Source organism: Gopherus evgoodei, chromosome 9 (assembly GCF_007399415.2).
Source record: "Gopherus evgoodei ecotype Sinaloan lineage chromosome 9, rGopEvg1_v1.p, whole genome shotgun sequence".
NCBI classification, from domain to species: Eukaryota; Metazoa; Chordata; order Testudines; family Testudinidae; genus Gopherus; species Gopherus evgoodei.
Window position 1 is genome coordinate 19403830 of NC_044330.1, and position 72089 is coordinate 19475918.

At 42.0% G+C, this 72089-nt stretch overlaps 1 protein-coding gene across 1 annotated transcript; it reads left to right on the top strand.

Annotated features, from left to right (window-relative positions):
- The first annotated feature begins 13313 nt into the window (after window positions 1-13313).
- On the top strand, window positions 13314-58719 carry BCHE (butyrylcholinesterase). Its single transcript, XM_030576450.1, has 4 exons — window positions 13314-13413; window positions 16984-18508; window positions 43866-44032; window positions 56823-58719. Exons 2-4 carry the CDS (start codon window positions 16986-16988, stop codon window positions 56945-56947), a joined length of 1815 nt encoding a protein of 604 aa, XP_030432310.1. The 5' UTR covers window positions 13314-13413; window positions 16984-16985; the 3' UTR covers window positions 56948-58719.
- Window positions 58720-72089: the final 13370 nt, after the last annotated feature.

The window sequence follows — 72089 nt, forward strand, 5'->3', positions numbered from 1 at the left end:
ACCCTCTCACTCTCAGCTCCTTGTGCCTCTTGCTCCCAGCTCCTCACACACACTTTCTCTCCTCTGGCTCCTCCTTGCCTGCCTTGAGTGAGCTCCTTTTTTAAACCCAGGTGCCCTGATTAGCCTGCCTTGGTTGGCTGCAGGTGATCTAATCAGCCTGTCTGCCTTAATTGGTTCTAGCAGGTTCCTGATTACACTAGTGCAGCCCCTGCTCTGGTCCCTCAGAGAACAGAAGCCTGCTTCTCCTGGGGCAAGTAACGGCTCTCCCTTTGACCACTCTGCTGTACTGCCCTGGTCCCGAGGCCCGCCGGAGATATCAGTTGGCGGCTCCTTCACGGAGCCGTAAGCACGGGCGTGTACTTGGCTTGGTTCACGTCTGTCCCTAGCACCTGCCTTTTCTGTGGTGAGGAGACCTTGGCGCACGTTTATTTGGAGTGCGCCAGGTTACAGCCCCTGTTCCGGCTCCTCCTGAATATTTTCCTGCGTTTTTGGTTGCACTTTTCCCCTCACCTTTTTATCTACATGCTCCCCATCCGTGACCCCACGAAGTCGCAGGATCTCCTTCTCAACCTCCTCTTGGCCCTGGCCAAACTGGCCATCTACAACACCAGGGAGAGGAGGTTGGCCGACGGGATTTCCTGCGACTGTAGGGCCTATTTCCGTTCCTCCGTCTGCTCACGCATCCGGGCAGAGTTCCTCTTGGCGGCGTCCACTGGCTCCCTTGACGCCTTCGAGGAGCAGTGGGCGTTGTCCGGGGTTCTCTGCTCGGTGTCCCCATCAGGTTCCCTTCGTTTAGCCCTATGACCTCACTCCCGATCCTGTTTTTTCATTAGTTGTCCCCCGTAATTACTTGGTGTCCCAGACCTGTGGGTCCTCCCCTTAGGCTGGGGGGAGGCCCTTTAGAAGTGGGCGGGCTTCGCCCACCCACCCCCGCTGGATGCCAATAGGACCACTCTGCTGTAGAGGAAGGAGGGAGAGGGCTGCTGCTACTGCTGCTGTTTCCTGCTGGGCACTGGGCCCTGGGCCCTCGCTGCTGCTGCTGTTGTTCCTGCTCCTGCTGCTCCCCTGGCGGGGCTAGACACCACCACCGGCCCCTCTCTCTGCTGTCTGTTTGCTGGCTGGCTAGTGGTTCCCCCCCACCTCAGTTACTGCTGTTGCTCCACCTACAGCCCCGTGGGGGGGGCTGCTGGCCTGCTTCCCAGAGAGGAGGGGAATGAGGGACCCCAGCTCTTGTTGCTGAGACCACCACCATTTGAGCGGGGTCCCTCCTGCCTGGACGCCAGACCACCACCACCTGGAGCTGCTGGGGTTGCTGTGGCTGTTGCTGGGGAGCTGTTGGTGCCCGGAGGAGGAGAGGAAGGAGAAGAGGACCGCCTGCTGCTGGGAGACACGTGGAGACCACTGTGGAGGGGGCTTTTCTGGACTGAGTCTTTTTCGAACTGTGCTTTTATTGGTGGGGGTTTGGATTGTGTCTGCTGGGGCACTGGGGGTGTGGCGTGGAGCCTGCCCCCGGTCCATCCGTGTCCCCCTTCGCCCCCACCACCATCGTTGCCCCCTTCACCACCCCCGCTGGCTGTTTTCCTTCTGCTTTGGACTCCTGCCTTTGGGACTGAGCTGCTCGCCTGGCTCACCACGCCCGCTTCCATCATTTGGGCCTGCAGCAGCAGCAGCCAACCATTGACTTTTTGGCACAAGTGCCTGTGGGTGCACCACTTCCCCCCTCCTCCTGGACTGACCCCCTCCCCTTGCCACATTTGTCCACCCCACCTATTTCCCTCTGCCGCCTGATAGTTCTGCCCCGGCCCTGTAGCTGTCCCCTTGGTCCCCTCTACCCCAATCTCAGCTCGCCCTTTCCCCCCACCCTGTGCTCCCCCAGCCCTGATCGGTTCCCCCCTGTGCGCTCACGCGCCCTCCCAGGCACTTGTGCCCTTCCCCATTTGGTTTCCCCTTGTTCACTGCACTCCCCCCTCTGCCATTGCCCCCCCCCCGCTCCCCTAGTGCAACTGGAGGAGCCGGAACCCCCCTCTGCATTGGTGCCCTGAAACAATCCCACCCTGAGGTCCTTGGTTGCTCCCTACGCCCCTTTAGCCTTCCCCTTCTGGCGCCCTCCTCCCCTGCCTGCAGCCTAACGGGGAGGGGTGGCCGCCTCCTCTCCTTCCCCTCCCCTCGCTGTTTGTCCCCCTCCCCGCTCTCGTTATGGCTGGGGATGCGGCTGGGGAGACCCCTCGCGATGCTCCCACTACCCCTCCTCCACCTGCCCCCGTGTCCACTGCCCAAGCCTCTATCTCGACCGCCGCTGCCGATCCACCTACCACTGCCCCTGCTGGGGCACCGGCGGCGGCGAGTACTGGGGAGACCTCTGTTGCTGCCACGTCTCTCGTCCCTTCTGATTCGGGGGGAGCCCCGAAGGGTCGGTGTGGGAAGAAGGGTAAGGGCCCTGCTAAAAAGGCAAGGCCCTCCATGGCGGAGACTGCCCCTGCTGCCGCAGCCCCGCTATTGGCTTCGGCATCCCTCCCCGCTGTTCCCTCCACCAGCTCTGCAGGTGTCCCTCCCCTGGCCCCCAGGGCGTACGCCTAGGTGGCGGCGGCCCCCCCGCCTGCTGCTGCTCCTCCGACCGCTGCTTCCGCCAACATCTACAGTGGCCGGGGCCCCTTTCCCACTTTGACCAGGAAGCACGGCATCCGTTGCCTCCTGGTGCCCCGCCTCGCCCCACGTGGAGACCTATGTGCGGGCGTTGGCGAGGGTGGTGGGGCCCACGGCCATCGTGGTGGCCTCCAAAATGTACGGGAAGGTGGTCTTCTTCCTGGCATCGGAGGCCACCGCCCAGGAGGCAGTAGAGACGGGCCTGGCGGTGGGGGGCGTGTTCGTCCCCCTGGAGCCGTTGGAAGACCTGGGGGTCCGCTTAATCTTGACCTCTATCCCTCCCTTCCTGCCCAATGCCGCCCTGCTGCCCGCCCTTTCTGCCCTGGGACGCCCCATTTCCGTCATCAGCCCTCTCCCCTTGGGCTGAAAGGACCCCGCCCTCCGTCATGTTCTCTCGTTCCGCCGGCAAGTGCAGCTTCAACTGCTGCCAGCGGCGCGTGGTGGAGAGGCGCTCGAGGGGTCCTTTCTGGTCCCTTACCAGGGAGCCCACTACCGGATGCATTTCTCAACGGGGGAGGCCCGGTGCTACCTCTGCCGGCCGATAGGGCACGTCCGGAGGGACTGTCCCTTGGCCCAGCACGGAGGAGCGTCCGGGACCCCCGAGCCCCGGCAAGGCGCCGGCCCTGTCATCGCCGGTCCCCCTGGCTGCCCGGCACCTGAAGCTGCCCCTCCTCCTCCTTCTTGGTCCACCTCTGTGGAGGAGGGTGTGGCGGGGCTACCGCCGGACGTGGGAGAGGGCTCGTCCCAGGGGGAATCCTCCCCGGTTTCTGCTGTCCCACCACTGCCTCCCCGAGTCCCTGAGCCATTGCCCTTGCCCCCCGAGCCGACCCCTGTCAGCCAGCCCCCGGATGATGCCATGGAGGGCTGGTCCTTAGTGCAGGGGAAGCGGGGCAAACGGAAGGCTCGAGTTTCCTTACATCCTTCAGATTCGGAGGCCCCCCAGAAGAGCAGGAAGGGGGGCGCCGATGTCGAGTCTTCCGCCTTGCCCCCTGATGACTCCCAGTTTGTGGTGCCAGCTGGGGATGCTGTGGCAGCACCGGAAGGTGACACCGCTCCTCCTCCAGGGTCCCTTCCCGTGGAAGCCCCCGAGGGAGCCTCTCTCGCCCCCTTCCCACTTGACGCCTCTGAGGACGCCGCGGTGGGTATCGCCTCGGGTGCTGGCGGGGAGGGCCCTGGCGTGGTTGCCAGTGATCTCCCTCCCATCTACGCGGAGATCGAGGCCCTGGGTTTGACCCCGGTCACGCAGGGGGAGGACGACCCTCTGCCGGCGGGCCTCGATCTGGGCGACCTCATTACATCCCCCCTGTCCCCGGGTTCCCTTCCCCTACCCTCTGTTTCTGCTCCCACCTCTGAGGGTCCCCTGGAATGTTCTATCGGCCTGGCTGCGGGTGGCACTCTGTTGACGGCCGCCGAGCCCCTTGGGGCAACGGCCAGTGCCCCGCTGCCGAGACCCGCTTCCCAGGGGTGTCCCTCTTGGATGTGGAGGACCTGCCCTCCTTCCTCAGCGGGGACCCCATTGACCACCATCTCTCTCTGGATGCCGAGGCTGCCGCACGTGCCATAGTGGCTGAGCCCGGCATCGTTAGGGGTCCCCTGCCCACTTCCCAGATCTTTGAGCCTGGCCAAGAGGAGCCACCTTCCGGTGTCTCAACTATGGAGGTTCCGGATCCTGCCTCTACCTCCTTCCCGGATTCTCATCCTGATCCCTGCCCTACTCCTGTTGGCCTTGTCCTTGTTCCCTCCACCTCCAGTGATGCCAGTGCCACCCCTGGGACTACCTCCCAGGGAGCGGCTTCATTAGTTTCTTCCTGTCCTGACCCCCCAGGGGCTGCTGTTCTCCTTCCACTGCCCCTTCTTGAATCTGGGAGCGGGGCGGGTCATGTGGCGTCGGCCCTTCTGCTGCCACGTTGGGGGTCTGCCCCCTGCCTTCCTGCCCTCGGTGGGGCCACGGGGCCGTGACGGGGGCCCCACTGGGGGACGGTCATCGATCAGTGACCCCACCCCCCCATGCGCTGAGGGAGGAGCTGCGGGAGTTCCTTGAGGACGTCCATGGCTCCCGGAACAAAGTCCATCTTGCGCTCCAGCGGTGGGCGGATTTCCATCAGGTCCTCCGAGCTGCGAGGGCCCTCATGGGGGAGGGTAAGAGGACCGGGAAGCAGGCCGCCGCGGCCTACCGGCGGGTCCATGTCTTCCGTGACTCTTTACTCACCTTCGGGGTTGGTCACGGATTGCTGCGCAGCCTGCCGGAGGCTGTGGGCGTGTCTGCTGGCGAGGATCCCCCCCAGCCCTCCTCATGGCGCCGATCGTCCTTGCCACCTTAAACACCCAAGGCTGTAGGATGGGTCTCCGCAGGAGCCAGGTGCTCTCCTTCCTCCGGGAGGGGGGGTACTCTGTGGTTTTCCTGCAGGAGACCCATACGGATCCGGCCGCTGAAGCTAGCTGGCGGCTGGAGTGGGGGGACGGGGCCTACTTTAGCCACTTCTCGGTCTGCGCGGCTGGAGTGGCGACCCTGTTCTCCCCCGACCTATGGCTCGAGGTGCTGGGGGTCGCCGAGGCTGTGCCAGGTCGCCTGCTGCACCTCCGGGTCCGCATGGAGGGGCTTGTGGTTAATCTCGTCAACGTTTACGCCCCGACATCGGGCCCGGAGAGGCTCCGTTTTTATCAGCAGGCGTCTGCCTTCCTCGGCTCCCTGGATCCTCGTGCGTGCCTGGTCCTGGGAGGGGATTTTAACACCATCCTCAAGGAATGGGACCGCTCGGGGACCGAGCAGTGCCCGGCCGCCGGCGGACGTCCTCCGGGAGATCGTCGACCGCCACTTCCCTGCTGGACGTCTGGCGCGACCAGCACCCGGACGACGTCTCGGACATTCACCTTCGTCCAGGTGGAGGCCCATCGGTCGCGCCACTCCCGGCTGGACTGTATTTACCTATCACGTTTCCACCTTTCACAGGCCCACTCCTCCAGCGTTCTGCCGGCCCCCTTTTTGGATCACCACCTTGCCACCGTGACGGCCTCTCTCTGCGCGGAGAGGTCGGGCCAGCCTATTGGCACTTTAATAATAGTTTGCTGGAGGATGCGGGCTTCGTGGTGTCCTTCCGGGAGTTTTGGCTGGCCTGGCGAGGGCAGAGGCGCGCCTTTTCCTCGGTGCGGCCGTGGTGGGATCTGGGGAAGGTGGCGCCGCCCGGCTCTTCTGCCAGGACTACACTCGGGGTGCCAGCCGACGGAGGGATGCGGCGATAGGGCAGTTGGAGCAGGATGTCTTGGAGCTGGAGAGGCATATGGCCGCCAGCCCCGAGGATCCATCCCTCTGTGGAGCGTGCCGGGAGAAGCGGGAGGAGCTCCGGGCCCTCAAAGACCATCGGGCCCGGGGTGCTTTTGTTCGATCCCGCATCCACCTCCTTCGGGAGATGGACCGCGGCTCCCGCTTCTTCTACGCCCTGGAGAAAAGGAGGGGGGCCAAGAAGCACGTCACCTGCCTCCTGGCGGAGGACGGCACCCCCCTCACGGATCCGGCGGAAATGTGCGAGAGGGCCAGGGCCTTCTACGCCACTCTTTTCTCCCCGGATCCGACCGATCCTAACGCTTGCAAGGTGCTTCAGGCCATCCGGTGGAGCACGGGTCCGCTGCTCTATCTTGGCGTTTACCTTTCTGCCACGCATCCGTCTCTGCCGGAGAACTGGCAAGATTTGCAGGGCAGGGTGACGGAGCGGCTCCGGAAATGGACAGGACTACTCCGGTGCCTCTCCCTTCGAGGGAGGGCACTGGTGCTTAATCAACTGGTCCTGTCCATGCTCTGGTACTGGCTCAAAACCCTGGTCCCGGCCCCGTTTTTCCTGGCCAACCTCCGGACGGCGATTCTGGAGTTCTTTTGGCCAGGGACGCACTGGGTCTCTGCAGGGGTCCTCCACCTGCCCCTGGAGGAGAGAGGGCAGGGCCTGAAGTGCTTACGCGCTCAGGTCCATGTCTTCCGCCCCCAGGCCCTGCAGAGGCTCCTGTTTGGTGCGGGTAGTCTGGCGTGGAGTGTATTGGCGCACGCCTTCCTCCGCCGCTTCCGAGGGCTCCGATACGACCAGCAGCTCTTTTACCTCCATCCGAGAGGTCTTCCGCAAGACCTCTCCGGGCTGCCAGTCTTCTACCAAGACCTCCTCCGGACCTGGAAGCTCTTTTCAATGACCAGGTCCGTGGTGGCCACCGTGGGGGTTGACCTCCTCGCGGAGCCCCTGCTACACAATCTCCAGCTTCGTGTGCAGGTGGCGGAGTCCCCCACGGTGTGCCAGAGGCTGGTCTCAGCGGGAGTCACCAGGGTCGGAGACCTCCTGGACTACGACCGGGGAGACTGGCTGGATCCCCTGACGCTCGCTCAGCGCATGGGGCTCTCCAGACCTTGTACTCCCCAGCGCATACTTCAGGAGGTGAAGGCCGCTTTACTGCCTCCTGCTCGGGCTTACCTCGACCGGGTCCTGCGAGAGGGCACACCCTGCCCACCCTCCACCCCAGGCCCCGTGGACATTTTTATCGGGCCCCTGCCCCGTGGACCCAATCGGCCCCCTCACCCTTTCACTGCCAGCCGGCTGCATGATCTGCAGCTGGTTCTGTTCCAGACCGCACAACGGAAACATCTGTACTCGCTCGTGCTCCATACCCTTCACTACCTCACCCTCGTGTCCCGCCCCGATACCAAATGGCGGGACCTCCTGCCGCCTCTCGAGGGTGAGGAGCCTCGGTGGGCCAGCTTGTACTCTGCCCTGGTCCTGAGGCCCGCTGGGGATATCAGTTGGCGGCTCCTTCATGGAGCCGTGAGCATGGGCGTTTACTTGTCGCGGTTCACATCTGTCCCCAGCACCTGCCCTTTCTGTGGTGAGAAGGAGACCTTGGCACACGTTTATTTGGAGTGCGCCAGGTTGCAGCCCCTGTTCCGGCTCCTCCTGAATATTTCTTGCGTTTTTGGTTGCACTTTTCCCCTACCTTTTATCTACACGCTCCCCATCCATGGCCCCATGAAGTCACAGAATCTCCTTCTCAACCTCCTCTTGGCCCTGGCCAAACTGGCCATCTACAACACCAGGGAGAGGAGGTTGGCCGACGGGATTTCCTGCGACTGTAGGGCCTATTTCCGTTCCTCCGTCTGCTCACGCATCCGGGCAGAGTTCCTCTTGGCGGCGTCCACTGGCTCCCTTGACGCCTTCGAGGAGCAGTGGGCGTTGTCCGGGGTTCTCTGCTCGGTGTCCCCATCAGGTTCCCTTCGTTTAGCCCTATGACCTCACTCCCGATCCTGTTTTTTCATTAGTTGTCCCCCGTAATTACTTGGTGTCCCAGACCTGTGGGTCCTCCCCTTAGGCTGGGGGGAGGCCCTTTAAAAGTGGGCAGGCTTCGCCCGCCCACCCCTGCTGGATGCCAATAGGATCAGACTAATGTACCACACTGGTCTGGGTCTGTCACAATACATAATAACATTTTGCACTTCTGTAGTACCTTCTTTTGAGGATCGCCAGGTCTTTGGTATACTTCAAGTAGTTCCTCTAAGTATTTTGGTATTTACATTAGAGACTCTCTAGATACAGAGGTAAGATCACTCAAACAACATTAATTCTGCCCTAATAGTGCCTGAGGTAACTTACTGACAGACAAGATTGGTCTTAAAAAAAAGTCCTCATTAGGAGGGAAACTGCACAGAAATAAGGTAAAAAAACACTTCCTAATGTTCCTAAACTCCTAATGTTCTCTAGCAGCATCCTGTGCGCTTTTCCTTCATTTTTTCTATTACCCAGCAAACAGTGCCTCACCGAAAAAACAAATCACAGCATCTAGAGTCTACAGTAGATGGGACATCTTTATACTTCCTGGAGGACTTACTCTATAGGACACACAGTGCCTCCTACTAAGAGAGAGTCTGAGACAAGTTGATCTGGTAGTCACACAGGTTCACCTCATTAGTGACCACAAAGACCTTATACCTTCAGTTTAATAAATCTCTGTGTTGGACAGAGTTGATAGTTGTTTTCAGGGTGGTCCCACAGGGGCACATTAAAGGTGTCTGATTAACTTTAACACTGTATACTTTATTTATATAGTGTAAATGTTACTGTTTTTCTATGTCAGAGCCAGTGATAGGGTAGATCCAGGGGACAGATGTTTATGGGGTGGTGGTGACCCATCTTGCTGGGCCTCATATCTATCAGTCACAAAGTAACTGAAAGTGAAGTAACGCACAAATCCATCTTGTTTCTTCCATCTACTTGAGAGAATCTCGACGGCAGGTGAAACCAGCAGAAGATGCAGCTCTGAAGGGTACATTCTGGGGGAAGATATGTAAGTTGAAGGAATTCAACTATTTCTAAGCATAAACTGAAGGCAACGCCTCTTTATAAGGGAAATTTAAGAACAGCTATTAGGCACAAGGATATGCATAATTCCTCAACCAATGTCATGAAAGGTCAAATGTATGATTTCAAGTGGCTTCACTTTCCTGTGTATAAAACTTCTTTGAAGTATTCATAGATGCTGGGGTAAATTAAAAAGGATTTATTTAGAGAACATATCATTGTGTTAGTTATTTGGAAGGAAATTGTTATTTCAGCATGTTCAAATAACAAAAGTCTAGGATCTGCTCTCATTACTCCAGGTAAATCTATTGCAATATTTGGGATTTATCCTTGTGTAACTGAGCTCAGAATCTAGATCGAGAAGTTTTAATCCAAAATGAGTGTGCATGTTTGACACTTTCACACTAAAGTTCCAGGACTGTATAACTGAGATTTAGGTTCAGATTGATAATACATTATCACAAGGGCATGTCCCAAAAATATGCCCAACAGACATGTGAACCTGAATGATACATAGTAAATGCTCTAGGAGAGGGTAAGTGACTGTTGTTTCTTTGAGCTTCCTCACTATGAACAATCCCATTTATCATGGTAGTGTCTAGAATTTTCTCTGTTCTTAAAGAGTATAAGCTTTATATTTTAAATTTTTATTTGTGCTTTCCATCTGTTCTGTAATTGCCAATATTGTATTTTTTTCTAATCAAAGTAGAACTCTAGCTTGATCATTATATCTAGGGAAATGTATTGCCTTGAGCTCTCAAAGGCAACAAAGTTCTGTCCTGTCCAGGATGAAGCTGGCTGTCTTTGTAGTAGTTGAAGACATGTAAAAGTCTGAGGTCTTCCTTCAGAGTAGTGCCAGAGAAAGTTGAGTGAGAGAGTAGTGTGGACACAAAGCCAAAGGATGGCATTGTGGTTAAGGCACTTGAGTGATACTCAGGAGATCTGGCTTTAATTTTTTGCCCTGCCATAGGTTTACTGTGTGACATTAGGTAAATCCCTTAATTGCTGTGTGCCTCAGTTTCCCATCTGTAAAATGAGGTTAATAATGTATAATCCTTCCATCTCTCCACCCCATGTTTGTCTTACTTATTTAGACTGAGATAGGAACTATCTCTTATTATGTGTCTGTACAGTGCCTAGCACAAAAGGATCCTGAAACTCCTGATCTCAGTTGATGTTTCTAAGTGCCATTCATAATATAAACAATAATAAATTTAAAAGTGACAAACAAGCAAAAGACAGATGGCCACACTATAAATAACTCCCAGTCCTGTTAATGTCTTATTTCTCCAGTTGAAACAGTGATACTGTGTAGAATAAGGCCATGCAAGCATACATTTTTTTAAAACTAAAATGGGAATTAGAAGATACTGTTGTACCAATTACATTAGACCAATAAAAATCAGCAGGATCTTATTAAAGGGGACAAGGCAAAGATGCCACATTTATTATTATAACAGTTTATGACTAATACTAATATCTTAATTCTTATACACACACATGTATACCTATTACCTATACACACACACTCACATTATAATACCTAATACCTATACACACACACATACACACATTCCACACACACACACACACACACATTTCATCAGGTGTTCTGCAGCTGCTGCATAGTTACCAGTCCTGAAGATAGCTTAATTTCATGGCTTGATTTTGCAGCTTGGGTTCGTAGCTTGTGGCAGCTAACTGGCCAGGAAAGCTGGGCACAAGGCTGAGCTGGATCTCTGTTGGGCAGGCACCGATGTTCTTCCATGTTGGCAGCAGAATGTTACCAGAGTTTCCTCATCTCCTTCTTTTTATAGGCTTTTAGTTTGGATTCAAAGTCTATAGGTCTTGCTGTGTCACGCTGCCTCTGGGTTTAGATTGATCACCATTAATTGCAGGCGTGACTTTCAGCCTTGAACCTGGCTTGATCTTCCTTCGGTTGTTTCTGTTGTCCTTCTCTTTTAGGGTGGATGCTTCTTACTTTGTTTAGGGCTGTTGTCTAGGTCTTCAGCCGTTGGTATTTTAACTTTATTTCATCAGGACAGGCTGGGGCTGGAGGTTGATTCCATCATTCATACATACCTCTTCACACATCTAAACTAAACTAATAAGATTACAGCAGGGTTTGCAAAAATGAAGGTTGGAGGAAGCTTTTACAAAATGGAGTGAGGTTTTAAAATGAGTTTGAATTACAATATGGAACAGAAGTTACAGTGTAGGCAAGTGTAGTGAATGGTGAACAGAAGTTACATTAATAAAATGAACAATTAAAACAATTCATTTATCAGTTCTACAATACAGTATTGTACAATAGGCATTTGACAGCAGAGCCAATCAAAACTTTAAAAGCAGCAAAGAGTCCTGTGGCACCTTATAGACTAACAGATGTTTGGGGGCATTAGTTTTCGTGGGTGAATACCCACTTCATCAGATGCATGTAGTGGAAATTTCCAGGGGCAGGTATATATATGCAAGCGAGAAGCAGGCTAGAGATAACGAGGTTAGTTCAATCAGGGAGGATGAGGCCCTCTTCTAGCAGCTGATATGTGAAAACCAAGGGAGGAGAAACTGGTTTTGTAGTTGGCAAGCCATTCACAGTCTTTGTTTAATCCTAAGCTGATGGTGTCAAATTTGCAGATGAACTGAAGCTCAGCAGTTTGTCTTTGAGGTCTGGTCCTGAATTTTTTTTTGCTGCAGGATGGCCACCTTAAGATCTGCTATTGTGTGGCTAGGGAGGTTGAAGTGTTTTCCTACAGGTTTTTGTATATTGCCATTCCTAATATCTGATTTGTGTCCATTTATCCTTTTTCGTAGAGATTGGCCAGTTTGGCCAATGTACGTAGCAGAGGGGCATTGCTGGCATATGATGGCGTATATTACATTGGTGGATGTGCAGGTAAATGAACCGATGCCAGCCTGAAGCAGATTCTCAACAGTAACTGAACACTGCACCATAGTAACTCTAACTCAGGAACCAATCCATGCAACAAACCTCAATGCCAACTCTGCCCACATATCTACACCAGCGACACCATTACAGGACCTAACCAGATCAGCCAAACCATTCATTCACCTGCACGTCCACCAATGTAATATATGCCATCATATGCCAGCAATGCCGCTCTGCTATGTACATTGGCTAAACTAGACAGTCTCTACGGAAAAGGATAAATAGACACAAATCAGATATTAGGAATGGCAATATACAAAAACCTGTAGGAGAACTCTTCAACCTCCCTAGCCACATAATAGCAGATCTTAAGGTGGCCATCCTGCAGCAAAAAAAATTCAGGACTAGACTTCAAAGAGAAACTGCTGAGCTTCAGTTCATCTGCAAATTTGACACCATCAGCTCGGGATTAAACAAAGACTGGTGAATGGCTTGCAACTACAAAACCAGTTTCTCCTCCATTAGTTTTCACACCTCAGCTGCTAGAAGAGGGCCTCATCTTCCCTGATTGAACTAACCTCGTTATCTCTAGCCTGCTTCTTGCTTCATATATATATCTGCCCCTGGAAATTTCCACTACATTCATCCGATGAAGTGGGTGTTCACCCATGAAAGCTCATGCTCCAAAACGTCTGTTAGTCTATAAGGTACCACAGGACTCTTTGCTACTTTTATAGATCCATACTACATGGCTACCCCTCTGATAACCAAAATTCAGATTTCCATTCATAGGAAATTCCAGCATTCCAGAATGTGCTTGTATTCCAAATCAGAACGGAAACAATTTGGTCTACATTCATTTTTGTCAAAACAAACAGAATTTTGTGAAGTATTTTGGTTTTGATTAAACTGCATTTTCTGAAGGAAAACTTTTGTAGAAAATTTTATGACTAGCTCTATTAAACAATCAAATTCAGTTAATACAATTGATTGTGTTGCTTGATGGCATATCTGTATAAAATGTTCTCATTTTCCCTCCTTCCACTATTTGCAGTTGGAAATAGCCAATTGACCTGAGGTGGAAAGATATTTTAAACATTTTGCCAGATTGTTAGAGAAATCTTGAACTTTTGTAAAAGAGAAAAATACAAATAGGAGTAGTTCTTCATAAAGAAAAACAAAAAAGAAGCAAGATTTGTACTTCTGTTGTTGTGTTTGTAGTCTGATTTGTTATAAAGTTGTAGCCTTGTATTAAGGATAATTTTATTTTTCCCTTTCCAATAAAATCTAATGCTTGATTTAATAAAAGCTGGTATAATTCTGAAACATTTCTACAACTATACCCTTTGAACAGATGTCAGATACTAAAGAACGGCTGCCTACAGATCAAGTTGCTGTTGCCAAGTCTCGCGAGCTTTCTGACAGAAACAGTTGATTATAATGTCAGTACTGTCCAATTTACAGGCTTAAAGTAGCAGCCGCACACTGCTTTTCACTGAAGTATACAAAGATCTTGACTCTTTTAGAAACTTTGTAGTCTTTGCAATAGAAGCTGGGGTGAGTGATTCTCTATTTACATGTTTCTATGCCAATATAAGTTACAGTTAAACTCAATTTGTATGGGGATTGTGATCTTTTAAAATGTTATGGTCTGACCATTTGTTGCTCTGTTGGAGATACTCACTCTGCTCTGCAAATGGAACTGATGGAACAAATAAGCAGGCATGTGTATCGGACCTTGGTATTATTCAAGGGATTTTGGGCTAAGTAAATTGAACTGAGCAATAAATCATTTATTAATTCAACCACCTTTTCTATTTAAATATAGATTTCTTGGTTGGGTAAAGATTTGCAAGGAGAGAAAATAATCATTTAAACAAATTATATTCTCTCACTGACTAAGAATACAGAAGTATATTCTGTTTAATTTTTATTGGATAAAACAAATACAGAAGCAACTTTTAAAATATGCAAATATAGTAAATGACATCTCTCTTCTTGGTTAAGGTTGGCAGGCTAAAGCAATCTTCTGACCTCTTTTATTCTTGTAGTAATAATCAAGTCCTATTATTTAGCTCAGTGTGTTTATGTTGCTGAATTTGTTTTAATGCAGCATTAAAATTATTACAAAATGTACTATTTCACCACCAAATGCAGTACCATACCTTTCAATTGCTAGTTTTGTCACTATTAGCAGGAAACATAACTTGAAACTACAATGCTTTCATTTAGCAGTGTAGAAGTTTTGTACTTTTTCCAAAGTTTGACCTATTTCATTTGCTCATTAAAAAGATCTGATAGTTCATTGAAGAGCTAATTTTAAAATGTATAGTGTTGACTTTTTCACTTTAACTATTTCTTTAATATTTGCATTAATAGCTAAAACATTTTAGAATTGTGGATCAAAAGTTCAGGGTCTGTTTTATATTTGCGGATTTTTACTTTTGTCTCTATTAGTTTTTTAGTGTGTGTACATATATATTTGTGTGTGTGTGTGTATAATAACATAACTGTATGGAGACTAAAGGTTCTACATGAACCCTATACTCCTGATGTTCACATCCCCCCCTTTATTATTTATTATTCTAATTTCACTTTTCTTATGCCTATAATATTACCATTGATTATTTTAATCTTTTACAGTTCCAGATAGCACTTTAAATACTACATTAAATGCTTGCTTTCAGTGTCACATATTGGATGGTTTTTAAAAAAATACCCTCCTTATCCAGTTTATTATATATTGGATAATTGCTGACTTCCTATTGCTGCTAGGTCCTTAGCCCAATATTGATGCAATCTCCTGATCACTTTATTCATGAATTAACTTAAAAGTAAAATAACCAGGATTTGACTCTTGCATAATCCTTAACCCCTATGGAACATTTTTCATTTATAGCTCTTTAAAGTGCTTTACAAAGATAGGAACACTCACTGTATCTCTTTAATGGGTGGGTAAACTGATGTACAAAGCAATAAGTGATTTCATTTTGCCTAAGGACTGCAGCTTGAGGCACTAAATCCCTGATTCTGCAAACACTTGGAGTAATTCTATTGATTTGAAGTTGCCCACTCCAGTAAAGTTTAGCAAGGATGTGTTTGCAGGATTCTAGGTAAGTAAATCTTAAGGTCTGGTTATTGTTAGATACAGCTCTTTAGCCCTTTTATCCTTTATGAATCATACTGAGAAGCATTTACATAAAAAATTCTATTGCTTTACATCTTTTTCCATGATAGATCATCTGTGTACTATAGATTTTTATTTTCTCATGCTTTTAACAAAAGTTTGAAATATTGTCTGTGATCATTTATCTCTCTGAGTTACTTTGATTCTCTCTCATATTTAGGAATCACTTTAACCAGAAACTTCCCTATTTTTTCTATTCTCTCTCAACTTTCCAACAATAAACAAACAAATTAAATGGTCTTAGATCAGGCATACAGCTGTACTTTCCACAGAAATTAGCCTCACTCCTTGTAAGGAGAGAAGTGCTGCTCATTAACAAAGAATGAACTATTTAAAGTGGCAGTGCTGAATACACTAGGCACAACTGGACAGCAGGAGAAGGAGGGGGTAGGAAGAACAGAAGAGAAGCTTTGTTGAATATTTTCACTGAAACAGATTGTAGGATTGGGCCAAATGAGAGTTTTCTTCTTTTTTGACATTTGGCTTTTGAGAGGAAGAGAATGTTTTTATAACAGAGTTAATAAGTCCAACTTTAAAAGACTAAGATCAGTGGGACTACTCACATGCATTAACTTAAGCATGTGATTAAGTACTTTACCTAATCAGGGTCTAAATTCCTAGAATTACCAGTACCTAGAGGCCCCAGTCAAGGACTGTACCAAGCACTGCAAAAATAAAGAAAAAATATAGTCCCTACCCAAATAAATGTACAATCTAAGCAATCACAATAACGCTAATTGTTAAATGTCTATAAAACATTTATTTGTTCATGATTTTGGCATAATTATGTGTGTGATTACATACAAGAACTGAAGTTATAGCGTATTACAGACATACATAGCAGTTGAAGTACAGACTTATGAAACGCACCTCCAATTCCCAGAGAGTACTCTTGGGTTTATAATGAAGTTATTTTGATGTTTTGCAATTGCATTTCAACCCACTTGGGTTCCGTATCATAAATACATGGTTCAATATCTACAGCTTCATGTCATCTCTGAAACAAAAATAGAGATCTGAACACCCCCAAACATGGGGAAAACCCTAATTCAAATGACAGAGGAGCTGCTTTTCCGGGTTAATAATGTGTCTTTATTTGTAAAGAAATTGGTACATGGCCTGAACTTTGCCCCATAGTTCTAGTAGAAGTTTCCTTGATATCCTTAAGATTGTGCACATTGTTACTAGCTCTCTCTATTTACAGGATAGTATGAATTACAAAGTAACCACCGACAGAATATTTCTAATCATGCATTATGTTTTGCATGATGTTCTTCTCATGTATTAGCCTCCAAAGGGGAATGATCAGGGCACTAACTAACAAAAGTAAATATTATGAAAAGGCCTGAAGGGTATATTTTTGTGTGCTAAACCAGATGAAATACTGTTTGTTCAGTGATTGTGTGTGGGAGGAGAACAGATACTCCTTAAAAAAGTAACCTACGTGTGGCTACTTCTGGTGACTTTTACTGTGATGCCATACAAGGCACCGGCACCTGCTGCATTGGGCATATGACTAATGGTTCACGTAGTCACATACTTGCTGGCCATATACTTTCCTCTCTTTGGCCCACCCCTATCTTGCCCTCAACCTCCCACCTCCTTCTATGTTGTGGTAGACAGAACCATATACTTTCCTCTCTTTGGCCCACCCTTGTGATCCAAAAGCATTGTCTTACTCTAGACTATAAAATTTACCCATTGCTAGAAAAACATGTCAGAATAGGGTAAAGTGGGATTGTTACTGAATATGATTTAGCAACAAGTGTAGCCAAGACCAAGCCATGGCTAAAATCTGCTCTGCTGCTCCATGCAGCAGAACCACCTTAGTTTCAGTGCCTTTGGGGCCTTTCACGTTCCTTCTGCATGCAACAAGTTTTGGCCCTTGTACTGATACATTAAAATGCAGGCTCCTAAGCTTAATTTTTATTTTATTTCAGGAATGATGACATGCAGCAATGGGACAAGCTTCTGCACAAGATTTCTGATGTGGTTTCTTCTACTGTATATGTTTGTAAGGAAGGTGCTACCTGAAGACGACATTATAGTTACTACTAAGAAAGGAAAAGTAAGAGGGATTCACTTGCCCGTACTTGGGGGAACTGTGACGGCCTTTCTGGGAATTCCTTATGGCGAGCCACCACTTGGTAGACTACGATTCAAAAAACCAGAGCCCCGCAACAAGTGGACAGAGATTTGGGATGCCACAAAACATGCAAACTCTTGTTATCAGAATATAGATAAAACTTTCCCTGGATTCCCTGGGTCAGAGATGTGGAATCCAAACACTAACCTTAGTGAAGACTGCTTATACCTCAATGTATGGGTTCCTTCTCCAAAACCCAAAAATGCAACTGTCATGGTATGGATTTATGGGGGTGGATTTCAATCAGGGACATCCTCTTTACCTGTCTATGATGGTAAATTTCTGGCACGTGTTGAAAGAGTCATTGTAGTTTCAGTGAACTACAGAACAGGGGCACTAGGATTCTTGGCTTTACCGGGAAACCAGGAAGCTCCAGGAAATGCAGGTTTATTTGATCAAAGGTTAGCACTTAAGTGGGTCCAGGAGAACATAGCTGTCTTTGGCGGCAATTCTAAAAGTGTCACTTTATTTGGAGAGAGTGCAGGGGCTGCTTCTGTTAGCTATCATATTCTTTCTTCTGAAAGCCATCCTCTTTTCACAAGAGCCATCATGCAAAGTGGCGCTGCTAATGCCCCCTGGGCCACATTAACACATTCTGAGGCAAGGAAGAGAACTTTGACCTTAGCTAAACTACTCAGCTGCTCGGGTAGCAATGATACAGACATAATTCTCTGTCTCCAAAACAAGGATCCCCAGGATATCCTCGAGAATGAAGTTTCTGTTCTAACACACAACTCTCTTTTAAAAGTATATTTCTGTCCCATAGTTGATGGTGATTTTCTCACTGAAATGCCACAAACATTGATCCAGCATGGGCTCTTTAAACAAACCCAACTCTTAGTGGGAGTTAACAAAGATGAAGGGACAGCTTTCCTAGTGTATGGGGCACCTGGTTTCAGCAAAGATAATGATAGCCAGATCAATAAAACAGAATTCCAAGTAGGTTTAGGTGAGTCCTTTCCAGAAGCAAGTGAACTTGGGGTGGAATCGATCATTTTTCACTACACAGACTGGGAAGATGAGCAGAACCCTGACAATTATCGTGATGCTATGGATGACATTATTGGGGATTACAATATCATATGTCCTGTAATGGAGTTCACAAATTTTTTTGCTCAACTAGGAAATAACGTATTCTTCTACTTCTTTGAACATCGGTCCTCAAAACTTGCTTGGCCAGAATGGATGGGAGTAATGCATGGTTATGAGATTGAGTTTGTATTTGGATTACCTCTAGAGAGAAGAGTTAATTACACCAAAGCTGAACAAATCTTGAGTAGATCCATGCTGAGATACTGGGCAAGTTTTGCGAAAACAGGGTAAGTTTAAGTTTTGCTGGTTGATTTTTATGTCAGATGCACAAACTAGAAATAATGATTCTATTGACTGTGTTCTGGAGGCTAGTGAGGCCTGTGAGGAAGGATTAATTGTCCAGCTAGCTGGGACTTCTCTTTTATTATTGATAAAATTAGCATCTCAGTAAAATAAACTGTTGAAATGCAGCTGATGATATCATATGAACTTAAGAAAATATTGTGTACCCTTCAAAGTTGTTAGTCATCTGCTGCCCACTTATGAAGACAACCACAAAACATTTTTTTTCATGATAGCCGCTGCTGCAAATGAAAGCAAGCATTTCAAGCTGCAAAAATATAATACATACACCTCATACACGCTATGGGTTAAATCCTGACCTTATTGAAGTAAATGGCAAAACTCTGGTCAACTTAAGTGTTACTCACTCTAAGATTGAAATTCACCACAAAACCCAAAGAAAAAATTTTATGTGAGACATTAAGTGGGACTTGGGGGATGGAATCCAACCCCCTCAACCAGTCTACCCAGCTTCTGTTCCAGCATATGGATTGGAATAGTGGCTATAACACCTATTGTCCCCATATGGTGGGGGAAAGTATCTGTATTAATCTGTAAGACTTCTATAGGCACCGTAGAAATATCCTCTAGGTTTGAAAACATTTACACTAAAGATAGCCATTAGTAGATCCATACAGAGTTAGTCTTAATGTTATAACTCTAGTGCAGTGGTTTTCAAACTAGGATATGTATACCCCTAGGGGTATGTGAGCTCTCATCAGGGCTATGCAAGAAAAATTCTGTAATGGCAGACAATGCATCATGTTATGCCTTCCATACCTTTCTTTTTTTCTGTTTTCATAGGCATATTATGACAGTATCTCAGATGAGTATATATGGTAGACTACATTATTTGAAAGGGGTATGCAGCCTAAAAAGTTTGAAAACCGTTGCCTAAGTGGTATGTTGAGAATTGAAGCCCTGCATTCTGGTTACTTTACCCATATCTACTTAGGAAAAAAAATACATATTGTAAATAGAAAAATGTATCCATGGCAATGCACATTTCAGTATTTAACTTATTCTCACAGTAACAAGAAATCACTTTATTCATTTTTTTTTATCCTCACAGTAACTTGCTTCTGAGATGGCTATTTCCTTAAACTTATTTATGCCCTGATACAAAACACACTGAAGTCAATTAACAGATCCCCACTGACTTCAACTTTGGATCATACCCTAACCATTTTTCATTCATAGATTCATAGCTTACAACCCAGAGTGGATCATTGTGACCATCTAGTCTAATCTCCTACATAACAGATGCTATAGTACTTCCACAAATTAATTTCACTTTGAACTATAGCATACAATTTAGAAAAATAATCTGATCTTGTTTTAAAATTGTCAGTGATGGAGAATCCATCAGAACCCTTGGTAAATTGTTCCATTGGTAAATTAGTCTCACTTCTAAAAAGGTATGCCTTATTTCTAGTCTGAATTTGTCTAGCTTCAATTTCCAGCCATTGGGTCTTGTTTTACCTTTGTCTGTTACATTGAAGAGCCTTTTACTATCTATTTTCTGTTCTCCATTTACATACCTATAGACTGTGATCTCCTTAACCTTCTCTTTGTTAAACTAAACAGGCTGTGCTCCTGGAGTCTTTCACAATATAGCATATTTTCCCAATCCTTAATCATGCTCATGGCTCTTCTCTGAACTCTCTCCTATTTAGCAACATCCTTTGTTTATACAGTCAAGAATTACATTACCCCTTTTGCCATAGCATCACATTGGGAGCTCATGTTTAGCTGATTATCCACCATGTCCCCATGTCCTCTTCAGAGTCACTGCTTCCCAGGATCGGTTCCTCCTTCCTGTAAGCATAGCCTACATTCTTTGTTCCAAGATGTATGACTTTACATTGAATCTGCGGACTGTCTTCTTCTTTATTTACCACTCCCCCAATTGTTGTGTCCTCTGCAAACTGTTAGGCACATGTTGTTTAATTAGAAACATATGCATGTTCATAAACTGTTGCCTCACATTTCTCACTCAAATTATTCTTCTAAGTTGATTATGCATTTATAAGGTATTTAAGAGGGCAGTATTATTTCATGAACAATAAGAATGGCAAAAATTGATCTGGTAAGATGTATTTAATAGGTCTACTTTTGTATTCATTTTACATTACACATTGAGGGGAACTAACAATCTGTTTAAATGCATCATTCCTTTAACAGATTTTCCCTTTAAGAGGGACAATCTATTCCTTTAGCAGGCTTCTATGGAAGCTTTTTTGACTGTAGTTAATGAGCATAATAAAAGGAATTAAGATACTACATATTTGCCATCTCTCTATTATATATGCATTAATTTTTTTTTGCAATAAATTGCTGCTCTGGAGCCTATACAGTGAGGTCAGCTAAAACTTGGTAACCCTTTCTACTTAAGGGTTAAGGATGGATCTAATATCCATAGCACTCTGAAACCAGTGGAGTTCAGACATTTCAACAGTAATTAAGACTGCACTGAATTAAAGATCTCCACTAGATTCTGCAGCTTTTGCAAACCTATCCTGCAGAAAATTGCAGATAATGACAATACGGTAGCCACCACAACTATATCTAAAAGTGTAGACATTTCAATTTAAATTAAAACATTTATTTGTTTTAAAAATGAGCTTCTCTTCTCATAGAGATTTTGCAGAGAAATATTTAGATGTGTGGTTTGGTATTAGCATAGTTTCAGAGGTATAATACGTAGTTTCCGTTTCTCAATACCTGCTTGGTAAAATGAAGTTACAGAGATAAGGGCACAGTGCAAGCTAAAATTAGGCAACATAAGGTGTGTGTGTGCAAGTTTAAGTTTGTGAAAGACTGTCAGCCAATAGTTGTGTCATAGTCTAATTATCATTTGGACTATAATTAGATTAGCTGGCAGATAGTATTTCAAGTGGTTTCCACAGCAAACAGAAAATACTCACTATCTGCTTCTATCACAAATATTGAAAACATAACTACTTATGGTAGATAATACATCTATGCAATTTGAATCCCCAGCAAAACAATCACATTGATATGTTTTCTGTTTAGTTAACCTGTTAGAAGCCACTCACTTCATAAACAAAAACATGGATCTAACCAATATACACTGCCCATAGTTTAGAAGAAGTGGATCAAATTGATTCTAAATATTATCCAGAGTAAAGTATGCCTCCCCTCTTCCTGACACGTCTGATTATGCACTACAGATTCACAAAAATACAAATACTTCTTGTATTTGACATATTATGCATAGTAAATTCTGGTGCAATAAAAAGGTAAGTATATGGGGCAAAAGTGCCTTTGCCATTGATATTTGCAGTACCAGAGGAGAAAACTAGGGAAAAAAGATGAAAATCAGAAAGATTATACAGCACAGTTATTACTGAGGGCGTTTGACCTAGTATTCTAATGTGCACTAATACCAAACCATGAGGGAGGAAATAGAAACTTGCATATAAAAAGAGATATGAAAAGCTCAGCAAAAGCTAAAAGATTTTTGTTTATTTTTTGTCTCAATGACTTTACACTTGGAGGTAATTTCGAGCTGGCTCAACTTACCTCAGAAAGGACAGAGTACTTCATTTAGCCTTCGGTGCTGTGGCTTGTAACTGCATGTTCCTCATGGGTTCTCTTTGAGCTTGCACTCTGGCCCTATATTTTTCATCCAGATATGAATGCTGGGATTAAGGATGTTCATATTGAAACAGGCAGGTTCAATGACCCTAAAGGAGCCGTCTTCCATTCTGAAGAAATACCTGATGTCATGTAAAACCAGAAAAAAAAAGTTATCATAAAAAAGACAAATGATTCCTTCAAAATGTACCCTAGTGATATATAAATCCTTGATTCTTTTGTTTGCCTAATAAAATAAGGCTGTCAACTGGCCTGAAGTTTTCCAAAACAATGAAGACCAAGAACATTTTACACAAGACAGTTGTTTCAATTTTCCAAGTCTGTAGTCACTTTTATCTGGCAACCTCACTAAAAATGAAGGTGTCAATCATGACTGACCACTTTGCCAGGAGACATTCTAGGGGATTAGGATTTTCTGTTTTTTTAATCAGGATGCAAAAAACAGTACTTTAGTCTATGGTAAGACATTAAGAGCCAGAAACAAGGCAGTTAGAACATTTTTGCCAAAATATTCAAAGTTGGACGTCTACAGTTACACACCAAAATTCCTATTTAGTACTCTAAGGAAATGATTTTAGAATGCAAATTATAGGTTGAGGTACTGGTCTTTAGGCACCCAGTTTTGCCTTTCATGCTTGTGAGTGGTACAGGATTGCCTGACCTGGAAACTGAACTCCTCTATTTAGCCACAGATGCAATATGAGCAACTGTAGTGCAGATTTCACACTGGGTGTCAGTGTGCCTCAACCCTGATGTGAAAGGTCATCTCTCAGGGTGAGAAAGTAGTTCAGTCCATGGTCTCTCCTATGAGTCTGCCAAGAAGAGCAAGAATTGGTGTCCAATAGGGTGAGATCTTTGTGAACTTTCCACCATTGAAAATTGCATCAAGATCATCTGATGTGCATAATTTTCAATAATGACCCAGGGATCTGTATTTTCCAGTGCTGCTTAACTCAAGGGAATAGAAATATCATGCTATTGGCTGATTCTAATATTCAGCGTTTTTGTTTCCTTTGAAAATCCAGAGTGTTATTGGACTTTATGATGTGACTCAAGTGCTTTTATCTTTCAATAACTATGTGCCTTTTATTGTACCTCTGCTGTTCTTTCATCTGAAGTTTATTGACAGGTGAACAGTACTATTTTCCAGCAACCTTTTTGCTTTCATATTGCATTCTTTTTATTGAAGCAGAAAGTGCAGATACTTAGGAGTGGGCTCTGTTGAACAATATGTCATCAGTACCAGACTCACAACTAATGCTCTTTAAAGGGCAGAGAAAGGTAAATATTACTAAACTGTCAATAAAATTCCAATGAGTGGAAGTCAAAGCCATACCTATTTTCTACATTCACTGTCACCTGCAGCTTTTTTGCTATTGCATTAGTCATTTCAGCTTTTAATATGTTGAACTGGAGATGGAACTTTTTAGCATTGGGTCAGATTCTTCCATGTTTTTCAAATGCTGTAGTTCACTCAGAGTATTTCTAGTTTCATAAACTTAATTTTAGGGAGTATCTTTCTCCACAACTTTGAACAAGGAGGAGATAACATTATTTTTGGTTTCCCTAAAAAAAGAATCTCTCCTGGCTAGAGAAAAGAAAGAGGTTTTGTTTCTTCTTTGTAAAGAAATAAAGCATAAGAAAAGAACTGGTAGGGGGAAGATGGTGGCTCCAGAACAAAATCATAATTAATTTATGTTAGTTTTAAATAGTCTTTCACTTAGCCTGACTCATGTTTTTCAGCTGTTATTGTTACCTGGGACCATTTGCAACTGGACTTAGGTTAGAGCAGCCTTAAAACCAAGGTCTGAACCAAGCCTCAGCCAGCCTGAGACTTGAATGGCTACCTCTTTCAGACCTGCACCTAGCAGAGCTCAGCAGAATGGATTCAGCCATGTTTTGCTTGATGAAGACTCAATCAAGTCACTAGAGGTTGAATATCAGGCTCTATATATCTATCTAGTTCAGACATGAAGGGCTAGTCAATGTGGATTGAGTTTTTGGTGGGCTTTATCTGCAAGTTTTCCCTGTATGCTTTATTTTAAGTGAGGTCCATGATGACTGACACATTTGTTACTTTCATTTTTCTTCACCACTTTTGCTGTTCTTCAGAAAGCTTTTGGAAGTAAATGAGTGACACTAATCAGTACTATCAATCATAGTCAGCAGAATGCTCTGCCACCTTCTAGTAAGATGAGGCTTTATTTATCATGGGAGAAATGTATGGCATTGCAAATCAGTTGTTGCTAGGTTATGCCTTTTACATTCCTTTATTCATTATGTTTATTCAGTGTATTTTTCTAGACACGAGTGAAGGAAAATTGACAAGGAGATAGACAAATCAGATAAGACAAAAGCTCAAGTAAGAAAGTAGTAGAACATTTAAATATAATATTTTAAGGCTTTGTGAAAAATGTCTCCTATAAAAAGAAACTTGCAAAATTTGCCTCACTGTTTTCACAATTGGTTAAACAAATCTTTTGCAGCCTTTAAAAAAAAACCCACAAAAACAAGCCTTTGAAGTATTCACCCCTATGTTTTAGGGGAACCTGTGTTACTTTGATTGTTAAAGCTCTGAAGGATCTTATCTGGTTATTATAGTCTTCCCCTGATGTTCCTGTGGTGGACATATGACAAACATCAGTGCAGGGAGTAGTTTCATAACAGTGAGAACAAAAACAGAAGCCTCATCTTGAGTCTAGACAGCAGACTGAACTAAAGATCCAAGACTCAGTTGTGTAGAAAGGAACATCAGAAAATTTAGAAAACAGAAAATTTAGAAACTCGTTTTTTATCTTCCCAACGCATTGGAAACAGAGTAGGAAACTAGCTTGTGGAAACAAACTAAACATGGGCTATAGACAGTACTGCGCTAAGGGCTACATACATTCATAGAAAGAGAGATGTGTGAATGGGCCTAAGCCACAAAACTCTGATTCAGATATGGATTTGCTCAAAATTCAGGGGTGCATGGGCCCAGGATTCAAAGTATATTTCAACATAGCCCAGAGATTGTTGGAACAGAGCTTATGGTTTCAGCCTTTCTCAAAGAAGAAATGCACACCCTTGTCATGAATCCTTCACCTTCTGATCTAGAGCCAAATGGCATGGTCCACATTGGCTCATCAAGCCCTCATGTAGCCCTTTTTCTGCCACACAGATGACAGAAAAATGTAGTTGAGATCAAGGAGTTTGAACCAGATGCAAAATATGGTAGAAAGACAATGGAATAATTCACGTGTTTAGGGATGTATGGGAAGCCATATTGTTGGAGCCATGGAAGAGAAAGATGCCTTTAGCAGGAGAATAGGGAAGCTTCTTCTGGCATATGGCTTCTGCTGGCACAAACAATTAGCTATCGGGTAAGTGATGCAGCCATTCCATCACAGCAGCAGCACCCAGAGACATAAATCACATCCATCCACCATCAAGATGATAAAGAGAGCATCCATAACCAAATTGCATACTATTTGTTCTTGAGCTCCACAGAGGCAAAACAGGGAGATGAAGAAGCTGCAATGGGAAAGATATAGGTTAAACCACCCATGACCACAATGGATCCTGTTTTAATAACGCAAGATCTTTTGATTTATATGGTTGCTCATTTCAATCTTATCAAAAAAGGTTAATTTCAATGTGTTTTAAAAGGAAATTTCATTAAAATTGACACATTTCCTTGGAATTTTTCAGTTTCAACAAAACACATTTTCTATCAGAAAAACATTCCATTAGGAAGAAATTTCATCCATTCTGATAATGGGAAGAGAGACAAAAAGACAGACTGTGACAAGATTATACAAGAAGAAATATTGGATCTATATCTATATATAAATTGTGGGAGCAAAAGGAGAGTGAAGATTAAAAGATGAGACTCTATAAGCCTGCGATGAATAGCTGTCCATTTGGGCTGAGAAAAGAGGAAATGAAGAAGAGTTAGAAGGAAAGACAAGGACATACAGAAGGAGCTATCTGACAGACTGCAGATGTGAGATTGGACAGAAAAGGAGAGCAATATTTCAACCATCTTCATAATATGGTTGAAACTCTTGGAGTCAATGACACAATCTAAAGAGAGATTGTTCAGCAAGGAGGAGACAGAAGAAAGAACCCTATATGATACCAAGAGACAATGACAGAAGAGAAGACGCATTAAGTCATCAAGGAAAGACAAGAACTAGGATAGCACAATATCATCAATGTGTAGAGGGAAAAGGACCTGGAAGAGGAGAGTGATCAGTGGTGTTGCAAGCAGCAGACAGATTAAAGATAATAAGGACACAGAATCACCTCTATCATTTACCTAGTGCAAGACACTAGTCACCTTAGTCAGGTGGCTTTGGTCAAGTCAAGAAAGCAGAAGCCAGTTTGGTTGGAGGGAAACGTGATTTAGGGGAGAAGAATCCCTGGCAATGTGAGGCATACTGGAGCCATTTTATAATTCCAGACAGAGAATGGGAGCAGAAAGCCCTTATAAATATGATCATTAGGTACTGATGCACAAAGAGGAAAATCTGATTTATTCCTCCCCTCTCCTCCCCACATCCTTGCTGTGGAACATCCGCAATACTTTCTCTTTTTCTATGTGACTCATTTTAGAGCCACAAACAAATCTGTGGAAATCATGCTTTCCTCATAGATAGTTCATAAAGAAAAATATGGACCGCACCTAACAAATACATTTTTTATTGTAAACACTTGATTCCACTTTATTCAGGAGTCTTTAAAATGCCTTGGCATCATTCAACATCAGTACTGATGTCCACACATATTGTTATATTAAAAAGCAGTAATGGGAACCACTGTTTAGCTATTTTGTACTTTTGTATATGGTACATCATGCATGAAGCCAATAACTGGAAACACACGCTTGGCAGTCATCTGAGAGTCTGGCTTGCAAATTGACAAGCTGTCATAGAATTTCAAAATTGAAAACAGGAATATTTGGTTTAGCCATTTTATTTCAAATGGGGCAGGGTTGCAAAATATTTAGATTGGTTTAATATCATTGTCAACATACATAAAAGGGGAACATTTTTCCCATATGTACAGAAAATTAGATTCAGAAAATAGAAGTTTTGTTCTTGACAATAAGTGGGTCAAATCATTGCTGAAAAAGTTCTTGCACTTTCAAATGGCAAATCAGACCTTCATTTAAAAACTGTGTAAATATCATAGTGAACAATCAAATGAAATAACAGACTAGCAACTGAAAATACAATATAAAGATTTGTCTTGAAATGCTGTATATATGATGGTCTCATCTAACAAAATGTAAAACCCATTGCAGTAAATGAAGGATCTCTCCCTAATGAAGACAGGCAAAAGATGGTCTTGTGATTAAAGCATTGGACTAAGACTCAGGGTATGCAGGTTCCATTCTTGATTATGCGATGGGTTCTTTGTGTGACTTTGTGCAAATCACTTTGTCTCTCTGTGCCGCTGTTCCCCATCTCTACATTATAAAAAAATATTGTTTGTCAGGTGTTCAGATACCAAAATGAGGGGCGCTATATAAAACTTACAGGTAGATAGTAAATATGCTGAACCACTTTGGAAGACATCAGGATTTATCAAAACTAATCTTGCCTACATGGAAAAAGTATAGACCCACGAAAAGTCAAAGGGGGAACCAAGTTGGTGGGGAGTGACTGCCCCACTTGCCCCAAAGTAAAGTATGCCCCAGGGGCAGAGGGACATGCTTTTCCACATGATTGACTTCTTTTTGCATTTGTGAAGGATGGGAATTGCATAAATGCTTATTTATGTGCATGTGCAAATTGTGACCATATTAAGAGTTGTGCATGTCTAAAATGGTGCACACTTACGTTTTTCACATACACTTTTGGAGATGTAGCAGGGAGCACAAAGCATGGGTCCAATATTAGTACTTAGTTTCACTAGACCATAACTTTTTACAACAGCATTTTTAGAGAAGAACCAAATTCTGTCGCTGTTTAGTGTTAACTTCTACCTATAATCAGTGTTAATCAAGGGTAAAATCCTCATTTTATAGATACTAGTCTTCTTCCATAGATATAGCTCAAGTTCAAAAATGTTCTGCTTTCCATTTTTTTTCTGACTGGACAATGCCATATGAGTTTAGTTCATAAGAGACTGAAACTGCAGAGCAAAATTTTTGCAAGCTATTATTTTTTCTAGATAATCCTAGCATTTTTAACTGAAATCCTGATGAGAAACATGAGGAACAGAAACCTGCACATTTCAGTTCACTGACAAACACAAGAGAATGGTTTCCATGGAGAATGATCTGTGTCAGAGAAGTGGCAATGAGGAATGATAGAGAGATAGCTATGAATCTAGGGCCAAATTGTCACAGAGGCCTCAATCTGGTGTCTAATTCTGTGCCTGCAGTTTTGTTCCCATCACCTACAGGTGCAGTCAATTAAGGGTGAAAATGGTAGCAGTTAGCAATCTAGCTGCATGATTTGTGGGAGCAATTGTCTTTTTGGGCCCACAAATCTGGAAGTTTGATGTCTAAATTCAGTCATTTCACGCTCACAGTTGATTGCGCACACAAAACTGTATTTTAGTGTAGGCATAAAATTAGAAGCTTTTACAGTCTTTTCTCCCAGATGCTTCAGCCCTCATGTTTGTTCAGCATTTGCCCCTCAGACACAGCCTGAACCATTTGAAGACTGTCTATGGTTACACCACAGCAGTTGAAAATTCCAAGGTCTGCTGTTTGTAGCTTAAAACAAAGAGATTCTTTCAGGCCTGAGGCTGCTATTCAAATATTCTGATCGTTGTCTTGATTACCAAAGCCTAACAAATCTGCCTGTGATGGATGTGATTTGGTAAGGTGGCAGCCTAAGGATGAACTTCCTGGAATCCCAGTACCTCCAAGATTATTGTGGATACAACATGATATTGTCTACAAGGCCAAAACATAATAGAAAACATTAGAATATTTACAAGTATTATACAGAAATAAATAGACTCATAGAATATCATTTCTGCTGTCCTTACCAAAGAAAGCTAAAGATGTATACAGATGACAACAACCCATTCTTCTCTAAGCTCTCATAGCTCTGGACTGGGAAAAGGAGACTGCTACTTCATGTCACATTCCCTCTGTTAGCCCTCACAAACTTGCCCCTCTCCCTTGCTTTCTCTGGTAAAAGTTCCCATCAGTTTTTCAAATCTAATATATTTTATGGTGCCAAGATGTAATTTAAATTCCTGAGGGGATGTTTGTATTCTGTCTTCTTGTGGACATCACATTTTATTGCTCCACAATGGATTTAGCCTTGAGATCATGAAAGATCTAGATATCACTTTACTCGAGTTTAAGTGGCTTGTTCCAGCATTTTACTCAGCTCTGTTTTCCTGAGCTAGATGTACCCTAGCATTGTTTCTTGAAAATTCCAATTGATGCATTACCACTAGTGCAACTCCATATGTGAGGGTAAAGGTAGAAGCTCTAAGGTAAACCTGCCATTGGTCATCCTGCATATCTAACCCTGCTCAGAGTAGGTCTAGATCAGTGCTTCTCAAAGTCAAGCCTCCGCTTGTTCAGGGAAAGCCCCTGGTGATCCGGGCTGGTTTGTTTACCTGCCGCAACCGCAGATTCGGCCGATCGCAGCTTCCACTGGCTGTGGTTCACTGCTCCAGGCCAATGGGGGCTGCGGGAAGGGCAACCAGTACATCCCTCAGCCTGCGCTGCTTCCCACAGCCCCCATTGGCCTGGAGCCAGGTGTTTCAAACTCCCAGCCTGCTGGTCATCTGCGGCCCATGAGCACCCCAATATGGCCTGTAGGGCTCCAGCAGTTTTGGGGCCAGGTCTCTCCCTTGGCCCCACCTGCCACCCCCTGGCGTTCCACCCTCAGGGGTCCCAGCAGTGCAGCGGAGCTGAGTGGCGTCTGCCTGCTCACTCCAGTGGCTGTTGGCCCCTCCCTGAGGCCAATGGAACGTTGCAGGGGTGGTGCCTGGGGGCAGAAGTGCATAGAGGCCCCCCGGCCTGCCCCGCCTTGGAGCCCTAGGTAAGCAACCCTCTCCCAGAGCCTGGACCCACTTCCCTTTCCCACACCCCCCCACAAACTCCCAGAGCCTGCACTCCAACCCCCCACACACCCAGCCCCCAAACTCCCTCCCAGAGCCTGCACCTCCTTCCCGCACACACCCCAGCCCCTAAACTCCCTCCCAGAGTCTGCACCCCAATCCTCTACCCCAGACCCCAAAGCCTTAGGCAGGTGGGGGGGCGGAGTTTTTTTGGGGGCAGGTTCTTGGTGGCATGAGTGACATTGGCCTGCTGGGAGGATTTGAGGACTGGCACTGGCCCTAAGGTAAAGGCCCTGATTTAAACCCCATGCTAGCGCTCCCACTATTCTTACCACTGGTGGAACTTCAAAAGTGGTAAATGTCAAGAAAAATGCTAGTGTAGACAAGGCCACAGGGGACCAACCAATTTCAGCCAGTTGTGAAAGGAGTATCCAGTCGACGAATAATAATTAGGGTAGTTAGTATACAACCAATTATCAGATATCACATCCTGCCATATCTGCTGCACAGAGGCTGTTTTTTAAAGTTTGGTCCTTGGAAATCAGGAAAGCACTGAAAGAACTGAAACCATTTATCTGACAACCTATGAGTGACTGAGAATGTACTCCACTAATGGTGGAGCAGCAGACAGCCAGATTAGTAATTATATGCATATGCGTACCGAGTTACTCTTTTCTCACAACCAATGACACCAACACATTTTACCAAGGCTACTGGGGATTTAAAAGACTCTCAGTACTTCTACAGTAGTTAATACTTTTTTCTCCCCTTTTGCTGACTGCTGCTTAAACTTATCCCAGGATAAATACTTTTTGACTATGCCCAAATGTCAATTTTAATTCCAGACCATGACAGGGAGAGGTGAGGTCCCAACGACATCTCTGCCAGATTAGGAAAGGGTGAATAAAAGATTGTATCCGCCATACCTCTTTCCCTTATCTCCTGCGGAGATGATTTCCCCTTATGCAACTGCTTCAAAGCCCCACTGGGGATACCTATATATACCTCTTTGACCTCTACAAAGTCATCCTGATTTATAGTTTAATCTGATTTCTAGTGGCAACTGAGAGTGTAAAGAGTATGTTTGAAAGGTAGCCCTTGAAATCTTCCATTGGCATCACATGAAAGGGCTTTCAGGTCTACAAAACACAAAGGCTCATTGATGGCTGCACATTTCATAAACATGACTAGAGTTTGTGCACACTGCAAGTGGAGACTAGACCCACAAAGAAGTTGTTATGTCAGTACTGTAAATTCTATCTACAAGTGAAGAAGAGGGTTTTCTATACAGCTATACACATTTCTGCATTAAGGGCCTGATCAAAACTCACTGAAGTCAAGGGCAGTCTGATTGGGATCAACCTCTAAGATACTCCTTGACTTCAGAGGGAATTGGATCAGGCCTCAAATGACATCTCAAACAACAGTACTGTACAGACCTGTTTACGTACGGATGTCAGGAGTAAAGCCGTCACGACCATGTGTTAACGGACTGCAGGTTAAGCAAGCCATGCTGAAATATCTTAAGATATCTATATATACATATATAATTATCTAGGATTACATACATATTCACAGCATCCCAAATACTGCAGGCCTATCTGTTAATGATGCTTTGCAAGAATATAAATTCAAATGTGTAATCTAATAAAAAGATTATTATTACTACATGGGGGTGAAAGTAACTCAGGACACTTACCGGTACAGAGTGGGGATGGCTTTGGCCCCTGGAAGGGGTGGGGCCTGGGGTGGAAGGGGCGAGGTTAGGGGTCAGCATCCCCCAGCCAGCCCTTCCAGGCCACCTGGTCAATGCCATCCAGGGTTCCCGTGCTGACTTAAAGGGCCCGGGGCTACGGACACCGCTGCTGCGCTAGCGGCATCCAGAGCCCCAGGCCCTTTTAAATAGCCGGGCCCAGGGCAGCTGCTCCTTTTGCCCCTTTAGGCAAAAGGGGCAGGGACTTTAAAACGCTGCAGGGTCCTTTGCCGCAGCAGTGCTTTAACGTTGCTGCGCCTCCACTCCATCGGTGGCCCAGCGCTGCAGCAGCAAAGGACCGTCCTTAAAGCACTGCTGCTGCAGCACTTTAATGTCCCTGCCCTTTTTGCCTCCCCCGTGGGCAGCCCTGCTGGTAGTGTCCCTACTGGCAGGGACACCAATGTGGGGAGAAAGGGCAGCAATATTAAAGTGCTGCCGCAGCAAAGGACCATTGCTGTCCCTTGCCCCCCATCAGCGGTAAAGGCATACAACACGTTTCCACTCTGCACTTCCTGTTGATTTCTATGTCAGTGAGTTAGTGAGCAAATCCGTAGTGCTACATAGCAAGTTCCTGTACCAAGTGTTAATGAGTCTAGCGTGTTAAATAGGTAGCACTGGGAGGCATAGCGCTACTGCGTGTTAAGCGGATTCACGTGTAAACGGGTCTGTACTGTATCAGCTCCATTTAGGTTAAGGGGAAGATGATACAGAATGAAAAATCATCTGCTTCTTTACTTGCAGATACTCACAAGTACAGTCTGAGATACACATGTGATTATTCTTGTATGTGTTAGACAGCCTATGTTAACTGTCCTTCGCATTGAAGCCCCTCAGCATAATTATGAACTATGGATTAATAACAGTGTCTGTTAAAAGAGCGGTGAGCGAATCTCAAAAATATTTGGAAATTCTATTTGCATAAATACCCAAAAGTTCCTCTCCCCACACCCTCAAATGTCTCATTTATTTTTTTAATTATTATTATTTCATTCATTCATGTCAGTCTTGGTTTCATTACTCCTCCACAGTTCTAAGCCTTTCCTATCCAAGACACTACAAAGTGACCCTAAGTTAGGGGCCTGTGGTAAAGGGTTGCACAGAGGGATTGGGAGGTATGAAAATGTGTTAGGAGATCATGAAAAGAAAGGTTCTACTAGCTGGGAAATAAGAAGGCTTGGAGCATATTGGGAGGAAAGGCTCTTTTTCTAAACCAATACATACCTAAAAACAGAGCAGAGTTTGGTTTAATTCAAAATAACCCCTAAGATTCAAGTTGTTTAAGTGATTAATTGTCCATTAAGAGGGTTTTGCACCTGGTAGCCCACACTGACTTCCCTAGACCCTATACATTATGTATTTGTTTTAGTCTCGAAATTTTGAAGACCAGTTTTGAGGACATTTAATGTTTGAGAAAACTTGACAAATGAGGCCCAAGCAATTCACTCACAAGAACCATCTCAATTTTTGTGGCTTGTTGCACTTTTTAAGTCTTTTGTAGAGTAGAACAGAATCAGACCAAAAGAGAAGCAGCAAAATGTTACTTCTTTGGAATCCTGCATACCACAATAATTTATGGCTTCGGACATTTATACACATCACTGTTGTCATCAAGTAAGAATCTGGAAGAATATCCTGAGCCTTATTTAGCATGTATAAGTGATAGGAAGCCTAGCTGTCAGGTCCTTCTCTAGTTTCTGGGAGTTAAAATAAGTGGCAGCTGGATCACACAGATTTCTCCAGGGAGCAGTGGAAGAAATAATGTTTGCTTTTGATATTCCTCTCTCAGTTATACTGCAGTTTTCTTATGATAGGCAATTGAGCCCCTTCCTGGACATTAGATTACAAACTCTATGGGGTTTGGGGCGAAGACTGAGGACAACAATAAAAAACAAACTTTCCATAGAAGGTAACTGAGGGTCTCATTCTGCAACCTTTGCTCAAGTTACATAGTACTCACATGGTTTTTCTACTCAGTTCAATGTGAATATTCATCTAAATTAGACTCAGTGTAAAGGTTGCAGAATCAAGACCTAAGAGGGTTGGGTTTTTTGTGTCATCTTCCATTTAAGGAACAATGCAAAATTTCAGAAATCTATTCTTACAGAGATCAAATTAAATTAGATGAAACAAGTACATTAATATGTTTAAAAACTACCTGCATTATACACAGGAGTGGCGCCAGGGTTTCTGACATCCTAGGCAGACGGCCATTTCGCCGCCCCTCATGGGTTCGGTGGACCTACCGCAGTCATGCCGGCTGTCGGTCCGCTGCTGGAAGGGCTCCGGTGGAGCTGCTGCAGTGATGCCGGTGGGCGGTCCGCTGGTCTAAAGGCTCCGGTGGACCTGCCACAGGCATGACTGCGGTAGGTCGGCTGGAGCCTTTAGACCAGCGGACCGTCCACCGGCATGACTGCGGTAGGTCCACCGGACCGCGTGCTGCCCCCCCCCGGCAAAATAGCACCCCCCAAAAATTCTGGCACCCTAGGCCATTGCCTAGGTCACATAAATGGTTGCGCCGGCCCTGATTATACATGTACCTAGAGCTATAGGAACCTGGGGTCAGACTGTGGCTTGTTGTTTGAAAGGTGCCCAAGGTGGGAAAGAGTGCAAGAGAACTGGATTTTTAAGAATAATATTAGTGCATTTTTTTCCCATCCACACTAAATATTTCACATGGTCATAATGCCACCAACAGAGTTACCACTTTTCGAACTGGTACTTACTATAGTCTCATTATTCCAAATGGCACCATGCACAATCTTTGGATAAGAGACAGAATAGTGAAATACTTCTGTTATCTTGTCTTTTATTTTAGCCTTGTGAGAATCAAAGCCCCCAAGAGACCATTTTTGAATAAAATATTAGACATGATGCATTTGCACGGAGAGCCCATCAGATCGTTTGATTAGCTGGTGTGGGAATATTCTGAAGAAGTGTGTTGATTTTAAAAATCTGGAGAATATAGTCATTATGCCCGCTTACATACTGGTAGTCCCAGTTGCTAATGATATTGACATCAAAGGTAGTCTATGTATTTGTGAAGTGATAGTGTGTCACATTACCATTTAACTATTCAGGAGTGGTGCTTCCCACAGTCTTGTTATTCTAAATGGCACATTCACAAACTTTGGATAATAAACTGGCTAACAAAATGCTTCTGTCATCTTGTCTTTTCTCTCAGAGTTACTGAAATAATGGAGAGTTGGAAGAGGGCATTTTAGTATAAAATATTTTGGCACAGTAGACAGAATTTACCCAGTGAGCCCATCAGATCATTTTATTAGAAAGTAAATGATTAGTTAACTTGGGAAAATGTGCTGAATAGCTGTCTGAATTCTAAAAATCTGGAGAATCAGCTCATTATACTGAATCACACATAGATGGCCCCAATTGGTAGTGGTATTGGCATCAAATGTAATCTATTTATTCATGCAGTGAAAGCTTTTCACATTCCTGCAGACCCCTCTTCTTGAATGAAAAGTTTACACAATAATTAGAGCTTCTGGGGATATTTTTGTGTTTATTTTCCCAAGCATTTGAAGTATTCTTCAGCATCTGTCTATGCTGCCAAGAAGCAGCATTTCCATAACTTTTTTTTTTTCTGACACTGGGTAGTATTGCTCTGCAATCTGAGGGGGTTTGAGCTATCAAATTTGTGGTGCTCCCCAGTGCCTACTTGACAAGGAATAGTGTGAAACTGATAGCTGGGTTTGAGGAAAACAGGAGATAGGCCAAACTGTTTCATCAGGGTTTGCAGAGATTGTACGAAGGTTTAACACCAAATCTGCAACTCCGTTAAGTAAGATTGGGCAGGTAAATATCAGTTTAGCTCCCAGCGTCATCCTCCAGTCTAAGAAAAACCTTTGGAAGTGTTATGCTATTTACATGAGGCAAATGTGTGCTGTCACAGTTTGTAGTGCCTCTGAGACTCAAACCATAGCCCAGAATTGTTATTAGCCTAGCAGTTGTTGTGTTGTGACTAGAAAGTGAAAATAGGTATAAATATCATGCATCATGGCCTTTAGAAATTATGTGAGACATCTGGATACATTTGCCTGACTAATGCAACAAACACTTCCTGCCACTCTCTGAAATGATCTAGTGCCTCACACAGCTAGTTACATTTTAAAGGGCTGGAACAGCATAAACATGCCTGGTGCTCCTCTTCAGCTCTCCAGCTAATTAAGAGTGCCCTTCTGTCCAAATGGAGGAGAGAGAAAACAGCAAAACCATCTCTTCCAGACCATAAAATGTACTGTTCATCCATCTTACCCAAAAGCCTAGTCAAGATATTAAAGATATTTTGTCTAGTTTGCTCGACTCTCAGCATGGTTAACTCTCAGCAATGTGACTTAATCATTAGCCTACAATTGAGTGTTAAGAAATATTGCTGGGGGTCCCAATCCCATGGTCCCTAATTCCTTCTTCAAACTGCAGGACTCTGCCACCCTTACTCTCATCAAGTAGTCTCTGACTACACTGAAATTGATGGAACTACCCCCCCAGAGTGACTAGGTGTTAAAGTCTGGCTCTTTGTGTCTGTTTATTCCTAAAGAGACAGAGTCTGCTGTCCTTACTCTCACTGAGTAGTTCCCTACTCCATTAATATTCCCACTGAAATCAATAGGCTAGATTGTGCCCTTGTCCGTGGCTGAGCAGGGGTGAAAGATACCTCATCCTCTTGCTCAACCTACCTGGATCTTATCTAAAGGGCAGTCCCTCTTTGTTAAAAAGTAAGATGGAAGAGAGTGGGATCTTACTTGAGATGGGAAATAAGCTATATTAAATACAATAACTTTTCTTCCCACAATTTGCCCATGGAGTGCAGCATTTGTTTATCAATCCTTACTCGCTGCTAAACCTAAACAGAGCAAACATTGCTACAGATCCCAGCCACTTTCATGGTTCTTACAGCCTTTGTAAAATCAACTATAGGGAATGTAAGAGAGACAGAAGTCATTCTTGCTTCCCATTGTCATGGTACCACACAGCAGAATAGGATCCACTGAACAACAGGCTGGTGTTGAGGAAATAATGAAAACTAGCAATAAAAAAATCATACTCACCTCCTCCCTTAAAGAAACTGTTTAAAGATCAGGGTCAAATTGAAACCTAGGGCTAGCATGGTCACTGTTGTTATTATTAATTATTAATTATTATTATTATAGCACCATAGAACCCTTGAACAATTACCCACCCAGTTTCATAGAATGGTAAGAAATGTGATTACAACTGATTCAGGGCACAGATGAAGAGATAAGGCGTTGGGCAGTGTTTCAGTACATGAGCCTATTAAAGAGGAATACTTGTATATTCTGCCCATGTTCAACATATGAGCAGGGAAGTTTCTCCTTACTATTTTATTACATACACACGTAATCACATGCACAAATCCAAATAGTTATGTGTATGAGCTATGGAAATCTATTTTACTATGTGTTACTACCAGTGCTGAAAGCATTTGAGTAAAAGCTTCCATATGAGGAAAGATTAATAAGACTGGGACTTCCCAGCTTGGAAAAGAGACAAGTAAGGGGGGATATGATAGAGGTCTATAAAATCATGACTGGTGTGGAGAAAAGTAAATAATGAAGTGTTATTTACTCCTTCTCATAACACAAGAACTAGGACACCAAATGAAATTAATAAGCATCAAGTTTAAAACAAACAAAAGGAAGTATTTATTCAAGCAATACATAGTTAACCTGTGGAACTCTTTGCAAGAGGATGTTGTGAAGGCCAAGACTGTAACAGGGTTCAAAAAAGAACTAGATAAGTTCATAGAGGAGAGGTCCATCAATAGCTATTAGCCAGGATGAGCAGGGATGCAAAACCATGCTCTGAAGAGTCCCTAGCCTCTATTTGTCAGAAGGTAGCAATGGGCCACAGGGGTAGATCATTTGATTACCTGTTCTGTTCATTCCCTCTGGGGCACCTGGCATTGGCCATTGTCAGAAGACTGGATACTGGGCTAGATGGACCACTGGTCTGACCCAGTATAGCTGTTCTTATGTTCTTGAGCTAAAGGATAACTAAACACTTGTAAGCCATTTTCAGCTGTATCTTCCCCTGAGACATTTGTAAAATTAAGCATAGAAAACTTTCTTCTAAAGCATTTCAGCATCCAACAGCATATTTGTGCTGGGGAATGGTAAAAGGACAAAGCAGAAAGCCAACTGAAGCTCTTTCACTGAAATTAAGTGCACTAATTTACAGGTCTTGGAGAATTCATTTCTTGAATGCTAGTAAAAAAAAATGTAATGAGTTGTTGCTAAATGATGACCATAACCTGTTCATCATACCTTAGATTAACTGGATCTAATTGAGTGTGAGATTGATAAATCATCCATAAAAGTAATGCTGAGGAGATACTAATAAAAATGTAATGAATGCTTATATTGTGTTCTCAAATAGTATCAATCATATTATTGAGAAAAATAAGGTAATGAAAATATATTTATTATGATTAATAAAGCTCCATGTGCAAGGATGTCACAATTTCCATATTAACTAAGTGAATTTTGTTCTACTAAAGAAGTTGCTAATATTAAAACTAGTAGGGAATTTTTGCCAAAACTTTTTTTTTAATGCTGATTCATCAATACTGAAACTTTTTGTAGAAACATGGCTGTTTTGATGAAACTTTCATTGGGAAGGTTTCCTCAAGTCCAGGATGGAATTTCTGGTCAAAATCACAGAAAGAATGTGGTTAGAGTTCTCCCTTGGGATGTGGGAGATTTAGGTTCAAGTCCTTGCCCTAAATCAGGAAGAGCAGGGACTTAAACCTTGACCTTTCACATCTCATGTAATGGCCTAACCGTGGGGTATTGGCTATTCTGGGGTATAGTTCTTCCTCTCCAAAAATTCTGAAAGGTGTCCTGTTTGGTTCCAAGTAGAATGAAAACCAATTCTGAAACCTCAGAATTTGTTGCAAAAAGGAATTCTTATTTTTTGGCTAGGCCTACTACATATGAGCATGGAATATACAGAACTTCTCAATGAACAACCCCTGTTAAAATTGTATAGCTTTCTAAAAGTTCCCTCTGTAAGCCAAATCTGCCATGTTTTATGATGCCTGAACCCTGAGGGGCAAATTTTGCTGCCAGTTAACAGATATATAATGTCCAAAGGGTCAGATTCTGATCTCAGTTACACTGATATAATTCTAGTCTAGCTCCTGTCACTTCAAAATAGCTATTCTGCTATTACTCTAGTGAGACTGAGATTAAAATCAAGCCCACAGACTTCAGTGGAGAATCCTGTGGCACCTTATAGACTAACTGTCTGTTAGTCTATAAGGTGCCACAGGATTCTTTGCTGCTTTTACAGATCCAGACTAACACGGCTACCCTCTGATACTAGACTTCAGTGGGAGCATGTATATGTTCAAAGGCAGAATAGGACTTCTGTATCTGAAGTATGGGAATGTGACTTTAATACAAGCTAGCGTTGCCCTGTTGTTTGCACACATTGTGTGGGTGGACTCAACATGTTGATGAGATTTTGGCTCTATTTTTGTCTGAAACTGATCCTACTAAAAAAACCAGGAGTACTTGTGGCACCTTAGAGACTAACATATTTATTTTAGTCTTTACCTTAGTCTCTAAGGTGTCACAAGTACTCTTGTTCTTTTTGCGGATACAGACTAACACGACTGCTACTCTGAAAACTGATCCTACTAAGTTGGCTGAGACACCTGAATTATTTGGCTCCAGCCATGCAATTCAAGATGGAGATTAAATCTAAGGAACAGTTTCCCTTTCATCAATGTAATGTTGAGGAGACCAAGAAATAAGTTTGGCTGCCTCATGTTTTTTAAAGACTTATCATCATGAAGCGTATGAGTGTCCATGAATGACAGGATGCTGTGCCACAGTCAGAACCCAGAGAAGCTCTGCATGTTTTCAGGACATTTTCTTAGACAAAAAGATGTAATGGAAAATAGGGGATTCCACAGCCTCCTTTGGACACCTATTCCATGCTTAAATATCCTTATAGTTAGAATTTTTTTCTAAATATCTAACTTAAATCTCCCTTGATGCAGATTAAGGCCATTACTTCTTGTCCTATTTAAAGTGGACATGGAAAACAATTGATCATCTTCCTCTTTATAACACATATTTGAAGACTGTTACTAAGTCTCCCCTCAATCTTCTTCTCAAGACTGAATATTCCCAGTTTTATTTAACCTTTCCTCATAGATCAGGTTTTTAAATCTTTTCTCATTTTTCTTACTGTCCTCTGGACTCTCTCCAGTTAGTCCACATCTTTCATAAAGTGTGGTGCCAGCTGTTGCCTCACCAGTGTTGAATAGAATGGGACAATTACCTTCCATGTCTTACCTACAATACTGCTATTATTAATACACCCCAGAATGATTTAGCCTTTTTTGCTGCTGCATCACATTGTTGATTCATATTCAACCTCTGATTCACTACACCCCCCATAACTTGCCAGCATGGATTTGTCCAGAACAAATCATGCCAGACCAACCTTTTTTTTTCACTGTGTGGATAGGGGAGAAACTGTAAATGTGATAGATCTTGATTTTAGTAAGGCTTTTGACATGACATTCTCATAAGAAAACTAGAGAAATGTGACCTAGATGAAAATACTATAAGGTGTGTGCAAAACTGGTTTAAAGACCATACTCAATGAGCAGTTATCAATGATTTATTGTCAGGCTAGGGGGCCATATCTAGTGGGGGCCTGCAGGGGTCAGTCCTGGGTCCGGTACTGTAAAATATTTTAATTAATGACTTGGATAATGGAAAGGAGAATATTCTTATAAAATGTATGGATGATATCAAGCTGGGAGGGGTTGCCAGCACTTTGGAGTAAAGGATTAGAATTCAAAACAACCTTGAGAAATTGGAGAATTGGTTTGAATTCAACAAAATGATATTAAGTAAAGACAAGTGCAAAGTGTGGTTACTTTGCAAAGTGTTGGACCGTGCTGCCTGGCCTTCTGGTATTCCAGGCCTAGAGGGGCTGGGGCCACACTGCCCGGCCTTCCCAGTGCTCTGGGGCTACGGGGTTTGGGGCTGTGCTCTGGGGCTGGGACTATTTGGGCGGGGGGGACTTGAGCCAGACTTCTCAGCCGCCTGGCACTCTGGGCCTGGAAGGGGAGGGGCTGGAGGCACTCCGGGGCTGGAGGCGCTAGCTTGGAGCAGGGGCCAGCAGCTGCAGTGGGGGAGCTCTGGGCTCCGGCAGTGGGCATGGAAGGGGCAGGTCTGAGGGGCTAGCCTCCCAGAGCCAGCAGTTCACCTGCCACCCATGAACATCGGAGTGGCTTCTCCCTTCCTTTGCTCTTTAGTATGTGGGCAAACTGTGGAGTTTCCTGGGGAAGAAGTATCTGGAATTTCTCAGGAATTGGGGTTGACTAGGGAGTGGGAGTTTTGGGGAGATGGTGAGCAGAAGACTTTGGATATAGGCAGCCATTGAAACTGGAGTCAGGTTTCCATAGATCATGATGAATCCTACACATAAAATTTTCAGCAGGACCAGGTTCTTGCCAGTTACGTGGAACTCTGCTTCCACAAGGGGGCAGATTTCAGGCTATGCATACAACCTCATTTTTGTCGTTGCTTGGCACTTGAGTTCTTGCCCATGCAATCATAACATTATCTTAATACAGTTAATATCTATTTGCATTAACTGTATTAACTCCATAAACCATGGAATTTCCCAGATTCTATTGGGAGTTACAATGCTCATGGCAACATTCTTAGCAAGAAGGAATGAAAAATAGGTGTGATGTGTGCAGATAGATTACAAACCTAAATAATTGTTACAAATTAAAAATATTATAATCCTGTGGTCTCTTTGTATCGTTGTACCTGGGAACTGGTGTTTGTTTGTTTTTTTAATTTTCTGGAAGTTTTCAGTAAGAAGGGAGCTACAGTACATTTCTAGTTAACATGGTAAATGGTGTAGCAGTGTAGAGAGGATGTTATAATCAGCATGTTCTGGTATGGCAATATACTGTATTAATCTTATCATGTTTTCAATCATTTTTAGTAAAGTATATCTGCATTCATAGGCATAAACCTCCTTGTTATCTATAAATTACATTTTGGAATGTCATGATTTATTTTATAGCATAAAGGCTATAAAATGAATACTGACAGCACTATTAGTGCTCTGATTTTGAACTGAAGTACAAGTCAACTCTGTTTAAGTCATTGTTTTCAGAAGCCACAAATAAATGTGCAGTTAAAAGGGTTCCATAAGTTAATAAGAGCAGAATTAGTAAAGAAGTGAGTGAGTTAGGAACATAGAAATTGCCATGCCAGATCAGATTAATGGATCTTTTAGTCTAATATCCTGTCTCCACCAGGGTCCAGTACCCGATGCTTTAAAATAAAGCAGAACACTAAAGATGGGCCAATAACTAGATTCATTCAGAATATAGAGAATAGGCCTGATGTTCTAGCAATAATTAGATAACTGGATATGAATATTACTTATCCTCCAACCACTCCCATCCCCATCACTGGTAAGCAGAACCCATCTGAATCCCGTACACTTTGGGATTCCCTTTTTTTTATCTTCTGAAAGAGGTCACTTTGCCTGAACCATGTACTCCTCTTATTTACTTTTCTATGTTGAATGCCACTCCTCCTCCTCAACAGCTATTCAGGAAGCTGTATGTGGTTGGAATTGCCCTCATACCATGAAAAAGACTTCTGATGTGGAGGGAGGAGACTGTCCTGTGTACATAATGCATCAGCAGGACAGGAAAGGCTACTGTCCAGTGCTTCACCATTGTACTAACTACCTGAAGTGAAGACACTCCAGACTCCTGGGCAGTAGTTGCCAGCAAAGAAAGCAAAAGCGTTCTCCTTCTTTAAGCACTACTTTAAGAAGTAGGATGTTTAATTACTGTTTTTTCCACCCTGTCTAAGCTTCCATAACCTTACCTTTTAATAGTCACAAATCATCCAGTCTTTATGTAAATCATACTCTGTCTCAAAGGCCTCCTGCACCCATAAATGATTTTAAGACTTCTTCTCTTCTGAAACTTAAACCAACTTCTTTTTCATCAAGTCCTATCTGTTTCTACACTATAAAACTCACCCCTCTCTAGGAAAAATAATGGATAAAAATCTCTATGGCCCTAAAACCATATCCCCATCTTAAATTCAGTTTATCCCTTGGGCCTATTATAATATTTACTACCACTAGAACTAATAATAATCATGGTCCTGTTCCTATTGGAAGCTAATCACATCCTACTAGATGCTCAGCACCCTGTAATTCTCATTGCTTTCAGAATGAGTTGTGATTCAGTGTGCTCAGTAACACAATGGGGGTATTTAGCACATTGTAGTTAGGGGCCTTTTCTTCTAATACAAAAGACATTGTCTTCTTCTCTTGGACCTTGCTCTAACCAAAGTGGACTCCAGTCACTTCATTTACACAGATGTAAACCTTTACTTGTAGACCCTTCATATTTACCTGAACAATGCAATCCAATGGACTCATATTAGAATTAGACATTAGCATTCAAATTAAAATATATGTAATGCAAGCTTCTAGCTTTACTGTTTTGGGGTCACCTGTAACAGATTGTATCTTCTATCAGACCTTCTGGGTTCAACATATGCAATTTATGTAGGTTGGTTTTATTAACTTTATTTTTCCTTCAGGATAAGAAAAAAAACAAGAACTAATCTAAATATATTTATTTTTACTTTTGTTAATTAACCTTAGTGATATGAAAAATTTAAAGTTTTACTGTTTTGGGTGGTGGTTTTATTTCTATCATGTACAAAGGTGCTCCTGTAATTCCAAACTAACATATTGATGTCTGAAATAATATAACTTGTCAGTAGTATAATTTTATTCTATTGATGTGCACAGGTAATTTCCCATGAGAAATGAAATATTTCTCTTTAATCATTTAGAACTCCAAATGGGACTCAGATCAATGGAACCAGATGGCCAATCTTCACTACAGCTGAACAAAAATACTTAACATTAAACACTGAAGCTTCAAAGATATATACAAAATTACGTGCCCAGCAGTGTCGATTCTGGAATGTATTTTTTCCCAAAGTCCTGGAGATGACAGGTAAACTTTTGGTAAATATGCACACACAGAGTATGCTGCTCAATAGAAGTTCACTTTCCTGATAGTAGCACTGTATTTCATTTGAATCTCAAAGCTTATATTTGAAAAGGTTGTTTCAATGGAATCAAATCCTGATGTCTTTTCTCAGGCAAACTCTCATTCACCTCAGCAGGAGTTTGCCTTGTTATTCATCAATGTGTTATGCAACCCCAAATGTGTCTGATACACAGAGAACAGATATGTCTACTTCCAGCTGAGGGGCTTTTGTTGAAGCTGTAGTGCAGCAGGCTGCTAATGCTGGAGGTACCAAGTTCAGTCCCCAATGCTGACCATGATGGCCAAAAATGGGAACTTGTTTGGGATTAGAATTGCCATGGGCTGCAGATGCTTAGGATGAGTTTTCTCTACCCTTTGTACCTAATCCACCGAGGCTCTGAGTTTGCTGCTGCTGCCGGCTGGGGGATTTGGTTCTTTAGCATCAAGCTGTAGACGCTTGTGATTTATTTCTGGAGTTCCAAGGCTCAATCTCTGGTGACAACCACGCAGTTGTTATATAAAGACTGCGTAAAAAGAATGGAGAGATCTCAGGGTTTGACCAGTGCAAAATACCACTGGATTTCAATTAAAATTGTTTGCATAGTGCTTTTGCAGTAAAAGCAGCAAAGAATCCTGTGGCACCTTATAGACTAACAGACGTTTTGGAGCATGAGCTTTCGTAGGTGAATACCCACTTCGTCGGATGCATGTAGTGGAAATTTCCAGGGGCAGGTATATATATGCAAGCAAGCTAGAGATAACGAGGTTAGTTCAATCAGGGAGGATGAGGCCCTGTTCTAGCAGTTGAGGTGTGAAAACCAAGGAAGGAGAAACTGGTGTTGGTTGGTTGGTTTGCTGGTTGGTTGGTTTTGGTTGGTAGTTGGCAAGAATGCTTGGTGGAGATTTTGTAGGTGTTGGTCTTTGTCAGAGGGGTTAGAGCAGATGCGGTTGTACCTCAGTGCTTGGCTGTAGACAATGGATCATGTGATGTGCTCCACCAAGCATTCTCAAAACTGCAATACCTGCACGAGAAAATAATATCCAGAAGCCTCCTACTGCAAGACAAACTCAAGAAAGAAACCAACTGGCCATCACATACAGGACTCCACTGGCCATCACATACAGTCCCCAGCTAAAACCTCTCCAACGCATCATCAGAGATCTACAACCCATCCTGGACAATGATCACCTTGGGTGGCAGGCCAGTCCTCGCCCACAGATAACCTGCCAACCTGAAACATATTCTCACCAGTAACTGCACACCGCACCATAGTAACTCTAGCTCAGGAACCAATCCATGCAACTAACCTCAATGCCAACTCTGCCCACATATCTACACCAGCGACACCATCACAAGACCTAACCGGATAAGCCACACCATCACTGGTTCATTCACCTGCATGTCCACCAATGTAATATACTCCATCATATGCCAGCAATGCCCCTCTGCTATGTACATCGGCCAAACTGGACAGTCTCTACGGAAAAGGATAAATGGACACAAATCAGATATTAGGAATGGCAATATACAAAAACCTGTAGGAGAACACTTCAACCTCCCTGGCCACACTACAGCAGACCTTAAGGTGGCCATCCTGCAGCAAAAAAACTTCAGGACCAGACTTCAAAGAGAAACTGCTGAGCTTCAGTTCATCTGCAAATTTGACACCGTCAGCTCAGGATTAAACAAAGACTGTGAATGGCTTGCCAACTACAAAACCAGTTTCTCCTCCCTTGGTTTTCATACCTCAACTGTTAGATCAAGGCCTCATCCTCCCTGATTGAACTAACCTCGTTATCTCTAGCTTGCTTGCATATATATACCTGCCCCTGGAAATTTCCACTATACGCATCCAATGAAGTGGGTATTCACCCACGAAAGCTCATGCTCCAAAACGTCTGTTAGTCTATAAGGTGCCACAGGATTCTTTGCTGCTTTTACAGATCCAGATTAACACGGCTACCCCTCTGATGCTTTTGCATTGTTTGTCTAAATAACTTTTAATAACTTTTTATTAGTGATGGAGAATTGTCACAAGATTTGGAGTTATGGTTTCAGTGAGGTTTGGAATTTTGGTTTAGTCATGAAGACTGAAACTTTGCTATCCTATCCAAATCCATTCAGACTTCAATAACTGGCTAGATATCTCTTGAAAACTGATTTTCCTGTCAGGGTTCTAGTATCTTGCATTTTAGTGAGCCAATGGTACAGATCAGGGTTGTGTGCCTCTGGATATTTTTCAGGAACAGTCTTTATAAAAATGTTTTTGGAGTTCCAACCCTCATCTAAGCCTAGAAGGAAAGAAATGCGTGGAAATAAAATCAGGTTTTGGAAAGGTTAAGTAATAATTTCACATCCTTCCATAAAGTTCAGTTTAAGGTTGGCTCTAGAAGTTGGCGCTAGAGGTGGGTAAGTGTTCATGGTGGCAAAAGTTTGTTTTTGTTTTGTTTTTCTGAAATGATTAATTCATTCCCATTTTGTGCCCTTTGGTCTATTACAGTTCTGATCGTGCTGCTACTGAAATCATTATGACTTTCCCCATTTACTTCAAAGGGAGCAGAATCAGACCAATATTTTTATACTTGATTGAGATCCTATCACTGCAGTTTCCTGGATTTGAAGTCACAGAATCTAAAGGGATAGGACTGGATCATGGGAATGGTCTCAAATTGTCTGTTGAAACCATTTGTTTTGATCTATTTTGATCTATTTAGGCTCTTATACTGTGCCACATTATCTGAGTGCAATATTCCCATGGTTGGCTGGGCTCATCAGCATGTTGTAGGTGGTGTTCAGTAGCTCTTAGCATCAGATCTCATTTTATTAAATAAAAGAAGGGAAAGGAAGCAGCATTTGTAACCAATTCAATGTATTATTTGCTGTTTGGGTGATGCTTTGCTGTGTCTCTTTTTCACGACACCCTGCCATTTGGTGACTACGTGGGAGATTTTACAAAACAGCAAGTATATTTTTTCTGTGTGAATTTGGGTCATTTTCAGGCAAGAAGTGGATATTTCAGATCTACACAGACTTGGTTTAATCTGCGTTTTGATCATCAGGCATTACTCATAAAAATGATAATTGTATACTCCATCTGTTTGGATGATGTTATTGATATACGAATGTACTATGTATACCAAATGTTCTGTGACACGATTTATATCAACACACATGCTTCAGCATCTCTTGGCAGCCCAGCAGACTTGCCTTTCATGGCCTTGGGTGGGGAAAGATCACAAACCACCTTTCACGATCTGCCTAGAGAAATGAAAGTATGTTTCTTGATATACCATAAATCATTTCTTTTAATCTCTAACTTAATATGCATGTTTAAAATATTTTTGAAAGATTTCATAACATACTCTTAACAAAAGTAAAAGAAGGAGACTGAATGTTGTTAGTGGGTGGTGTTGTTTTGGCACTGCCTGTTTTTAGAACAGAAACATCAGACCTTTGGATATTTATGTTTCCTACACAACCTCTTCCAGCTGTGAGAAAAAAAATCATTTTAGTTTCCACTGATAAACTTCCTAGGATGCACTTTCATTGCAAAGGTTCATTTCAATGAAACACTAAGTTCAAAAATATTATTTTGTATTTCTTTAGTTCCCAAAGGACTTTAGATACCATAGACAGAGATACATCCGCAGAGCGCCTTACCCAACATTGAAACATAGCCACCTCTTAGGCGGAAAGTCACAACTGCTTTAATATACAGCAACACTGCACAATATTTAGGACAGAAGTGAAGAAAAATATGATATCCAGTTGAAAATGCAGCTGGAATTTAGGTAGACAGGAGTGTAATGATTCCAACTGGAATCTGAAGAGGACACCCAAGCTGACATGTCTACTCTTGCTAAAAGGGCAGTTGAATATTTTAATTACCTCAAGTGGTCAGAGCCTCAGTTTTATGCCTTATCTGAAAAATGCCACCTCCAGCCATACAGTGTACTCTGTCACCATGCTAGGGAATCAGCTTGATACTGAGCCACCTACTAACTCATCTTCCTCTGCTATCCTGTTTATTACTTTAAGATCGCCTATCTACGTAATGACCAGCACCAATGCTGCTCAACAGCAAAGCTGGCTCTACCACACACTAAGCAAGACAGACAGTTGGCTAAAGTAGTAAAATATAAGAGACAGCAAAATGTTTAGTGACTCCAGTCTGCAAGGGTGGATCTTTTCCAGTTTCCTGGGGAAGCAAAATGCCCAGAGCTGGCAAAGCTTATAGTATGGCTGCAGATTTAGAAAATTAATAAGAGAAAAACAAATCTCACACATCCAGATAGCAAAAAGAGACACAAATGGAAATGCCAGTCTCTAAATATTTCTAGAGTATTTAGTGTTGGTACAGTTTTGGGGGTTTCTTAGTGTCTTTACTTGGGGTGGATTACCACACTATCATTGAGGACCTTAGTTGCAATATATATATATATATTTGTTCTGACAAGACAAGTACCCTAATAAATTGGGCCCTGGACTTGTCGGGTGTGTGCTCTAGATTCTCAGGTTACAGTTCTGCAGGGGGCTGACAGGCTCCCGCAGGGGACTGAGAGCTCTCAACGTCTCGCTGGCCTTAAGAAAAACTCAGGAAACTCAATACCATGGGAGGAACAGACTTAAATATTCAGCATACACAAGGCAAAAAGATTAGTCTGAGGGTACTAGCATTGGCACAATTCACAGTACTCCTCCTGATGACAGATTCTAAAAGGGTTATGAGGTTTAAGAGCCAGAAAACACTAGTCCTTACCTGTAAGGAATAGGAACTAGAATAATAGATTAATTTACTCAAAAGAAGTTTGTTAACTCTTGAACACCCTCCAGTTCTAAGAGATATTAATGATCAAAATATTATGTATCCAAATGAATGTTCCTTCCAATACTCCAAGAACCTGTAATGCATACTGAGGCTAACTACCGCATTGTCTGTTTCCCCTTGAGCTGGCTATAGGCAGAACAACTTTCAGTTTCTACTCCATTACTTCCTCTGGTATTTTTAAAAATATAATTCAGTTTTTTAATTTATAGCAAGATTGTGTCATTCTGTATTACCTATGAAGAAACAAAACAAAGATAAAATGTCAGAATAGTCCTATGAGTGGATTTTGTGAATGTGCTAAGAAAAATATCCTAAGAAAACTAAGAATTAAACTTGAACATTTTACATGTACAAAAATAGTATTCAAAAGCATTACACATTAGACAAATAATCAGCTGTATGTAAATCATTAAAATGCCTTTTCATAATACAAGAACAAGGGGTCACAAAATGAAATTAATAGGCAACAAGTTTAAAACAAACAAAAGGAAGTATCACAATGCACAGTCAGGCCTGGTCTACACTATGCGTTTAAACTGATTTTAGCAGCATTAAATCGATTTAACGGCGCACCTGTCCACACTACGAGGCCCTTTATATCGATATAAAGGGCTCTTTAAATCGGTTTCTGTACTCCTCCCCAACGAGAGGAGTAGCGCTAAAATCGGTATTACCATATCAGATTAGGGTTAGTGTGGCCGCAAATAGACGGTATTGGTCTCCAGGCGGTATCCCACAGTGCACCACTGTGACCGCTCTGGACAGCAATCTGAACCTGGATGCAGTGGCCAGGTAAACAGGAAAAGCCCCGTGAACTTTTGAATTACATTTCCTGTTTGCCCAGCGTGGAGCTCTGATCAGCACGGGTGGCGATGCAATGCCAAATCCAAAAAGAGCTCCAGCATGGACTGTACGGGAGATACTGGCTCTGATCGCTATATGGGGAGACAAATCTGTTCTATCAGAGCTCCATTACAGAAGACAAAATGCTAAAGAGTTTGAAAAAAATCTCCAGGCTACACAGTGCTGCGTGACAAGCATAACGGAAAGCCAAAGAATCAAATGGACGCTCATGGAGGGAGGAAGGGGGTACTGAGGACTCCAGCTATCCCACAGTCCACAGCAGTCTCCAAAAACTATTTGCATTCTTGGCTGAGCTCCCAGTGCCTGTAGGTTCAAACACATTGTCCGGTGTGGTTCAGGGTATAGCTCATCAATTTACTCCCTCCCACCACCACGTGAAAGAAAAGGGAAAGAAATCATTTCTTGACTTTTTTCAATGTCACCATATGTCTACTGAATGCTGGTGGTAGACGCGATGCTGCAGCAGTGAAGAGCAGTATCTGCTTTTCTCCCCTCCCTGGTGGCAGATGGTACAATATGACTGCTATCCATTGTCACCATCAGCCTGTGAGTGCTCCTGGCTGGCCTCAGGTGAGGCTGGCTGGGAGTGCCTGTGTAAAAATAGGAATGATTCCTGGTCATTCCCAGTAGATGGTACAGAATGGTTGGTAACCGTCCTCATCATAGCAACTGGGGGCTGAGCTCCATCAGCCCCCTCCCTTTCCTGTGTAAAGAAAAGATTCTGTACTGCCTGGACTATCATAGCAGTGGGATGCTGGGCTCCTCTCCCCAGCACCGTTTAATGTCCTGCCTGGACTATCATAGCAGCTGGAGGCTGCCTCCCCCTCATTTTATCTCACTAACAAGTTAGCGTTTCTTATTCCTGCATTCTTTATTACTTCATCACACAAATGGGGGGACACTGCAAGGGTAGCCCAGGAGGGTTGGGAGAGCAGGGAAGAAACAGGTGAGGTGGTTGCAGGGGCACCCCCTAGAATGGCATGCAGCTCATCATTTCTGTGGATCTGACACAAAGCGGCTGTACTCTCTGGTTCTCTGATACACTGGTTCTCCAGTACACTTGCCCCATATTCTAGGCAGGACTGACTCTATTTTTAGAAACCATAAAGGAGGGATTGACTCAGGGAGTCATTCCCAGTTTTGCCTTTGCGCCCCTGGCCGACCTCAGCCAGGGGCACCCATGATAGCAGCAGACAGTACAGAACGACAGATAACCTTCATCTTACTGCCAATTTACAATGGCAGCAGACAGTACAGAATGACTGATAACCATCCCTGCTATCATGCAAAAGCAAATGAATGCTGCTGTGCAGTGCTGCAGTAACGCCTCTGTTAGCGGCATCCAGTACACATATGCTGACAGTAAAAAAAAAGCTGAACGGGCTCCATGGTTGCCGTGCTATGCTGTCTGCCAGGGCAATCCAGGGAAAAAGGGCGCGAAATGATTGTCTGCCGTTGTTTGCCCGGAGGAAGGAATGAGTGACGACATTTACCCAGAACCACCCGTGACAATGATTTTTGCCCCATCAGGCACTGGGATCTCAACCCAGAATTCCAAGGGGTGGGGAAGACTGTGGGAACTATGGGATAGCTACAGAATAGCTACCCACAGTGCAACGCTCTGGAAATCGACGCTAGCCTCGGACCGTGATGCACACCGCCGAATTTATGTGCTTAGTGTGGCCGCATGCATTCGACTTTATACAATCTGTTTTACAAAACTGGTTTATGTAAAATCGGACTAATCCCATAGTGTAGACGTACCCTTAGTCTGTAGAACTCTTTGCCTGAGGACATTGTGAAGACCAAGACTATAATAGGGTTCATCAAAGAACTAGATAAATTCGTGGAGTATAGGTCCAACAGTGACTATTAGCCACGAATGGCCGGGATGGTGTCCCTAGCCTCTGTTTCCCAGAAGCTGGAATGAGCGACGGGATGGATCACTTGATGATTACCTGTTCTGTTCATTCCCTCTGGGGCACCTGGCATTGGCCACTGTCGGAAGACTGGATACTAGGCTAGATGGACCTTTGGTCTGACCCAGTATGGCCATTCTTATGTTCTTATGCCACAGGTTGGAAAGTTCAATATCAGAACCAGTTTCCATATTACTTTGGGTTAGATTCAGCAACCATTACTCATGGGACTAGTGGGACTAGTCTCAGACTAAGGCAATACTTAATATAGGAGTGGAAGGATATGGCCCCTAAAATCCTCTGTCCATTCATTTAATTTGTCTAGTCCCACCCTCCTGCAACCTAGTTAGTAAGGGAGGTAAAACTTATTACAATATTGTACCATCTGAACATTTCTACTGACTGTTAGAAGAAGAAGAAGAAGAAAATAAAAATCTTGTTTCTTTAAAAACAAACAAGCAAACAAAAAAACTTGCTTTGTGGGTTAAAGCTGCACAACTCATCTGAAATTGTATATATGACTGAAGAACATCCAGGAGAGATTTCAAAATACACCTAATGCTGTACCTGGACAGTTCTTAATATTTGTCAGAGCTAAGAGTCAGGAATATATTTGCAGGTACTAATAGCAGCTGGGTAGGAAGGAAACATTACTCCTGACTTATGTTTCCTACTAAATTATACTATATCATAACTGTTATGTGAACTCTGTCCAGCTCCTAGTGTCTATAACACAAAAATACATTCACAACTGGTGCCCTTTTGGCAGATTTAACAGAGGGGCGAATAAGGGCATGGAGCCAAATTTATCTCTGATGTAACTCCACTGAAATTAGGGTACTGTGACATCACCAAAGCAATGTGGGAAGGGATGTGCTGTCAACTGTTTGATCTGTGGGTATATGGAACACTTTGTTTTCTTGCTTTGTCAAACTGAGCATTAGAGGCCTGATCCAAAAAAGACTCTCTATCACGTTAATTATTATGTATCTATTGTTCATTATTATTATTTATTGTTATATTTTACAATTTATTATTTTTATTTTTAATCATGGCCTGCAAATCTTTTGGGATAATCGACTACAAAACCTTTTGAGATTTGAAAATATAAGGAGATTTGACCATATAAAACTACATTTAAGCTGTTGCATCTGCTAAAATGTATTAATTATTTCATTGGTTGGCTTTTGTTATATGGTAGTGAATTTGAATAATCTCATGCTCTGAATTGTAATCATTGGTCAAGATGAATTCTCTAATCTCTTTTTGCCTCCTTTCTGTCAGCCCATCTAAGTCACAGGTGGTTGCTTCAAAGAGATTGATGATGTTGGTGATAATGGGATGCACTGACTTATGACTTCAATTTTGATCTTATCGCTGAAAAAGTGCAAACAAATGGGAACCCAAGTTCTTATTTCAGGGCTTTAGTGTCTCTCTTTCTTTTTTAGATTCATAAAGGTGGCTAGTCTGAATTTCTCATAGTCCATTTTCTATAGCTCACTCAATTCTTGTAATGTCCGTCAGGTAGCACTGAAGCGGCTCATAATTTATGATCCAGATCAATTATTTCTGATTAGAGATGTATGGACAGGAGATGTATTCAAGTTTGTAAAATATTTGAGCATGAATACTTTCCAGTCATTAAGACTTCAGAAATATCTGAGCCTCTGTACCTGAAATATTCAGGAAGAAATGTAACAGTTGCCTGAATCGATAATTGGGCAACATTGCATGGATAAATTAGACTGGATAATCATAATCAAGCCTAAGTAAAGCAATAAGATCCAGGTGTTTTTCTCAGAATAGTACTAGTAATGGTCCAAATGCTAAATTACCCATCCATTTGACACAGTTGCAAATAATCTGGCTTCATCTAAGAGTCGGATTTCTTATTTGAAGTAAAAAAAATAATAATGCAGAGAACAGCACTGATGGTCAGAACAGTGACTGTAAAAGTAGAACATTTTGTATTGTGCATATCTGCTCCGTACTTATGAGTCATATTTACATAGTTTATTGACCAAAAAAAGTTTTTAATATTATCAACATTTGGAAACGCACAAGCTTTGGGTTTTTTTGTTAACGAGAAAATTGGCCAGAAGAAAACAAGAAATTATCTGAATTTTTCCCAAAACTCAAATCTAGTGAAGCTCCAACTATTTTGGAGCTTTGAAAACAAAAAGTTTGGTTCATCTATGTTTTTATTTTTTGTACATCTTCATTCTTTTTGCCTTCACTTTGTTCCAGAAGCAAAGGTATTGAATTACTCTTGATATAACTGAAACTAAGAAAGCATTAACATCTATTGAAAAGTCTCTTATCAGTAAATTACCAACCTGATTTCCAGACCAAACAGGTTTGTAAAAATTCAGCTGACCTGCAAATAAACTTTATCCCTTTTGACATAAGAATGGCCATACTGAGCTAGACCATTGGTCCATCTGGTCCAGTAACCCGTCTTCTGACAATAACCATTGCCAGACGCTTCAAAGAAAATGAACACAGCAGAGCAATTATCAAATGATCCCTCCACTGTCATCCAGTCCCAGCTGCTAGCAGTTAAAAGTTTAGGGACACATGGAGCATCTTGGCTAATAGCCATTCATGGACCTATCCTCGATGAACTTATCTAATTCTTTTTTCAACCCAGTTAACTTTTGGCCTTGATTACATCCCTTTTCAAAGTGTTCCATGGGTTGACTGTGAAGTACTTCCTTATGTTTGTTTTAAACCTGCTAATTATTAATTTCATTGAGTAACTTCTGGTTCTTGTGTTAAGGAGTAAATAACTCTTCCCTATTCACTTTCTCCTCACCATTCATAAGTTTATAGACCTCTATCATATCCCCACTTAGTCATTTTATTTCTAAGATGAACTGCCCCAGTCTTTTTAATCTGCCTCTTATGGAAGCTGTTCCATGCCCCTAATCATTTTTGTTGCCCTTCTTTGTACCTCTCACATATAACATAGCTTTTTTTTTTTGATGGAGAAGCCAGAACTGAACTCGATATTCAAGCTATGGGCATACCATGTAGTAGCATTATGATATTTTCAATCTTATTATGTATCCCTGTCTTAATAGTTGCTAACATTCTGTGCATTAATGAAAACATTAAGCAGATGTTTTCAGAGAACTATTCACAATGACTCCAAGATCTTTCTTGAGTGGTAGCAGCTAATTTAGACCCTATCATTTGATATGTATAGTTGGGATTATGTTTTCCAATGTAGATCACTTTGCACTTCTCAACATTAAATTTCATCTGCCATTTTGTCCAGTCACACAGTTTTGTGAGATCCTGCAGAAACTCTTTGCAGCCAGCTTTGGATTTGCCTTAAGTAATTTATTACTGTATGAAAAATTTCCTACCTCACCATTTAACCCTTTTCCAGATAATTTATGAATATGTTGAACAGCACCGATCCCAGGACATGTCTTTGGGGGACCCCACTGTTTACCCCTTTCCACTGTGAAAACTGACCAATTATTCCTATCCTTTGTTTCCTATGTTTTAACTAGTTACAGATCACTGAGAGGACCTTTCCTCCTATCCCAGGACTAGTTACTTTTATTAAGAGCCTTCAGTACAGGACTATGTAAAAGGCTTTCAGAAAGTTCAAATACGCCATATCAACTTGCAAGGATCATTCTTGTCCACTTGCTTGTTGACTCCTTCAAATAATTCTAATAGATTGTTGAGGCATGATTTCCCTTTACAAAAGCCGTGTTGACTCTTACCTATCATGATCATGTATGGGTCTGGTAATTCTGTTCTCTACTATAGCTTCAACCAATTTGCCTGGTACTGAAGTTAGGCTTACCAACCTGTAATTGCCAACATCACCTTTGGAGCCTTTTTAAAAAATTGGCATTACATTAATTATATTCCAGTCATCTGGTACAGAGTCTGATTTAAGTGATAGGTAATATACCACAATTAGTAGTTCTTCAATTTAATATTTGAGTTCATTCAGAACCTTTGGATGAATATCATCCAGTTATGGAGAATTGATGCTGTTTAATTTATCAATTTGTTCTAAAACTTCTTCTACTGACACCTCAATCTGGGATAATTCCTTTGATATATTACCTAAAAAGAATGGCTCGGGTGCAAAGATTTCATTTAGCTTCTCTGCAACAGCCTTAACTTGAATGGAGCCGTGATTCCACCACATATCTATGTTTTTGTACAGCACTGTCATGAGGAGTGCAGACATGAGTTCAATTGCCCCCACCTCAACAGGTGCTGCAAAGATGTATCTTTTTAGCAGGCCAGAACTCATCTCTTTGGCCAAGGCCTCTTGGTTGTTTCATCTCCTCTCCAGGTCTCAGGTGATTCTACAAAACAGCCTGCAGGCAGCAAATGAGCTTAAACAAAAGAAAGGAAAAGAAAAATCTGTCAGCAGTTCCTTCCAGAACGTGGGCTGTTGTTACTTCAGAGGGCCCTGGGAGAATTACTGTCCACTTTAGAGTTCACTGGGCTCCAGTGCAAATCTCAGTCCCCACCTCTCCCTTTTAGCTCAGGTGATCTGCACCCTCTTTCTGCAGACTGTCACCTCTCCTGGAGCTGGAGAAGTTCAACAGTCTGTTTCCTTTCCAGGGTTACCCCACCTGAGTGGAGTTCCCTCCCTTTAACAACTCCTCCAGTCCTGGAATGATTTGCAGGTGAGGTGGGCAGTGCCACTCCTGCTCAAAACAGCTACTTAACCCCTTCCATATCACTGTAGGGATTGTATACTCTATCACAAGCACTCCTTAATGGGGTTTCTGGGCTGTACTGTAAACTGTGTATTAAATCATTCTATTTTGATTTAAATAAACAGAGGTTGCTTTTGAAAGCTGAGATAAATAATACATATTTATTTGATAAACATATATACAGTGTAAAGAGAGCAAATTCATCTTCATAAATATATAATGCCTAAGACTGTGCCAGAATGATTGTTCATTTTAACTCACTACTTTCTGATGCAGTGCTAAAATGTTAGCCACTGAATTTCCAATAGTTGGGGATGAAAGAGAGGGAGGAGAAACTGTTGTGCCATCTAGAGAAAAATGGCACTGGTAATCAACATTATTTTTCAATTAATGTAAAAAAAAATCAAATTTAGATTAATACAACCCATTATGTGTTTTACAGGAAATATTGATGAAGCAGAACGAGAATGGAAAGCTGGATTCCATCGCTGGAACAATTACATGATGGACTGGAAAAATCAATTTAATGATTACACTAGCAAGAAGGAAAGCTGTGCAGGTCTCTAATTAATAGGTTTACCCTTTTGAGAATGTCCATATTACCATTGATCAAGGTAAACATACCACTAACTATCTAACGTGTTTAGCAATAAAGCATATTATGTAAATTAAACAAAATGTCATGAATATAATATTGATTCCCCAGATCTTTTAGTTTATATTCTACCTTGTATCTCAATAAACAATATAAGGCACTCATACCCTTTTAAAGCTTCAGAGTATGTCAAATAGGACTATAGAGATTAAAGTATGAAGATTAATGAAGTACATGTTATCATAAACACTAGCAGCTTAAAGTCTCACTTCAAGGAAACATTACAAAAAGTGTAATTTTTAAAACAGAAATATCAGTATTTTATAATATCTGGAAAGCACAACTGATGTTGCCCTTTAGTGGCAATGTCACAGCATTATGAACCCTGCTTCAGTTGTAATTTAGTTGACATAAACAGATGATAACTTTTCTGGACACAACAAATGCTAACCACTTGTTAAATCAAAAGGGTTTTTAAGAGAGTTATTAAACCTTGAATAATTGCTTCTTTAAGGCCCAGTTCCTGGGAATCACCACACAGTCCATGTATTAATACAATAATATTCCCTACTAGGAGCCAGGGATAAAAAAAATACTTCTCTTATGTTATAGAACTACTGTGGAGCCAGTCTGTGTAGCACCTCTGCTGTCCGTGATCGCACTCATCAGGGAGCAAAGGCTCAAAGTAATGGATCCACAGCCAGGGCCAGCCTTTCCATGATCATCTCTCTCTCTTTGCCCTGTGCAAGACTTCCCTGTGGAGCAGGGCTCTGGATAGATGCAAATGCCCACTGAGAACTCTCACCCTTGAATAATTCTGTCCCTCTTCACCCAGTGGAACTAGCCCAGATTCATTGTAGTGTGGAGCTCCCTGCACATTGAAGGATGGATTCAGATTTACTCCTTAGTGACTATATTCAACATAATGTCAGTCGCATCAGTTTACCAAAGACCAGAAATATAACCTCAGTTGTCCTGATTAGGGTAGAAAAATTACAATCTGTAGAACATGGGCCCTATCCTGTAGCGTGTAATCATTATTTTGGCAAGTCTCTCAGTGAAGTCATTGGGAGCGGAAGGATATCAGTATTTTGCAGAAGTGGGCCCTTAGGTTTGTAGGACTCAGCCCCAGGTTTGGTTCATATAAAATCCCCCCTAATGTTTTCCACAAACTCTAACTGAATCTTTTTTGTGGATCCAAAACAGACGTGTATGACCATTTTCCCATTAATCTGTACTTCTTGGTTCTGGCTTGAATGGGAAGCAAAATGCCACAAAATACAATAAGATGCTATCCTTGGTCCATCTGGAAGGAGTATTATCAGAATTCTCCTGAGACAGCAGGCTTTGGTGAAATTCATAGTCCATTTTGGCAGACTGAAGAGATCTGGATAACACTAAGATGATGGAGAAGCAGATGAAAATAAAGATGTAAACTCCAAGAAAAAAGAATGACAGCTTCTTTTGCAACAAGCACTTAGCTGATAAAATATGTTCACCCTTTTGATTAGGATAGTGTTCCCAAACTTGGGACACTGCTTGTTTAGGGAAAGCCCCTGGCCGGCTGGGCAGGGTTGTTTACCTGCCTCATCCTCAGGTCCAGTCGATGGTGGCTCCCACCAGCTGCGGTTCGCCGCTCCAGGCCAATGGGGGCTGCTGGAAGTGACAGCCAGTATGTCCCTCAACCTGTGCAACTTCCAACACCCTATAGGCCTGGAGAGGTGAACTGCGGTCAGTGGGAGCCATGATCACCTGGACCTGTGGATGCAGCAGGTAAACAAACCGTCCTGGCCAGCCAGGGGCTTTCCCTAAACAAGCGGCATCCCAAGTTTGAGAAACACTGTATTAGGGGATATACATTTCTTGTACAAATTTTTGGAAGTCAGTACTAGAAATTTTATCACAACTTATTGGAAGACTAGTTTCCTGGATTACAACCTGCACAATCAAAAGGCCATCAGTTTTTTGGACAGGCAATTACCATACATAAAGTAAGGAATGCAAATAGTTAACTACAATGTGTCTACACTAAAAAGTTAGGTCAACCCAGCTATTGCATTCAAGGTTTTAAAATATCCACTCAAGCGGTGTAATTAACTCAACCTAATCACTGATGTAGACAGTGCTAGGTCTACTGAAGAATTCTTCTGTCAACCTATCACATCTTAGGAGGGTGGATTACCTGCACCGGTGGATGAACTCTTCACATTAGCATAAAACAAGAATGGTCAGACCAATGGTCCATCTAGCCCAGTATCCTATCTTCCAACAGTGACTGGTTCCAGATTCTTCAGGAGTGAGCAGAAGAAGGCAATTATCGAGTGAGCCAATGCCTGTCGTCAAGTCCCAGCTTCTAGGGTTGCTTCCCTGACCATTTTAACTAATAGAATAGGTAATGAGTACATTGAAGAGCTACAGAGGTGCAGCTGTGGACAAGCCCTAGATTTTGCAAAAACTCTTTGTATCGTGTATCATGTTTATAGTATATGGCACTATATAGATAGCTATTGTTATTGATGATAATAATATTATAACATGCAAGACTGTGGTGATCTACAGAGTACTGAATGTTTAACACCTTCTGTCTGCCTATCCCCTGCTATTCAGACCATTGGAAAAATTTTCTGAAAGATTATGAGTCTCTGTGCATCACTCATCTGGTTCTTTTAGTTCAGAAGGCAGTCTTTTTTATTGACTTAATGGGTATGATTTTTCAAAAGAGCTCATTGTGGGCTTAACGCTGTCAGAAGTGTCAGTAGTGAATCTCAAAGGAAGCAAAGTTAGGTCAACCCTGCGTATTTCTGAAATCACACCCAAATTCTTGGTGTCTTCCTTTCAAGCCATTTCAGTTTGTTTCTGAAAATGAGACAAGCAACAACACTTTTAAAAAAAATAATTCAGGCCTAACAAACATATAATTCTTTAAAAAAAATTAATCGTTTAAAAGATATGTAGGTTTTTTTTCTGTTTGTACAGCGTGGGGCTGGATGAATGTATCTGAACTATAAAACTCTTTTTACAATTTGTAGTTGGACATTGTAATATGAAATCCTAAGAGAGATTGGAGGAAGGGAGGGGAAGAAAAACTGAATAAAATTAAACTTAAACCCATTCATTTGTTGGGTTGCTGACTTTGTTGGTGTGAAAATATTTTATGCTTTCATTTTTCTTGCCCTGGTAAAGGATTTTGTAAAATATCATTACTACATCATTCCTATGCTGTGCTGATTTCATTTAGTCATATGTCTCTATCCTACGCTTATGCAAATATAATAAAACCTGTCATAAGTGACTAATGAAGGGAACAGCAAAAAATCAGTCACCCACTGTAGGTGGTTCATAGCTAAATGTCGAACAAAATTGTACTAGAAATTGCATGAGGATACTTTAAAGTAGTTGCTTAAGACAGTCATTGCCTATTGGACAGATACCTTAATATAGATTTTACTGTGTAAGTATAGTGGTTAGTGATATTGCTATTGGCTCAAAAGGAGTTTGCAACCAGCGGTTGATGGGGAAGATCTGCTGTTACGCTACTCGCACACCCTCTCAGTTTCCAGAGACTATCATACCAGAGTAGTTTTTAGTTTCTGAAAACATGGTTAGCAGTGCAATTAACAATGATGACATTTAAATTAATGCTATTAGGCTTAAGAGTTAACATCACACTGATTTGAGTGGGGTCAGTTGACACCTAGTTTAGAGAAATTGGGTTAACTCCCTCATAGTGTTGCCACAAGCCTAGGTACCAAAGTTATTGTTGCTCTGTAAACACATAAAGGGATAGAATTTGGGTCATTGTTTCTATCTATCAACAGGCTTAGTAAAACAACATGAACATGGCTACCCCTCTGATACTATTTAAAACAAGACTGTGTCAATTCATATTTGGAAAATGCCATTTAAATGTAAACAATAGAAAAATTGATGGCGCAACCAAAAATTGCCTTTACATTGTACAATGTACAGACTCAATATGAATTATGTACATTTAGGCCTCTTTTCCATTCCTATTATATAGAGGCAGTAGACGTACTGTCTTTTAAACTACATCATAATGTTGTAATTTTTAATTTATCAAACTTTATGGGGTCTGAACTGCACTGGGTAACTTAATATCAAAGCAATCTAACCCATTGCTATAGACAGATAACATACAGCTTAGTCTGAAAAATAATATTAAAAGTGGAAATATTTATATCAGAAAGTTGCCTTCATCTCAGCCATTGTTATGGGTCACATTTCCCCTGGCTCCACACTGGTTCTGTGACATCAACAATAGCTGATTCAGATGGACATAATAAGCATCCTAGTGCTGCTTTTACTCCTGCAATATGTCCAACTATTAAAGAACAGCATTGGTCATCAGTACCAGCCAGCACACTGAAAACCTCACAGCCTCCTTGCTCTTCCTGCTCCTCCAGTGAATTAACTGTTAAAAAACCAAGACACATTCCAGGGTTAGCAAGAATTAAAGGATGTGGAGGAGCTTGCTAATGTGGATACACTAAGCATTATGGTATCTCTGCTCTGCTAATTTCACTGAGTTGAAGAAATAGGTTAGGAATCTGACAGTGATTCAGAATATGAGAGAGGAATGAGAGCAGCGGCTCTGGCCCAAGAGTGCAGCCTATTGGGGAGATGCGTTAGTGCCAGCTGACTACTTTCTCGCTTGTCTTTCTCTCTCACTCTCTGTGCAGCTACGGGGATTTGCCAACAAATCTGTCTGCTCTTGGCTAGTTAGCAATTGCAAAACCAAGCACCTGTGTAAGAGATATGTGCAGCTGTATATGTTTACCACTGCTGATCCATCTGTAGTACATGCCACATGCCAGTTGATTCGTTCTGGGTGGATTGGGAGCAAGAATCCATTAGAGAAAATCCCTAGCATAATTAACAAAAATAACGAATTTTTATCTCTCCTCAGTAACTTACGTTTCTAGGTGGTTTTCTGGTCCTATGTAGCAAGGCGTGAGGGGGGAGAATTTATCATAGCCTTTGACTCTAATAACATAGGTCTTTCTACCTGGTGAGCTAAGACAGCTACTGCACTAATTCAGCCTATAGAAATAACAGATGTTATCTGTAGTGGTTCTGAATCCCTCCAATCCCTCTGAATCCCTCTTTTTTGTCTTAACATTTCTTTTGGGGCCTTTATTCTTCCCCTAGCAAATGATAGAAGCTCTCACATGCTTTTCTAGTCTAGTTCGAGGAATATCACTCCCCTTATTTGTTTCTTATGCAGTTTGAATGTTCTGAATTTTTTCAAATTACCCCAATTTCTGCTCTGTATCTGTTTCAGTTGCTCTGTGCCAACTTCTTTTAGTTGCTTTTAAATTCAACTATGTTTATTCCCTAAAGCTTTCTATTTTATATATAAAACAATGGAAAGCTCTAGAGAATATATATATTCTCTCTCTCTATATATATATATATATATATTTTTTACTCACTTTATCCCTCAATCTCTTTCTATGTTAGCATAGTGCATTTCACTTTTCCATTTAATCATTTCTTCTATTTCTTTTTTTAAGGCTGATGCAGTTTAAAAAAAATATAATTCACAATCCAATCCAGTTTACTCTTTTTCTCTTAGACACTGTAGAGAGTGTTCGTTTATAGGAGCTCATAACAGCCAATAGGATGACTAGATTTTTTGAGAGCACAGGTAATTTTCTGAGCAACAAAACACTTTGCAGTTGTACATGATAAGATAGGAGTAATCAAAACCCAAGCTGATTACTGCAAGAATCAAAAGGAATTTCTCAGTATATTCAATACTGCAAAACTGGCAGGGTATGTCACAGGGTTTTTCTTTTTCCTTGGGGCCACTGTCACAGACAAAATACTGGACTTGATTAGCCTATGGCTTGGTTCCTAAATTGCTGTGTGTTGTTCATATGCACAGTCTTTATGAATAAGCTTGTTAGTATATTGTATCCCTCAAATATATTTTAACCTTCGTAAGAAATATTGATTTGTCTGATAAAAACTTGCTTTTAAAATTTTAATATATAAAACACATATATACCATCTATTACTCATATCTCTAAATCCTACTGGTATAAATATGTTCACAGAACTTTCTGATGTAATGCACAAAACAGGCAAATTACTCATTCAACCAGTTAAAAGTCCAAAAGCATTTACACAAACTTCAGTTGATTTAGGACTAAATCTTATACCCTAAAGTAATTAACTAATTTAGTAATGCTCATAAGGAGAGAGAATTCCTTACTGATCTCTGCAGAAATCTTGATGCATGAATATAGATTACCCCATCTTTGTATTCAAACCTACAAAATGTTTTTGGTAGACTAGATTAGATGTACAATACTCAGAAAAACGTTGATGCATAAACTTAATGATTACAATGCAGTGATGTGATGCTAAAGTCAATGCAGGTGTGCACTTTAACAGGGTTTTAATTGGGTTGCAGGTGATTATAAATAAGGTTCACAAACATTATGAAAGGAAAAAGATGGGTGATAGTAGATTAGGGCAGAAGAGGAGGGTACTTCATGTCACATCTCTTGGCTTCACTTCACTTTGTGTCTCTTCTGGACCCCAAAATAAAGTCTAGTTGTGGTACAGTAGTTGCTACACCGATGTCAATAAAGGGAGAAAGGTTGTTTGATATTGTTCTGATCCCTAGCAGTATCACTAAATATATGACTAACACAGTGGCTTTATTGTAGCAATACATACTCTTGGAGGTCAGTCATAGTTTTCCAGTCATATCCGTGTGCAGAACATATTACCTTTCCCTTAACAATACTGAAAGACGGGATAGAGTCCAGGGCCTTAACTAATGTTATGTTAATTTCAGATCTGAATAGCAACTAATCTCTTGTATGTATGATAATTGGGAAGCATCATACAAGTCAGAGATATTCTCCTGTCTCTTCAAGTTCTGCTTCCATTTTAATTTATTCCAGAGCTTCAGCAGCTAATGCTTTAGCCACTATTAATAGAATAATGTACAAATGGTGTAGGTGGTTCTTGCAGTTTGCAGTGCTGTGGTTAGTTTCTTTAATTTATAAAGTATTTATAAGTCTTAGTTATACTGAGCAATGGTAAAAATGTGTAGGCAGAAAGCAGTTATCTCCACACCTCTCAATCTTCCAAATTAAATTCACTCTTGCTGCATGTCTAATCACTTCAGGGTACCTCATCATCTTCTCTCTATTACAGGCTATGTAGCACCATTTCTTGCAAAATAGATATGTATATTTCAATGAAGGAGGTTAACTCAGAACCAGCCCCAAGAGATTTGACTGATCATTCATCAAGAATTGTTTATAAAGTAATTCATGTTGATTTTATTTAGAACTGTGGTAGCTAGTATGAATTACACATCCCAAACAATATTTCTGAAATATTAAAACTTTCTCCAACTCACTAATTACAGTGCTGCACATTTTATAGGTATAGCTAGTTGGAGTTACCCCAGAGCCACTAAATAATATTGATATGCATGACTGTTAAGATATATTTTTGAAATCAGGAGAAATGAGGCATAGTGGAAAGATTGTATTTATTTATTTGTAAGTACATTTATATGTGCAGGATTTATTCATCTGGAAAGATTACTTTTTTTTCTGTTTCAACAGGTTAGATTGCTAGCTAGGAATTCATTCCCTTTGGTATTTCATCTGCAGTGCTATAAATGTAAGTGAAAATATACTTCAGGAAACTATCCTGACCTGCAGGGGGAAGAAGTTGGTGGATTAATATTTTTATTTTTCCCCGTCTCTTCTTTCTAAGATTATATCATAATAAAGAGCTTCTCCTTCTGAGTCAGATAAAACTCCCACTGGAGTCACAAATTTGGAGTCAGCAAGAGTTCTTAGAAATCAAAACAACAGGCTCAAATTCAAGTTTATCATATAAATGGTAAGCCTGATTTGGCATACCACACTTCATGCCTGTCTTAGGGAATGACCTTGTGATTCCTGTTCTCTTAATCAAGACATTCTGAGGCCTAGATTTTTTGCCATTGAACTAATGAAAGTTTTGTCATTGCAGGAAGAGATCCTTGACTGATATTTACAAATCTTTTTACTCCACTCTCCTTTCCCATTTCTTCAGGTGAGAGACATTTAATATCATATTTAGAAAAAAAGATCCCCGCCAACCCCTGTTGCACACACTTATCTTCCTGGGAAAACGTACTTTCTCTTAGTGACAAGGTCAATGGGAGAGCAAAACTGGGGACAAACTGGATCACATACTGTCTTTGCAGGAGAAAATTCCTTGGGAGTTAAAAATTGAATTCATCTGCTTTTCATTTTCTGAATTCCTGTCCAATTCTTCCCATGAAGAAGGAATGATTTGAAAAGGGACAAGTGTGGAGAGAAAGATAAGAAAAGGAAGCAGAAATATGGAGAACTAGTCACTCAGAATCCTTGGCCAATTTTGTAAAGTATCTTCAGTTCTGTCTAGCTACATGCTCCTCCCACTGTCAAAGCTCTTAAGAGCCTGTTGTCATAGATTTTTTCCCTGGGTTTGAATCAACCTAAACCTATGAGGGAATTGGAAGTAATGGATGAGGAGTGATGATTGACTGTACTTTTGAGTAGATTTGACTACCTACAACCTCCGTGGAGTTTTTTTTTCAAACAAAGGAGATAAGAAAGGAAACTAAAAGGAGGAATAAATCATCAATTTTCATCATGTCACAAGGTTAATCATGGCATGCCTCACTGCTCTGTTCTAGGACTGGTGTTCTCTAATATATTTGTTAATGATTTGGAATAAGGGATGAGCAGTGAGGTAGCAACATTTGTAGATGAGACAAAATTATTTAGGGGGAGAGGGATAGCTCAGTGGTTTGAGCATTGGCTTGCTAACTCTAGAGTTGTAAGTTTAATACCTGAGGGGGCCATTTGGGGATTGGCATCCTTTTGAGCAGGGGGTTGGACCAGATGACCTCCTGAAGTCCCTGCCAACCCTGGTATTCTGTGAATGAGAATGAATTGAGGCTTGGGCAGGCCTCACGTGTGAGGAAATATTGAAAAGTTAGTGCTAAAAAGACCCTTGAAAGGGATATAAAACCTTATACTCCAGGACTAAAGCCAATCTCTAATTACTAGAGCTCACCATATGATTTTATTGTACAGGAGGAGGTAATCTCACATATGTCTACTGAAGTGTTACATTTCTTTTTGTGAAGTTTTTGGTGCCGGTCACTGTCAGAGGCAGGAAACTAGGCTAAATGAACTGTGAGGCTAATCCAGTCTAGTAGTTCCTATGTGCCTATATATTCAGATATAGGTCAGTAACTGGAAAAAAATATCAAGAGATGGTGCCTTGAGCAAGAATCCAAGAATAGCTTTCTAAAAGAGAGGCATTGACAACCAACTACTGTAATAGCTCCCAATCACTGGCCTTCAAATGCTAAGAAGGAGCATAGATATGATTCATACACATTCCCAGTACCTCAGCAAGTGATTTCAGCTGAAACTGAAGTTGAGAAACCTCCACGTTTAATTCAAGACAGACTTCTCCTCTCACAGAGTCTTAATTTGAGCCAGATCCCACCAATCTTGTCTACCACTGTAGCGGGGTGGTTACCCCCTCCTACCCTGAGGGGTTTAAAGAGTGGCGCTGGCGAGGGGGGGCACTTGAAAGGTGCAGCTCTAAAAACTGGCCTGATTGAGGAAGTGGCTGCAGCTGGGCCATACCCTAATCAGGCCACAGCTGGCCTGTATAAAAAGGCCAGGGAAGCCAGGAGCTAATAGTCTCTCTCTGCCTGTAGAGGGAGAAGGGCCTGGCTGCAGGGAGCTAGACACAGGATACCTGAGTGAAGCAAGGTTGGGGAAAGGTAGAGGAACTCCTACCTGGAAAGCCCTAGGCTGCAGCCTAGCATTAGGCCAAGAGGTACTGGGAGTTGCAAAGGGGCAACCCAGGGGCAGGCAAAGGAAGCAGGTCCAAACTCCTTTGCCTATGATGAGTGGCTGATTCTGCAGTCTGCCCCAGTGAACTGGGGCCAGATGGAGACTGGGCAGTAGACAAAACTGAGGCAAAGTGGGGATAGTGGGTTGGGGGTTCCCCAGGGAGGGGAGACCCAGATTGGTGGGATACTGCCAGGAGGCAGCACCTCAGTTAAAAGGGCACTGGAGTCCAGGGAGAGACACAGGGGCCAAGAGGACAGGTGGATCGCTAGCCTGCCGATGGCGCTCCTGGCTGGAAGTAAGCTAATTCCCAAGGATGACCAGTAGGAGGTGCCGCAGGAATGAGTCTGCATGTCTATAACCACTTAATTTGAAAATTCCTAACAGCAAGATACACTTAATTGTTACCAGACATGAACATGCCATATTAAAGTTTTAACCATCCTGAACAGTTCCCACACAGTCAAGGCTAATATTTTAAAAAGTCTTTCTACTACAGTCAGTCAGAATGAGATGTCAGTCCCCAACATGCTAGGCATCTTCTTCACACTTGATTATTCTCGGATCTTCTGAGTACCTCACTGTTTTGTAAGGATGATGATAGAAGACAATAAAATATTATAATTTCCCATCAGACAGAGTGGTTTGTTAGCAAGAGATTAACCTCCCTATACTCCCTTTAAACCCAGTCCTTTGCTCTAATGAGTACAGGTGATCCCCAGTATCATAATATATGAGAGAGAGGCCACCACTGATAGATCTCTGGGAGTCTTTTGAATAACAGAGAGATTTCCACAATTCAGTGAGAACACTGAGAGGTAAATTTGCACAGACTCATTTAAATTATGATGTCATCATCTCCTCTGGCAGATAAACTGTGTAATTTATATTAATATAAAAGCATGCTTTGTGCCAAGCCATTGAATATTGCATCCTTTTATCTCTATTTTCCCAAGAAAAGCTATCCATGCAGCATAATCAGTAACAAAGCCCTTATTAGCTTGCATCTCATCCAAAAGATCCTAAAAATAGTGTTCCAGGAGGCTATAGCTTTGCAAGGAATTTGCCGCTGTCTAGACACACACAAGTTTAGATTTGTAAAATGCATTAAGGACCTTGTTAATGTAATTAATGGATTTAATAAAGCAGATATTACCTAAAGTAGTACAGCTATTGGTCAATAACTCCTCCTTAACTGCCTATATTACTACCACTTTATTTCAACATTTGGCTTCTTATCCTTTGATCTGCTCATTATCTTTTTACCCTTTGATCCTCTTTGTGATTCCTTGGAATACAAATTGATCCATTAATTATATTATCCAAACTCCCTACATTTTACAGAATGTACATTTCTTCTGACCATCATCACCTTCCATCATATAAATATTTACAATCTTTCCATTTAGTGTATCTGACATAATAAGTATTCTTTGGGAATGAATATTACAATTAAAGGTACAATCAGACTTCCATTTATAACCCTTTGGGCTGGAATTTCCAAAGAGGCCTGGTGGAGTTAAGATCTGATTCTCCTTTAATTTCAATTAAATATGGATGCCTAACACCCTCAAGTTCTTTCGAAAATCCCCACCTTAGTTATCACCACTTCATAACTTTCTGAAACTTCCCCAAATATTCCTTATTGGGGTTTGGGTTCCATGATTGATTTGTTTCACTTTGGAGAATCTGAGCAAAATGCATTTAAGTGCTTCGAGTTGTGTAATGTGGAAAAAATGGATTTCCGATGTAAAAACATTTTCTATGGTTTGTTTTTGTTTGTTTTTTTTGGTATGTGCATGCATGTATATCTCATGAATAACCAAACTTTACAAGTAGAAGCTTTCATCTTCCTCTCTCAGAGATTGTCTAATAGTTTAAGTGGAATCTAAGCATGTTTTAAAGTAAAAGAGTTTGAGCAATTTAAATCACTCTTTCACTTGTACAGTACAGAAGTTAAAGTGAAGTGACGGAAGTGTGGTGTTTATGAGACTTATGGAGAAAAAGGAGGGCTCAGTGGTTGGGGTGGTGGCCTGGGGCTTAAGAGATCAGTATTCAATTCCCTGCTGTGACATAAACTTGCTGGGTGAACTTGGTCAAATCATTTATCCTCTCTGTGTCTCCACTTCCAGTCTGTAACATGGGAATAGTAGCACTTCCCTGCTTCACAGCAATGTTGTAATTATATAAATACATTAGGGACTGTGAGATTCTCAGATACTATAGTAATGGTGACCATATAGTTGGGTCTTAGATCTATAGCAATAATAATATTGTCCTTTCTTCTGATACCAGCTTCATCTCTCAGCCAAGTGGTAACAGGTCAGCTTGCCAGTAGAAGAGAGATTAGTACAAGGAGTTAGGGCTAATTTCTAAGTGTAACTAATTTTATTTATACACCAGCCTCAGAAAAGAAGTGCTCAGACAGCATACAGACAATCTCTTTTCAGGACTTTCAGTACAACACCAATGTCTTGTTCCCAGGTGTCATAAACAGATAGCTAAGGGTTAATGTTCTTTTACCTGTAAAGGGTTAACACAGGGAACCTGAAACACCTGACCAGAAGACCAATCAGGAAACAAGACTTTTTCAAATCTGGGTGGAGGGAAGTTTTGGGTGTGAGTTCTTTGTTCTTTGTCTTGGGTCTGACACTCTCGGCTCTGAGAGTGATATTTCTGTCTCCTGGCTTTCTAATCTTCTGTTTCCAAGTTGTAAGTACAAGGATAGTAAGACAATAGGTTTATATTGTTTTCTTTTGTATTTACATGTGTGTAGTTGCTGGAGTGTTTTGAATTGTATTCTTTTTGGATAAGGCTGTTTATTCATTTTTTCCCTTTAAGCAATTGACCCTGTATTTTGTCATCTTATTACAGAGACCATATTATGTCTTTTTTCATTCTTTTTATATAAAGCTTTCTTTTTAAGACCTGTTGGAGTTTTTCTTTAGTGGGGACTCCAGGAAATTGAGTCTGCAGCTCACCAGGGAATTGGTGGGAGGAAGAAGTCAGGGGGAAAATCTCTTTGTGTTAGGTTTACTAAGCCTGACTTTGCATACCCTCTGGGTGAGGGGGGAAGAGAGATTAGCTCTCTCGGTACTTGTGTTTCCAGGACTGGAAACAGGGAGGGTAGAATCCCTTTGTTTAGATTCACGGAGCTTGCTTCTGTATATCTCTCCAGGAACCCAGGGAGGGAACACCTGGAGGGGAGGAGGGGGAAGGGAAATGGTTTATTCCCCTTTGTTGTGAGACTCAAGGAATCTGAGTCTTGGGGTCCCCCAGGGAAGGTTCTGGGGAGACCACAGTGAGCTAGGCATATAATTCTTAGCTGGTGGCAGAGATACCAGCTGGTACCTAAGCTTGGAGGTTTTCATGCTAACTCCCATATTTTGGACGCTAAGGTCCAGATCTGGGAAGAAATGTTATGACACCAGGGAGCAACACTGACTTCAAAATTAACCTTAATCAGAGACCAAGGCACACAGCAAACTCTCCTGCTCCTCTCTCCAGAAATTGCCTGTACAAAGAACATTTCATCACCCCAAAATGAACAAGATTATAGCATTTTCCCATTTACTCACACGCTAAGAAAGATAATCGTAAAAACTATGTGTAACAGTGCCACTTGGCCATGCTTGCTATAATGATATCAATATATAATGCCAACACCAGTTAGTTTTATAGTGCTTCTGTTTCACTGTGGAGTTCCATTGTTATATAACCAGAATTTTTACACCTGAAGATTACTCTACCATCCATAAGTGGGTCCTTCCAGCTCAGCATACAGAACAGCAATCAATGCAAGACCCTTATACTGTTCCACCACTCTGCCCAAGAAGACTGACATGGATATGCAGCCTAGTCTGGATCTAGGAACTCCTTGAGGTCTAATCTGGTCTATTTAAACTAACTGAGTCCCACTTGCTCTGTCTAATGAGGATAAATGAAGATTCTTGGGATTTCAAAATCTCTGGTTTCACTCTTCACTTGAGTGGGAGCAGAGTGAGGCCAATGCTGAGCACTTTTGAAAATCTCACCCGTAGAGCACTACGTAGCATAAATGTTAAGGCCTATTTTTGTTAGGATAACATGACACTTCACATATCCATTCAGTACATCAGTTGAGATTGCCAGCCAAATTTGTGATGTGTCCACTCAGAAATAGAATGAGACAACCTCTCATGTCCCAAAACCTACTGAACAGCCATCAGATGGCTTCGATTGTCTATGGAATATGTTTTTCTTCAACATCCTTTCTGCTGCAAAGATATTTGAATAAACCTTCCTTGTTGTTTGAAATAATCATTTGAGCTCTTTAATGTACCATGCTTCTCATTTGTCTGTCTCCCAATCCCCATTATCAGACTATTTATGTGAGCTATGAAGAATGCAAGGAGTAAAACATGCTGTGTAAAAAAGATGCTGTTCTCCAGAAAAATTTGAAGAATCTTATATGAATTACCTTTCTTTCACTAAAATGTTTTAAACACAACCTGTGTTTATTGAATAAAGTCATTGCACATTCGTACTTAACTGCACTGACCTATGTTCTCTTCTCCTTTTTAGACTCACTTGACTGCATTTCAGTTGCAGACTTTTACATTAGTTCTTAAATATATCACATTTTCCTGCACTAGGAAGCACTTGCAGTTGTTCAGTAATCGGGTGGTTCAATTAGCTGGAGATTCCTTGCCATGTAAAAGTGAACAGAGAGGTCCTCCAGAAAGAGAAGGGTCTCTGAAATACAGCAGGCCATTTCACTGTAACTGAAGCAAATAATGGAGAATTTGTAAAATAAAATGTAAAGGAATGAATGGTGGTCTGCAATAAATACTTGCATTGTTCGAAGGATATTTCCTTTTGAATTATAGGATTTTTCATTCACTGTTTGAGAATCAGGGCTTATCTGCTCAACTTCACTTTATTAAGGCCCCTAGCCAGATATTTTAGCTGCTTCTGCAACACACTATAATTCAATAATATCAGCGCCGCTCAATACATTTATTGTAGATCTGAGATTTTCTTAACAGAACCAGAAATATGATCAAAATTGCTGAGACTGTAGATTTTTTTCAGTATCAGCTCTACTAAAGGGCAAAACTTCTTGTTGCTTCCTTGGCTAGCACTCAACACAGGCAAGTATTTTGAAGTGAATGATAATGGGACCACTCAATCTGCTCTCCAATTTCAGTTTGATACTACTTGGCTTGCTGCCTAAATT

Bases quoted from the DNA above. Each gene is read 5' to 3' on its own strand.
- BCHE (XM_030576450.1), top strand. From the start codon at position 16,986: ATGATGACATGCAGCAATGGGACAAGCTTCTGCACAAGATTTCTGATG. The intron at 18,509-43,865 runs GTAAGTTTAAGT...TTAATCATTTAG, and splicing joins GCAAGTTTTGCGAAAACAGG to AACTCCAAATGGGACTCAGA. The intron at 44,033-56,822 runs GTAAACTTTTGG...TGTGTTTTACAG, and splicing joins CAAAGTCCTGGAGATGACAG to GAAATATTGATGAAGCAGAA.